Below are 72,089 nucleotides of genomic sequence, written 5' to 3'. Positions count from 1 at the left end.
ACCTAGGGGTGCAGTGGATAGAGCAATGGGCTTGCAATCAGGAAGACTAATCTTCATCAGTTCAAATCTGGCCTTAGACACTTATTAACTGTGTGACCCTGGACAAGTCATTTAATCCTAATTGCCTCAGTTCCCTCATCTGTAAAATGAATTGGAGAAGGAGCTGGCATACCACTCTAGTATCTCTGCCAAGAAAATTCCAAATGGGTCATGAAGAGTCAGACATGACTGAACAACAACAAAAGTCTAATTGGCATGAGGGAGAGAGGTTAGGTCATTATTTCTACTATAGCCACATGGGGTTTATGCCTTGCAATGGAATCTCTGGTTAAAAGGATATTGACATTTTAGTCACTGGCATAATTCCAAGTTGCTTTCCAGAATGGTTATACCAGTTTGCCAATAATCCATTAGTTTGCTCTATAGTTCTTTTCAGTTTTTTCACTGGTTTACCCCCGAATGTAAACATCCCTTAAATGTCAGCCCTACTTTCCTTTCTGTTTTTTTGAATAAAGAAGAGAGGTTGATGAGAAAGGGAGAGATTCTCCTTTGGTAATCACAATAACACACTCTGGTGTTCAATAATCAGTTTTGTGCAGATAACTCCCAAATCAATATCTCTAGACTTAATCTCTCCCCTGAACCTCAGTCTCATGTCTGAAACTTTCTTCTGAATATCTCTACTAGCATCTTAAAGTTAGCCAACCCCAAACTGATCTTCTTTTTCCTTCAAAGTATTCTTATCCCCAATTCTGTAGCTGTCCCTTTTCAGAGAGGATCAAAATCCTAAAATTATCTATCCAAAGAAGTGAAGGATTAGGAATGATCTACCTATGTGGCCCATGTGGTTTCCGCACCACTTGAGGTTTCCCAGCAAAGGCTGATCAGTGATTTGCAGATGCTGTCATTTTTATGATTTTATGTTTTTTTATTTTATATTTTATGATTTTATGATTCCTGAGGTTTCTTTCAACTTTGAGATGCTTTGGTTTTACAATTCCCTAGAGACCAGAATCAATAGGAATGCTACTATCTCAAAAGTTTACGGTTTAAAGGTCATAGATATTGAGTAAAAAATAGAAGAAGATACAAAGTGGGCTGGGGCTAGGGCTTAGATTGAAGTTGGGGTTTGACTCAAAGAACCATTCCTACTTCCAGCCTATGGTTCAATCATTACCTAGATCGGAAAGGGAAGGAAGCCAGCCAGAGGAACTTGTTCAATGGCTGTCCTGGAAGTACTGGTTTGGTCACAATCTCCATATGATGACAGCAGTGACAAATGGAAGGGGATAAGTTTTAGCCATGACCCATGTGCCATTTTGTTTTTACAGCACTAGAAGATCAGCTTGTACATTATTCAAGACTTTCCTCATGGAACTGGTCACAGTGGTTGGATCCACATCCTGGCTCAGGGATGTTAAGTTTCTCTCCCACTCTGCCAAACTGTTACTTGGGCATTTCACAAGTCATAGATTTTATAGAACTAGAAAAATCCTAAGGGATTATTTTATCCCTACATGTATTACAAATGAGGAAACTCAGGCACTAAAGGTGAAATGATTCACTCTTAGCTAATTAGCAAGAACACTGGAATTTGAATTCAGGTCTTTTAAGTCTAGTTTAACAAAAACATCCTGTGTTTTTCCCAGTACATAGTAAGAAATTGCCCCTCTGTTGCAATGAGAATTCCGTGTGTGGGTGGGTGGGTGTACCTGTGTTTTGGGGGAGGTTTGTAATCTCTTAATAATCTAATTTCCTGTTTCCTTCTTGTTTCCTCAGAATTTGGGCCATTTTACTGAAAATTACTATTTCCACTGATGGTCCAATTCAATTATTTGTTTTCTGGTCCTTCCATTAATTAGTTTAGTCACTTCCATTAGGTATTTTTCTCAATAATTTAGAGTTCCTTTCTTCCTCTTCTCAGTCATGTTTGTAGTGACCATGGGCTTTCTTTTGTGATGCTTTTCAAATTTTAGTTTCTTTTTCATGGTTTTTCCCCTAATTTTAAAAATTATTTTTTTACCAACTCATTCCTTTTGTTTTTTTAATTACACGTAGAAACAATTTTATAACAATTACTTTCTGACTTTTTGCAATCCAAATTCTCTCTTTCCTCCCTCTCTAAGTAACAAACAATCTGACATAGGTTATTCTGTGATGCCTTTTTTAAATTTGGATTTCAAAAAGGAGGGAGAAATTAATTAAAAATTAAAATGGAATTTTTAATTGTTGTTTAAATTTCCCCCTGCTACTTTCTACCTATTTTGGTTCTGTTTTCTGGGAATTAAGCCTTGAAGAAAGTCAGCGGATTCTAAGAGACAGATGGTGGCGAGAGAACATCCTGAGCATGGCAGATAGCTAGTGAAAACATGCAGAAAAAGAGTAGAAGGTGCCATATATGAGGAACAGCAAGTAGATCCAATATAGGTATATTTTAGGAATAAAGAGAAAGACTAGAAAGATCAGAAGGGAAAAACTGTGAAGAGAGAGTCTAAATAGTCCTTGAGATGAGAGAGAGTGTATTAGAGAATCAAGAGGAACCAAAGTTTTGACAGGTACTTGAGAGAGGGGAACAGATAAAGAGTAACACCAATTCTCCCTCCCCAGGCAAAGCTGTTTGAACAATGGAGTCAGATCTGACTAGAGCTGAAGGGTAAGAGAAAATCCCCTTCAGTCTCATTCTTCTTTAGTTTATGGTATTTGTAATCCCCTTTTGGTACATTTAAGAGTCTAAATGGAAAGAAGTCTGGGTGTCTGTTTTCTGGTCACTCCTCAAGTGTCTGTCTTCCATTCTCTCATCCAACTCAGAGAGCTCTTCCTTCTCCTCGAATCAAATTGAATTGAATATCTTCTTCTGGCCTCTGATCCTCTTTTTAAAGTTTAAAGATCTTTTTCTCTTGTGTTACCTCCCCTAAATTTCACGTTTACCAATCACAACAGACACTTTTCTCCAGGACTGCCCACTCTTTAGTTCACACCTTCTTTGGTTAGATTATATCTTTTGGGTTATTTAACACCTTTTTTGGTTAGTTCACCTTTTGTAGTTAACACCTTGTAGTTAAAATGGGTAGATCTACTTTTGGAGATTAAAATCTAAAAATAAATTGTGGATTACAATTCAATCTTCCCAATAAAGGAAGAGCTTAAATACCTTCATTGTTATAATCAGGGGATTACAATTTAATCTTCACAATCAAGGCAGAATTAAGTACATTCATTGTTACAATCAAGAGATAGCTAAATTGTCAATGTTGCTCATCTTCAAAGGTGGTGGCGGCATGGTGAATGTGGGTTCGCCAGCTGCTTCTGTCAGAGGCAGTGAGTTCTAGTTGCTTTGGTGTAATGCCAGCCCACTTCAAGTTGGACTTTAGCTGATCCTTGTATCTTTTCTTTGGTTGACCTAGCTTCCTGAGTCCAGCCGACAGTTCACCATAGAATACCTGTCTTGGTATTCACTGTGAGTCCATGCGGATGACGTGTCCAGACCACTGTAGCTGGGTTTTGAGGACCAGGACTTCGATGCTGGTGGAGTTGCCTCTGTCAAGGACTTCCTGGTTGGTGATTCAGTCCTGCCATTGGATCCTCATGATTGACAGGAGAGAGTGTTGGTGGAATTGCTCCAGCTGTTTCATGTGCTTCCGGTACAGTGTCCATGTCTCACAACCGTACAGGAGTGAGCTGAGCACCACTGCGTTATACACTTTGAGCTTCATTGCAGTGCTTACACCTCTGTGTTGGAGGACTTTGGAGCACAGCCGCCTGAGTGCCTGGCTAGCTTTTTGGATCCTGGCATTAATCTCGTGGTCTAGGGACCCGTTGTTGGCGATGGTGCTGCCCAGGTACTTGAAAGTGTTGACGTTAGAAAGCTGTGCCCCGTCAATTGTGATGCACGGCTGGTTAGTTGGCCTCCCTGGTGCAGGTTGGAACAGCACCTCTGTTTTGCTGAGGCTGATAGTCAGGCCAAACAGTTTTGTTGCGGGTAGAGAACCTGTCCACAATGGTTTGAAGATGATTTTCTTGGTGGGCCATGAGAGCACAGTCATCTGCAAAGAGAGCTTCCAGGATGAGTCACTCTGTTGTCTTTGTTTTTGCAGTCAGGCAGCGAAGGTTGAATAGTGAGCCATCCAGTGGGTATTTGATGTAGATGCCCAGATTTAGATCCATCATAGTATGTCGTAATACCTGGGTGAAGGATAGGTTGAATAGTACCGGAGGGAGGACACAGCCTTATTTCATGCCATTGGAGATGTTGAAGTGATCGGAAGTCTCTCCACCAGATAGGACTTCCCCATGTCATGAAAGAGCTGGATCAGTTTGGATCTGTATCATAATACAGTGAATTCATCTAAAAGTGTATGTAACATTCAGATCTATTAAATTCCCCCTCCTCCATTTTTTTAAATGAAGAAAAATGTTTTCTCTCCCTCCCATCCTGTCTGTTGGTAAAAACAAAGAAACTAAAATAATTTTTTCTTATAATAAATATACTCAAGTAAAACAAATTCCTTCAATGACTACAAACAAAAATACAGAATGATACCTCATTCCACACCTTAAACTGAATGCCTTACAACAAACTAAGAATTTTAAAGCTGGAAAAAACCTCACAAGTATTTTGATCCAGAAACTTGAGATCATATTAATGCCACAACAAAGACAGAATGATTTACAGATTGAATAAAAGAGTACCTATTAGTATTTTAGTTTGTGGAAAATTAATACTGAATTGTGAAATGCTTTCTCCTTTTGGCTTCCAAGAATAGTTTTATTTTAAAGCTACAAAACAGTTATTCTCCCAGGCTATAAAACTGGGTTGACTCCTCCTTTCTTTTGTCTAGATCTTTTTTGTTGTTGTTGTTGTTAATGAAAACAGGGTTAAGATATCTCACTAGGTTGACTTTTCTTATAGACAGGGTGGAAACCTGCTCTTTATTTATTAATGAACAAGAACTATCTTAGGTAATGAAACCAGTCAGCTCTAACTACCATGTTGGAAAGTATGGTGGTCCAGCCAAGTGGCAAGGAGGAGAAATGGTATGTTATTAAATTTAAAATATTCAGCCTCCAGAGAATTTTATTCATTGCAAATTCTATTTCTGGCTTTAAGAAACTATGGGTCAGAATCCTTACCTCTCCAAAACTTGTTTTTTCCAATCTGGAAAGCAATTATAAAGGAAGTAGGGAGGATTGACAAGAAGACAGAATTTAGAATTCGTGTATCTGGGTTGGAACTCCGGTTTTGCTCTTAATACCTGTGTGATTTGATCATACCTTAGACCTTTTTTGTCCTTATTTTCCTTTTTTAGTAAAATGAAGAGATGAATGATTTGAACATTCATTAAGCACCTATTATGTGCTAAGTGCTGGAGATACAAAGAGAAGAGTAAGCAGAACAGCCCTGGTCTCAAGGAGTTGTCTCTCTAATGGGGGAAGACAATTCATGTGGAAGGTTTCAGCTGTAGGACCTATGGTTTTTAGGAATCAATGGAAAAGTTGTTGATGATGATGTCTCTTCTTTCATGTCATTTCTACAAAGAAATCACATCTATTTCTAATGGTGAACTATTTGATGATGCCGAGGACTTTGGTAAAAAAAAAAAACAAAAACAACTTTCTTTTATTTTTTTGAGGCAGCTAGATGGCAAAGTGTTGGGCTGGAGGTCAGGAAGACATGAATTCCATTCCAGCCTGGGACACCAGCTGTGTGATCCTTAATCTCTGTTTGCCTCAATTTCCTCTACTTCCTCTACTTCCTTCCTTCCATCCATCAATGAGGAAGAAAACAGCACCTATCCCTCCCCCTCCTCTCCCCAGGGTTGTTGTGAGGATCACATGAAATAGTATTTGTAAAGTACTTAGGACAGTATCTGGCACAGAATAAGCACTATCTCTATAAAACTTTTCCCATTCTCCTTTCTTCTGGATCTTCAGTATTTGTGGTTATATCACTCATAAGTGCCATGGTCTCCATAGAGACTGCTTCCTAGAATGATGACTGAAAGCACCAAGTTGAAAGAATTGCTATTCTAAAGGCTTTTGGTTCAAAGTCTTGGGTTGTCTCCATCAAGGTCTGAGGAAAGATGGTGGTCATAGTGGTGGTAGTATTTTGACTTGTCTGATACATGATACTTCTTGTTTTTCCTTCAGGGAAATAGATAAATTCCATGAAAATTCTGAATTTATGAGAAAGCTGTTGTGGAGTTTAACTCCTTTTTGATGCTTTAAGATCTGGGGAATGACTTAGTAAATATCAAATGTTAAATAGTATTTGTAGGATTCCCAATTTAGTATTTAATTGTAGGCTTTTAATGTGTTATTTTTCTATTTTTTAAACTATATATCCAATTCATTGATCTGTTCTTTCTTTATTTTATTGATATAAGCATTTGGAGATATAAATTTTTCTCTACTGCTTTTCCTGTATCCCATAGGTTTTGGAACATTTTTATAATTTTCTTTAATAAAATTATTTATTGTTCCTGTGACTTGTTCTTTAATCCACTTATTCTTTAATATTAAGTTATTTAGTATCCAATTAATTTTTAAAAACCCTTACTTTCTGTCTTAAAATAAATACTTAGTATCAGTTCTTAGGCAGAAGAATGGTAAAACTAGGTAATGGGGAACTTGCCTAGGGTCACATAGATAGAAAGTGTTTGAGGTTGTATTTGAACCTAGGACCTCATTGAGTAACCTAGCTACCCCATTCTTCAATTAATTAAAAAAAACATGGAAAGACCTACATGAAATTATGAAAGTGAAATGAGTAGAACTAAGAGAACACTACATAAAGTAACAGAAATATAGTTTGAAGAGTAGCATGCATAGGGATAAATAAGACATAAATTTATATATACATTATTTTATTGTCAAATGATGCCTACTCTAGTGTAGGGAGATGAGAAAGGAGATACCTGGGAACTTTAACAAACAAACAAATTAATTAATAAATTAAAAGGTAAAAGAAATTGTATTCCTGTGCTCTCTCTCCTCACCATACTGTCTATGCTTTACTTTTCGCAAATCATTTGAAGCTGTAACTTTGAAGAATCTCTTCTTTTCTTCCTCATGATATTTATGGAAAAGATTCTGAGGCAAAAACAGAAAGAGGATACCCAATATAATGAATAAGATACACTTCCCAAGGATCTCTGCCTCTTCTGAATTAGTCATTTATTAGACCTCTCATGTGGGAAACACTATACTAAATATTGGGGCTACCAAAGAGAAAAAAGGGAAAAAGCCAGTCTCTGCTCTCAAGGAGCAAACAGTCTAATGGGAAAAGATAAAATGAAAACAAGTGGATACAATCAATCTATATACAGGACAAACTAAAAATAATCAACAGAATGAAGTCATTAGTATTAAGAGAGAGTGGGAGAGTCTCATAGAAGTTGGAATTTTATCTGGGACTTGATAGAATGGGGGTGTGTGTGGTCAGGAGGCAGGGATGAGGAGGGAGATTATTCTGGTCATGGATAATGGCCATTGAAAACATCTATCTATATCCCAAAAAGGGACTTAGTCCAAATGATATCTTTTTTATTGCAGACCATTTCTTCCTCCATAGTCCATGAAGAAGGCTACTCATTACCATGTAATTAAATAGTCTAGAACAAATTACAGACCGTCTGTGTAAGTTCCAAAATCCATCTGGGGATTGCACCAGTTGAGCACTAAACACATGCTCATAAGGGTAGAGAGCATTAGCTAGTTCTCCATTTCAATAACATTCTAGACTTTTCTAAAGAATTGAAGTCAAGTTTCCTGGTTTCTCCTTTGAAAATGCCATTCTTGTCTCCTTTCCCTCTTTTTGTTTTAATTGGGACAACATGTGTTCCTCTTCTAGTCTTTCAAATGTCAATGAGTTAGTAATTCTATGAATCAGTTCTTTGAGTGCCTGGTGATGCAGTTATTTGGACCAGGAACTGGTGAATTCTATTGATACACACACCTCATTTTTTATGTCTTTTATTCTGGTTGCATCTGATCCTTATGGGCTTCATTAAACAGCTGATGTCCAAATAGGTTTCATTCATTGTAAAGATGCTACTCTAAATGCATGAGGAGACAAGCTTCACACAATGTACTCTCTACATATTTTTAAAAATGCTGGTTAATAAGAGAAAAAAAAGAAAATGCCTAGAGTTGGGAAATGGAATTTCTAGTTCATAGAACAGTTCATAGAATACCAGGAAGGTAAGTGTTATTGAATTGCAGAGTATAGGGGTGGGTAAGGTGTAAGAAGACTGGAAAATCAGGCAGAAGTCAGGTCATGAAGAACTTTGAGTGTCAGAATATTTTATCCTGAATCCTGAAGGTGATAGGGAGCCCCTGGGGTTTACTGAATAGAGAGGAGAGACAAGGTTGGACACAGATTGTAGGAATATCACCAGTTTAGCAGTTGAAGGGAAGATGGACTGGAGTGGGGAGAGAAACCAGACAGAGAGACCAATCAGAAAGCTACGGCAATAGTTCAAGTATGAGGGGGCAGCTAGGTGGATAGAGAGTCAGGTCTAAAGACAGAAGGTCCTGGGTTCAAATTCAAACTGAGTGGCCTCACCAAGTCATTTAACCCCCATTGCCTAACCTTTACCTTGGAACCTATATGCAGTACTGATTCAAAGATGGAAGGGAAGGTGTTTTTTAAAAAAATAGTCCAAGTATGAGGTGATAAGAACTTGTATCAGGCTGATGGCAGTACCAAAGATAAAGAAGTATATATGAGAGATGTCCAAAGGTAAAACTGAAAGGTCTTGCCAACAGATTGGATATGAGGGGTGAGAGAGAGTGAGGAGTCTAGGATGACACCTAGTTGTCAGCCTGGGTGGCTTGAAGGATAATGGTGTCCTTAAGTATATAATAAGGGGAGGTAGGTGGTTCAGTGGATAGAGAGCCAAGTTGGGAGTTGGGAGGACCTGTGTTCAAATCTGGTCTCAGACACTTTCTAGTTGGGTGACTAAGTCCCTTAAACCTATTTGTTTAACTCTTGCCCTTTTGTCTTAGAGTTGTTACTCAGACAGAAAGTAAGGATTAAAAAAAAAAGGATACCTTCCTGATGTGGGCTGACAGTGGGCAGTAAAGGGGTAGTAATAGGAACAGGACTCTGATACTCTGAAATCTTGCATTTCCCACTAGTTAGCACTGCTTAAACAAACTGTAGTTTCAGCATTAGTCAAGAACTGCAGATTGATCAAGTATCCATTCTGTATACTGCATCTGTAATATTCTATGCTGAGGACCAGCTTTGTGCCCAATCTGTTTTATTAATTATTCACATTGTTCTTAGAACTGTAAGACATAATTAATTACCTCTTGTGGTCCTTCAATGTACTGTTTCTCCCCCCCCCAAATTCTTATTCTAGAAGGGTAGAGAGACCTCTCATATGTTAACAAATGATGACAAGGTGGACAACAGGAGAACATGGAACATGGACATTGGAGTCTCTGGCAGTCTAGAAGAATCTCCGAAACTTGCACATGTTCCTTATTCCCTATGGCAACAAGCCCCAAAACATACCTCCACCTGAATTTGGAATGGGAGATGACAAGCTCCCAGACCCCAATAAATATGCCAACCCTAGAAGCTCCCACTCTACATTGCAATTGCTACTCCATAGTATTAGCTTCAAAGAAGCTGCTCTACTAGCCCCTAGGCTTGTCCATCAGTCCAAGGCTACCTGATTAGCCCCCTGAGTATTACACTAGCTATTAGGGAATTATACCACTAAAAACCACTTCTTCATTAAAAAAAATTATTTTCTTACTTATGGAGCAAACCTTCTTAGTCTCCCATTCTTGGGGCCAGACCCTGCTACAAACTTGGGTGTGTTTCTCCCACAACATTCCAGGAAGTTGGAGATTTGAGATTAGCAGAAGTTAGGGCTAGATAAGGAGAATTGAGGATCATCAGCATAGATATGATAATGACTTGCTTTAATCCACTGGAGAAGAAAATGGCAAACCATTCCAGTATCTTTGCCAAGAAAAACCCATGGACTGTATGGTCTCCAGGGTCACAAAGAGCTGGACATAACTAAACATTTGGATAATAACAACAACCAGCTCACTCTCTCTGAAATATCTATCTTCTCTCCATCTATCTACCCATCTCTCTCTCTCTCCATCCATCTATCTAAAACCCTTATCTACAATACTGTGTATTCATTCTAAGATAGAAGAGTGGTAAGGAGGCAATGGGGGTTAAATAATTTACTCAGGATCTTACACAGCTGGGAAGTACCTGAGGCCAGATTTGAACCCAGGACCTCCTGTCTCCAGGCATGGCTCTTTAGCCACTGAACCATCTAGCTGCCCCCTGTGTGTATATATATATATATATACATATATATATATATTTTTTTTAATGAGTTTGTTGTCATTCCCCCATGCCCCCCTTCCCCAAATGAAAACTCCTTTTAAGCAGGAATTGTTTGAATCTTTGGTTTTGCACCTTTCAGTATACTGTGCCTGGCACATCTTGGGAGCTGAATACATACTGGATTGATTAATAATTGTCCCTATCAGTCTTTTGACATTTAATACTGAAATGTCCTGTGCTACTTTATGTATGCCTCTTATTTGGCAGAAATGTTCTCACCTTTATGACTTTAAGAGTTTCTCCCTTTAGAGCAGAACCAGGAAAATGTACACAGAGACTGAAAATAGCAACAATGCAATGATCCAGGACAATTCTGGGGGACTTATGAGAAGGAACAATATCCACATTCAGAGGAAGAACTCTGGGAGCAGAAACACAGAAGAAAAACAACTGCTTAATCACAGGGTTTGATGAGTATATGATTGGGGATGTGGACTTTGAATGATCACTCTATAGCAAATATTAAGGATAGGGAAATAGGTTTTGAACAATGATACATGTAAAACCCAGTGGGATTTCTCATCTGCTCCAGGAGTGGGGAGGGAAAGAATATGAATCATGGAACCATGGAAACATTCTAAATTAATGAATCAATAATAAATTTAAAATTAAATAATAAAATAAAAAATAAAAAGACATAAATTAAAAAAAAAAAGACTTAAAAAAGGTTTCTTTAGATCCTGTGCTCCTTCTGGACAGAGCTTAGCCCTGCCCTTGCCTTCCTCCCCCTTTCCCCACACTGCTGTCCATACTTTGGGAGCCGAGCAAATAATTAGTTGAATGAATGAATGAATAAATGAGTAAGTCAACTTTTGGGGAGCAAAGAAATGGAAATGAGATTTATTTCCCTTAGCTAAAGAATCATCTGAGGTCAGCCTCTTCTTATTTCAGCAATTGAATCAGAATACATTCGGTAATTGTGGACCAGTGGCAGGAAAGAACTGAAATGGAAATTTAGAGTTTACAAGAGTAGTAGAGTGGTGGTGGCGGTGGTGGTGGGGAATGGAGTGCCTTGACTGGAGGGGTGTGGGGTGGAGGGGGGGAAGAGGAGGTTTTAAGAGCTTCTGTCGAATCAAATGGAGAAAGTAAGGAGGAAAAACAAACCCGAGAGACTCCCCCCCCCCCCCTCCCCAGTTACAGTAGCCTGTCCTGCCCGAGCAGTCCTCCTTAAGCGATTTCTGCAGGGCACCAGCGCTGGTCTGAGACGGGATTTTGACCATGGCCTTTGCGAATCTCCGGAAGGTCTTAATCAGTGACAGCCTGGATCCCTGCTGCCGGAAGATCCTGGAAGACGGAGGGCTGCAGGTGGTGGAGAAGCAGAACCTGAGCAAAGAGGCTCTCCTAGCCGAGCTGCAGGTAACGTGGCAGCGCAGGAGGAGGGCCGGCTCGCGTCCTCGCACCTGGGCAAGCCAGCGCTCCTGGGCTCCGGGACTAGGGGCTGCGCCCCAGTCTGTCTCGTGAGCCTCGGGGGCTTCGGATCTGCGGAGAGCAGAAAGTGCAAACTTTCTGCCGCGCTCGTTTATAGCCCGTGGTGCTCCTGCTTGGGCGGGTTTTCAGCGGGCACAGGAAAGAGAGGCGTGTCATTCTTTAGCCCGGGTGCCAGCGCTCCCGGTACTTAAGCGGATCCCCAAAGAGCCGGGATGGAGGGTGAGAGGTGGAGGGAGCTTTGCTCGGAACAGGTCCGGTGAGTGCATAGTATGGGATTGAGGAATGCATCACCTGGCTCGGCGGGGTGCTTCGTTTGGGACTGGGGAGGTGAATTTCGTTGGCCTGGGACACGTTGCCCCAGGGAATTAATCTCTTGGGACTGGGATGCAACGCGTAGGACTGGAGTGCATCCTATGGAGCGAGAAAGGTGCATCGCATGGGACAGGGGGTGCGATAGTGGGACTAGAGTGCATTTCGTGGGGCTAGACAGGCAGTCACGGTGTATGGGACTGCGGATACAAGGAATGAAACTTGGGTGCCTTGCATAGGACTAAGAAGAGGTGCATTGTATGGAACTGGGGTGCACGACTGCATAGTTGAGTGCATTTCATTTCATTAGCTTGGGGGGGGTGCGTTGCGTGGTACTGGGGTATGAATTGCATAGTACTGGAAGGTGAATAGTTGGGCTGGCAGTTGCATTAAGAGGATCAGAGAATGCACTGCACTGAACTGATGGAGGGGACCCAGAGTACATTTCATCAGCCTGGAGTGGGGGATGCATTGCCTAAGGTGAGGAGGGAAAAACACTGGCCTGGGGCGGGAGAGTCCTAGCTTTTTAGGCCAGGTCATCTGAGACTTCGGTCTCCTCAAACCTTCTTTGGGTTCTTGCACTCAATTTTCTCGGGGTGTTGGGTGAGCCATCCATGGGATGCAAGAAAGGAGTGTGGAAGGTGGAAGCCATTCGATGGACTCATTGGGTTCCCCTGTGTGATTACAGATCCCTTTTGCTCCTCAACTCCCTCTTAAAAGTTGACTAAAATTCAACTAAGTAGTTAAGGGCCTTCTATATAGAAGTCATGTTCCAGGATTCAGTCACTGTCCTAAATGGCTTACATGGGGGGGTGGAAAGTGCTTGCCTGGGAACAACTTACACCCTTATAAGCAGTTAGAAAATATATATCTCAAGTTAAATAATTTGCCCAGGGTGACAGTCATTTAAGTACCTTGAGACAATAGTTCAGATCTTTTGGATTCACTGTATCAAGATAACTCTCTAACCATATAAAGTGGTCCAGATCACAAGAAACGTGGAGAGGTAACTGACTAAATGAATTACATCTCCATTGTGGCTTCTTATACTGACCAAAAGTGTGAGAGTCTGTGTAAGGAAGAAATGACTTGCCCTCGGAAATAGGGTTGTAATTGCTTTTGTCCTCACAAAGAAACAGTTTAATTTTTTTTAACTTTTTAGTCTTTGAAGTCTTAATTAAAATCCCATATTTTACTGGAAGCTTTTATTGACCCTTCTTAATTCTTGTGCATTCTCTGTGTTAATTATCTCCTATTTATCTTATATATAAAGCCTTTTCCTCTCCCTTGGACTCCAACCCATCAAAACAAAACAAAACAAAACAAAACAAAACAAAACCTGGCCTGATTGGCCCAAAATATTTCTTTTTTAAAAAATTAAAAACAATATTTTATTTGGTCATTTCAAAACATTATTCATTGGAGACAAAGATCAGTTTCTTTTCCACCCCTCCCCCCACCTCTCCCATAGCCAACAGGCGATTCCATTGGGTATCACATGTATTCTTGATTTGAACCCATTTCCATGTTGTTGGTATTTGTATTAGAGTGTCCATTTAGAGTCTCTCCTCAGACATGTCCCCTTAACCCCTGTATTCAAGCAGTTGCTTTTCCTTGGTGTTTTTACTCCCATGGTTTGTCCTCTGCTTGTGGATAGTGTTTTTTTCTCCTAGATCCCTGCAGATTGTTCAGGGACATTGCATTGACACTAATGGAGAAGTCCATTACATTCAATTGTACCACAGTGTATCAGTCTCTGTGTACAAAGTTTTCCTGGTTTTGCTTCTTTCACTCTGCATCACTTCCTGGAGGTTGTCCCAGTCTCCATGGAATTCCTCCACTTTATTATTCCTTTTAGCACAATAGTATTCCATCACCAACATATACCACAATTTGTTCAGCCATTCCCCAATTGATGGGCATCCCCTCGTTTTCCAATTTTGGCCACCACAAAGAGTGCAGCTATGAATATTCGTGTACAAGTCTTTTTCCTTATTATCTCTTTGGGGTACAAACCCAGCAGTGCTATGGCTGGATCAAAGGGCAGACAGTCTTTTATCACCCTTTGGGCATAGTTCCAAATTGCCCTCCAGAATGGCTGGATCAATTCACAACCTCACCAACAGTGGATTAGTGTCCCTACTTTGCCACATTCCCTCCAGCATTCATTACTTTCCTTTGCTGTCACGTTGGCCAATCTGCTAGGTGTGAGGTGATACCTCAGAGTTGTTTTGATTTGCATCTCTCTGATTATAAGAGATTTAGAACACTTTTTCATGTGCTTATTAATATTTTTGATTTCTTTATCTGAAAACTGCGTGTTCATGTCCCTTGCCCATTTATCAATTGGAGAATGGCTTGATTTTTTGTATAATTGATTTAGCTCTTTGTAAATTTGAGTAATTAAACCTTTGTCAGTGGTTTTTATGAAGATTGTTTCCCAATTTGTTGCTTCCCTTCTGATTTTAGTTACATTGGTTTTGTTTGTACAAAAGCTTTTTAATTTGATGTAGTCAAAATTATTTATTTTACATTTTGTGACTCTTTCTAAGTCTTGCTTGGTTTTAAAGTCTTTCCCTTCCCAAAGGTCTGACATGTATACTATTCTGTGTTTGCCTAATTTACTTATAGTTTCCTTCTTTATGTTCAAGTCATTCACCCATTTTGAATTTATCTTGGTGTAGGATGTGAGGTGTTGAACCAAACCTAATCTCTCCCACACTGCCTTCCAATTTTCCCAGCAGTTTTTATCAAATAGTGGATTTTTGTCCCAAAAGCTGGGATCTTTGGGTTTATCATATACTGTCTTGCTGAGGTCACTGAGGTCACTGATCCCCCTTTCTGTCTCTTAGCCAGTACCAAATTGTTTTGATGACTGCTGCTTTGTAATATAGTTTGAGATCTGGGATTGCAAGGCCCCCTTCCTTTGTATTTTTTTTCCATTATTTCCCTGGATATCCTTGATCCTTTGTTCTTCCAAATGAAGAACTTTGTTATGTTTTTTTCTAAATCAGTAAAGAAATTTTTTGGCAGTTCAATGGGTATGGCACTAAATAGATAAATAAATTTGGGTAGGTTGTTCATTTTTATTATATTGGCTTGTCCTACCCATGAGCAGTTAATGTTTTTCCAATTGCTCAAGTCTAGTTTTAGTTGTGTGGAGAGTGTTTTGTAATTGTGTTCATATAGTTCCTGTATTTGTCTCGGGAGATAGATTCCTAAGTATTTTATTTTGTCTAAGGTGATTTTGAATGGGGTTTCTCTTTCTAGTTCTTGCTGCTGAGCTGTGTTGGAAATATATAGAAATGCTGATGACATATGCAGGTTTATTTTGTATCCTGCAACTTTGCTAAAGTTGTTGATTATTTCTATTAGCTTTTTGGTTGAATCTCTAGGATTCTTTAAGTAGACCGTCATGTCATCTGCAAAGAGTGATAACTTGGTCTCCTCCTTGCCTATTTTAATGCCTTCAATTTCTTTTTCTTCTCTAATTGCTACTGCTAGTGTTTCTAGTACAATGTCAAATAATAGAGGTGAAAATGGGCATCCTTGTTTCACTCATGATCTTATTGGGAATGCATCTAGTTTATCCCCATTGCAGATGATATTAGCTGATGATTTTAGATATATACTGTTTATTATTTTTAGGAATGACCCTTCTATTTCTATGCTTTCTAGTGTTTTTAATAGGAATGGGTGTTGTATTTTATCAAATGCTTTTTATGCGTGTATTGAAATAATCATGTGATTTTTGTTGGTTTGCTTGTTGATATGGTCAATTATGTGGATGGTTTTCCTAATATTGAACCAGCCCTGCATCCCTGGTATAAATCCTACTTGATCATGGTCAATGACCCTTCTGATCACTTGCTGGAGTCTTTTTGCTAGTATCCTATTTAAGATTTTTGCATCTATATTCATTAGGGAGATTGGTCTATAATTTTCTTTCTCTGTTTTTGGCCTGCCTGGCTTTGGAATTAGTACCATGTTTGTGTCATAAAAGGAGTTTGGTAGAACTCCCTCTTTGCTTATTATGTCAAATAGTTTGTATAGTATTGGAGTTAGCTGTTCTTTGAATGTTTGATAGAATTCACTTGTGAATCCATCAGGCTCTGGGGATTTTTTCTTAGGGAGTTCTTTGATGGCCTGTTGGATTTCATTTTCTGATATGGGATTATTTGAGAATTCTATTTCTTCTTCTGTTAGTCTAGGCAGTTTATATTTTTCGTTCATATCGCCTTGATTGGTCTATTTATTGTCATATAATTGGGCATAGTAATTTTTAATGATTGCCTTAATTTCCTCTTCATTGGAGGTGATGTCCCCCTTTTTGTCTTTGATGCTGTTAATTTGCTTTTCTTCTTTCCTTTTTTTTAATTAGATTGACCAGTACTTTGTCTACTTTGTTTGTTTTTTCAAAGTACCAGGTTCTAGTCTTATTTATTAGTTCAATAGTTCTATCACTTTCAATTTTATTAATTTCTCCCTTAATTTTTAGGATCTCTAATTTGATTTTCTTCTGGGAGGTTTTAATTTGTTCGCTTTCAAGTTTTTTTATTTGCATTTCCAATTCATTGATCTCTGCCCTCCCTAGTTTGTTAATATATGCACTCAGGGATATGAATTTTCCTCTGATTACTGCTTTGGCTGCATCCCATAAGGTTTGAAAGGATGTCTAACCATTGTCATTTTCCTCGATGAAATTATTAATTGTTTCTATGATTTGTTCTCAAAGTAACCGATTTTGGAGTATCATATTATTTAATTTCCAATTAATTTTTTATTTGGTTCTCCATGTACCCTTACTGATCAATATTTTTATTGCCTTATGATCTGAAGAGGCTGCATTTATTATTTCTGCTTTACTGCATTTGTATTCCATGTTTCTGTGACTTAGTGTATGGTCAATCTTTGTGAATGTGCCATGTGGTGCTGAGAAGAAGGTATATTCCTTTTTGTCCCTATTTATTTTTCTCCATATATCTATTAACTCTATTTTTTCTAAGATTTCATTCACTTCTTTTACCTCTTTCTCATTTATTTTTTTATTTGATTTGTCTAAATTTGATAGTGTTTGGTTCAAATTTCCCACTAATATGGTTTTGCTGTCTATTTCCTCCTTCAATTCTCCTAGTTTCTCCATTAGAAATTTGGGTGCTATACTATTTGGTGCATACATGTTGATTAGTGATATTTCCTCATTATCTAAAGTCCCTTTTAACAAAATATAGTTACCTTCCCTATCGCTTTTAATCAGGTCTATTTTTGCTTTGGCTTTGTCAGATATCATGATTGCAACTCCTGCCTTTTTTCTATCAGTTGAGGCCCAGAAGGTCTTACTCCATCCTTTAATTCTGACCTTGTGGGTGTCAACCCACCTCATGTGTGTTTCTTGAAGACAACATATGGTAGGGTTTTGGATTCTAATCCATTCTGCTATTTGTCTACGTTTTATGGGTGAGTTCATCCCATTCTCATTCAAAGTTATGATTGTCACTTGTGGACTCCCTGGCATTTTGATATCCTCCCCTAAATCTGACCTTTTTTCTTAAGCTATAACCTTTTAAGCCAGTGATTTGCTTTAACTCAGTCCCCCTAGTCCCCTCCCTTGGTATGTTTCCCTTTCTAGTCCCTCCCTTTTTGTTCTCTCCTTCCCACCTCCTTCCCTCCCTTTTTGTGTTCCCTCCCCCCCCCAACCCTCCTTGATTTTCCCTTCTCCCTTACCCTGTTGGGTAAGATAAAATTCAAGATCCCAATGGATCTGGATGCTCTTCCCTCTCAGAGTTGATTTCAATGAGAGTAAGGTTTAAGTAAAACTCTCTTCCTCTCCTTCTTATAGGAGAATTCTTCCCCTCCCCTTCCCATGTGTATTTTTGTGTGAGAAAGATTATTATATTTAGTTTTTTCCCTATTTCTTGGAGTATATGTTAGTACTATCAATGATTCCCCCCTCCCTTTTTCTTTTCTATCCCCTCCTTTCTCCATATCATCTTGATGCCCCCAACATTCCCTATGCATGATTCTTCTTACTACTCTAATGATGCACACAATTTTTGAGAGTTACACATTACATTTCCCCACATATTAATATATATATATATATATATATATATATATAAATTGATATAATTGTAGTCCTTATAGAAGAGAGTTTGAATAAAAGAAAAAGATAACATTTTTCTCTTTTTCCCTTTCCTTCATATTTACCTTTTTAGGTATTCCTTGCTCTTTGTGTTTGGATGTCGAATTTTCCACAGAGCTCTGGTCTTTTCTTTGCAAAAACTTGGAAATCTTCTATTTTGTTGAATGCCTATACTTTGCCCTGGAAGTATATAGTCAGTTTTGATGGATAGCTGATTGTTGGTTGAAGACCCAGCTCTCTTGCCTTTCTGAAAATCATGTTCCATGCCTTATGGTCATTCAGAGTGGACATTTCAAGGATTTGTGTGACCCTGATTTGCATTTCTTTATATCTAAATTGTCTTTTTCTGGCTTCTTGTAAGATTTTTTCTTTTGCTTGAAAGCTTTGGAATTTGGCAATTTCATTCCTGGGAGTTGTCTTTTGGGGGTTTAGTGTAGAGGGTGTTCTGTGAACTCTTTCAATGCCTGTATTGCCCCCTTGTTCTAGAATCTCTGGGCAGTTTTCTTTGATGATATCTTGTAGTATGAGGTCGAGATTACTATTTATTTCTGGCTTTTCTGGTAGGCCAATTATTCTCAAATTGTCTCTCCTTCCTCTATTTTCCAGGTCTATCACCTTGTCAGTGAGATATTTTATGTTCTCTTCTAATTTCTTAGTCTTTTGGCTTTGCTTTATTAATTCTTGCTCTTTTGCAAGATGATTGTCTTCCAGTTGCCTGATTCTGACTTTTAAAAGCCTGGTTTTCCTTTTCAGTTTGGTCAATCTGTTTCTGTAGTTTCATTTTTTTGCAGATTGCTGAGTTCCTTTGGGATTGTTTCCCATTTTTCCTCCCAGAAGGCTTCCATCTTTTTGATAATTTCCAATTTAAATTCTTCAAGAGTTTGTGGAGAATTTCCATTTCCTTTGGAAGGTTTCAGAGCATTTGCTTGTGTTTCTTCTTCTATCTCCTCTGTATTTTGTATTTTTGCTCCATAAAATGTGTCCAAAGTCACCCCCTTCTTCTTGCTTTTCTTGGTGTTTGGAGGCTTTTGCACTTCTGTACTGTTTGCCATCTCTATCTGAGTGAGGAGGACTGGCTCTTAGTGTATCTGTCTGATGGTCCGAGGATTTAGCCCCAGGCAAATTGTCCTTTCTCTGCAGCTACTCTGCCTTCCCAGGGAAGCCCAGGGACTGCCCTCCCCTGCCTGCTGGTGTTTTGGGTGTTACTGCTCTCAGTTCCCTCCTTGCTTCTCTGCTGCCTTACTTCCATACTCTGATCCTGGCACAGCACTGTCTGCAAGTTACCTCAGTAACTTTGCCGACCCTGAGGTTTCTGTTCTTTCAGAAGACCCTGCACTCTAAGGGTCCTGGCCTCCCTGTGCTCTGAGGGCTCCTGATGGGAATAGGTTCAGCTGGTTTGGACTGGATTTGCCCTGAAGCAAGAACCTTCAGTGAGACTCAGATGAAAGGACCCAGTCAGGGGGCTACAGGCTCCCCCCATCTCTCCCTGTTTCCCTGCTGTCTGTGTTGGGCGCTCCCAAGACTGGCTCAGGTTGCTTTCAAGGTGCATCCTTCAGAATAGCTGTCCCTGAGGCCCTTTTGCCTGCCCTGAGGTTCCTGCTGCTGTCACGGGCTCAGAGCTCTGGGTTGGGGGGGGGGAATGGATCCTGGGACCTTCCTTTTGCCTTCCCCTCAGATCCGTGTGATCTAGGATTCTGGCTTTTGGGGGGGGTACCTTTTGATCTGAGTCCAGGAGGAGGGTTCCCCGGCTCTGTCTTGTTGTTCATTTTGAGTTTTGATGCCCTAGGAGCATTCAGTTTGTGATCTGTAAGAAAGGGTTTTCAGTGGTCTGAACTTTTGCTGTCTCTAAGCTGCCATCTTGACAGGAAGTCTTATTAATTTCTTTAAACCCTTATCCTGTCCTAATAACAACTCTAAGACTGAAGGACCTTCCTAATTGTGTGATCCCAGGCAAGTCACTTAACCCCCTTTGCCTAGCCCTTACCACTCTTCTGCTTTGGAACCAATATACAATATTGATTCTAAGACAGAAAGTAAGGATTTAAAAGAAAAGCTTGAAGGACAAAGGTTAAGTGATTTACCAGGGTCACACAGCTAGGAAGTATCTGAGGCCATATTTGAACCCATGCCTTCCTGATTCCAGATCTGGTGTTCTATCCACTGTGCCCCATAGCTCCATTTAAGTTATTAATTGTATAAATTGTTCTCCTGGTTCTGCTCACTTCACTCTGTATCAGTTCATACAAATCTTCCTGAATTTCTCTGAAATTATCCCCTTCATTTTTAAAGCATAATAGTATTCCATCACATTCATACACTATAACTTGTTCAGACATTCCTCAATTAATTGGAATCCACTCAATTTCCACTTCTTTCCCATCATGAAAAGAGATGCTATAAATATTTTTGTAAATATGGGTCTCTTTTCTTTGAGTTTCTTTGTACATTTTTGTATCTACTTAGAGAGTATAAACCACATGAGAGCACCTACTCCTTATTTTTTTCTTTTTTTCTTTAACTGTGTTTCATGCATCAAACAAGCTTCAAAAAGCTTGTTTATTAGATGATGAATTGATTAGGGTCCAGTTTTGTCTGTGGATGCTCACATGCTCTTTCTCACTGCTTCTCCTTACCCCGACCTTCCACAGATGAAATGATACTGGAAGTCCTCATCAGCTTTATTTTTATTTGGTCCTTGAATCACTTGGTCTCTCTCCATTTTCAGACTGTAGGATATGACTCTATCATCTATCTCCAGAGGTCTCAGCATCCTTTGGTGTTCAGCAGCTGTCCCTGGAGCAGATATGGCCCATAGAAGGAGTTCAAAAGGAAATTTGATTTAGGGGTTCACTGAAAAAGAGATATATCCAGGCTGCGGAGAAAGATCTAGTTTACTGGAAGAAGGAAGCATCCTTGGTGTCCAGGTTGTTCTCTGCATCTCTTCACTCACTCTGGATGTAATGCAGACTGTCTATAGTCTTTTACTCAAAATATGAGTAAAGACGATAGAGCTGTTCTCTAGCAGGAGAAACCTGAGTATCTGGGGAATGGAACTCAAATATCATGGGAAAGAAATACGTCTTCCTGGTGAAGGAATCTGGGGAACTTGGGTTGCACACTGGAGGATGGAGAAGGCAGCCTGCATCATGGGAAACTCCTTGTTCTCCTTTCTCAGGTTTGCTGAACGGCAACACCTTTGCCCAGTGCAAGAAGGGATTCTGGGTGGTGAACTGCACTCCGAGAGGGATCATGGATGAGGGAGCCCTGTAGTCAGGCCAGTATGGTGGGGCCGCCCTGGATGTATTCACAGAAGTGAGTCCTGGGCTGGGTATTGCTTGGGGAGGAGGATGTCCAGTTAAAAAATTTTAGGAGAAGTCGGATTTTTTACGCTATAGCAGTCCTCCATGTGATTCTATTCTACCAGGAACAAAGTGGACAGATCATCTATTGGAAGAGAAATTGTGCTACTTTACAGCAAGATCTCGGAAAGAATGGGGACCCTGCTGCCCACACATTGTAAAAATATTAGTTACCTATCAGCAGCCCTCCCCCAATGATGGGCGATGGATTTACCCTGTTGCCTGGAGACTGGACTCAAACAGAGACCCAGAGAGAGCACCCGGGCGGTGGTTAAGAACCACCAGAGGGGTTAAGAACCAGAGTTAACCACCAGAGGTGGTTAAGAACCACCAGAGGGGTTAAGAGTCCTGGAGCGGATAACGGAGCTGAGTAAGCCCAGCAAAGTGAAGCCTTAGCTCAAGCTGGAGGGAGACGACAGGAAGAAGAAGGCAGTGTCTGCGGACCCCTTCCCCAGGCAGGACTTACCTCCTGCCCCAGGGCTCAGGCTGCCTCCTGCTGGATTAACATTTCTCAACATATAATTAAATATTATTTTTGTGATTAATCACTATGTTTAAATTATGTTTGATTTGTAGCAATGAGAATACATAATGCATATCAGGCATTTACATCCCGAATCATAACTGTAGCAAAATTACAGTTTTGAAGTAGCCACCAAAATAATGTTTTGGTTTGGGGTCACTGCAACATGAGGAACTGTATTGCAGGGTCACTGCATTAGAAAGGTTGAGAACCACTGCTCTAGCATTGTTCAGTGCCAACAGAGGGCAGCAGCCATCTACCTGGCTTCTGCAAGTGCTGCTTATAAAGGAAGACTGATTCTGGTGGGGAAAAGCACAGTCTCTGAACTTTCTTTCTCCCTCAGCAAATACCTGGGAAGCCACCTAAGGTAGGAATGACTAGACCAATACAACTGGTATGTTGGGAAAAAACATAATTCTACAGAGATCACAGGGCTAATGGGTTCCAAAGGTTTTTTTTTTTTTCATGATGCATCTCTGTCACGAAAATATATTTGATTTGTTATTACATGTAATTGGTTAAAAAATTAAAAATTAAATATATTTGAGCATCACCCTTACATATATGTAAATGTAGATATGTGCACATGTATATATAAGGAAGGGAGCCTTGAAACTAGTGCTCAGTATTAATTCTAAGACAGATTCAATGAATTCCTTTATTTTATTACACTACAAGAATCAGATATCTAATCCCCACTGATGAGTTAGAAAGTTCTACTGAGCAAATATCAATAATATGGAAATAGGTCTTGATCAATGACACATGTAAAACCCAGTGGAACTGAGCAATGGCCATGGAATGGGGGGGGGAGGGAAAGAACATGAATCATGTAACTATAGAAAAAATTTTCTTAATTAATCAATTAAATAAAATGAAGAAAAGAAAAGAAAAGAAAAGAAAAAAAGAAAAGAAAGTTCTACTGAGCTAAAATTTACCCCCTGGTCACTTCAGCCCAAAGGTCCTATTTATACTTTGGAATCTACTTAGAGAAAATTCTAACTTAATTCCTTTTCCATATAGCAATACTTAAATATTTGAAGGCAGCTATGATGTGGCTCCTGAGTCTTCTCTTACCTAGACTAACAGCCTGATCTCTGTCTTTGTATCCTGATGGTCCCCTGGAGGAAAACCAAGACCATGGTCACTGGGGCTCATCCAATGACCATTCTTCTCCCAGGCTTTTAAAAAGCCAGTGGCATGCTGGGTCCTGGGCCTGACCAACTGGCCAGCGTGGCAGAGCCAAAGCCAGTGGTAGCAACTTTACTGTCCTCATGATTCTTAGATTACTTTTTAGAGAATGGGATTGGGAGACCAGGAACTTTGTGGCTTAGTTCAGAATTCATGCTTTTCTCCAGGGCTGGTCCTGAGCCTTTAGGGGGAAGGGGAAGAAAACATGTCTTGAAAGAGATGATGTTATAAAACATAGGTAAGAGGGCATCTGGGTGGCTCAGAGGATTGAGAGCTAGGTCCAGAGATGGGAAGTCCTGGGTTCAAATTTGACCTGAGACACTTCTTTGCTGGGTGATATATTGATTTCAAACTCATCCTTTGCCTAGGAGATTTCTAGAAACTGGCGTGGCCAGAGATATCTGAGGTCTGCCCCAATCCTGATCTTTTAAACCCTTTGGGGAAAAAAGAGTATAGATTATAGTAACAGTTCAGGGTCTGGACCACAGTACTGGAATGTCTTAGTCATATTGGATATCCTGCACTAATCGCTTAGATTTTCTTTCTATGTCATGTGTGTGTGTGTGTGTGTGTGTGTGTGTGTGTGTGTGAAAGAGAGAAACAGACAGACAGACAGAGAGAGACAGAGAGAGAGACACACACAGAGAGAGAGAGAGAGAGAGAGAGAGAGAGAGAGAGAGAGAGAGAGAGAGAGACAGAGACAGAGACAGAGACAGAGACAGAGACAGAGACAGAGACAGAGACAGAGAGAGAGGGGAAGATAAAGGGACATCATCTTTCTTTTTGTAACTCTGCCTGGTTGGGTATTGAAATTGCCGCTGTCATTGTTGTTGATGACCTCCATCTGCCCAATCTGCTCCCCTTCTTTACTCATGGAGTTGCATTCTCAGCTTCTCTTGCCACCCTTCTAGATTCATCTTTTCAGCATTGACCTCTTTGCTTTCTATGAAAAGATGGAAACCTTTTGCCTTTACCTCTTCTGAGGAGCTGCTTCTGCCAGATACCAAATAGGAAATAGGGCTGGATCTCCAGATTAGGGATCTCCCACTACCAGTTGTTTTAGTTCAATGACTTGTTCAGGATCATAGAGCTAATGTGTATCAAGCAAGATATGAACCCAGGTCTTCCTGGCTCTGAGAGTAGCAATCGATTCATTGTGCTGCACTACCTTTCCCTAGATATACTGAGTTGATTTTTTTAAAGGGAGAATTTTTACTTTTTATTGATTTTTCCAATTGTATTTATTTTTTTAAATTTTTTTCTATGACACAAATATTGTGTTTTTTTAAAAATATATTTTATTTGATCATTTCCAAGCATTATTCATTAAAGACAAAGATCATTTTCTTTTCCTCCCCCCCACCCCCCCATAGCCGATGCGTAAATCCACTGGGCATTACATGTTTTCTTGATTTGAACCCATTGCTATGTTGATAATATTTGCATTAGAGTCTCTCCTCTGTCATGTCCCCTCAACCGCTGTAGTCAGGCAGTTGCTTTTCCTCAGTGTTTCCACTCCCATAGTTTATCCTTTGCTTATGAATAGTGTTTTTTTCTCCTAGATCTCTGCAAATTGTTCAGGGACATTACACCGCCACTAATGGAGAAGCCCATTATGTCCAATTGTACTTAAAAACAATTTTAACATTCCTCATCTGTAAAATGAACTAGAGAAGGACATGGCAAATCACTTCAATATCTGTCAAGAAAACACCAAATAGGGGGCAGCTAGTCAGCTCTATGGATTGCAAATCCAGGCCTAGAGATGTGAAGTCCTAGGTTCAAATCTGGATTTAGACACTTTCTAGCTGTGTGACCCTGGGCAAGTCACTTAACCCCATTACCTAGCCCTTGTCCCTCTTCTATCTTGAAATCAATGATCAATATTGATTCTAAGACAGAAAGTAAGGGTTTAAAATTTTTCAAAAAAATTAAAAATGTAATAAAAATTTTAAAATTCTCTCCCCTTTTTGAGGAAGCAAGCAATTGATAATAGATTATACATGCAGAGTCATGCAAAACATATTTCTATATTAGCTATGTTGTAGAATAAAGCAAACAAACCAAAAAACAGAGACCCTAACCCCCACCCCTGATGAAAAGCCACAATAAGAAAAATAAAGTTTAAAAAGTCTTCTTCAATCTGCATTCAGACTCCATCAGTTTTTTTCTCTGGAAATGGATAGCGTTTTCCATAACAGGTCCTTTGAAATTGTCTTGAATCATTGTCAGATATACTATTTTAGATATATTATATGTAGTAGTAGTTGTAGTAGTATTAGTCTCTTGGTAACCGAGGATGATGATTGTCTTTGTGCGTTTTCATCTATGGTGTATAGATGAGTGTGCACAAAGACACTTGTGCGTGAAGGAGATTTAAGTGGAAAAGTCGATGCACAGAGACAGTCCCACTCTCTTGGCGTTGGAAGCCTGGGTCCAGTGGCACGAAAAATTGTTACACCTGGAGACTTCCTCAGCTGCATTGGATGGCCGTGTTGTCCTTTGTGCTCCAACATGCCCTAAGCACTCCACAGTGCTTTGCTGCGTCGCCCTCTCAGCCGTTGAACCTTCTTATTGGTTTCTTCCATCTGTTCAGCCGAAGCAGTCTTCACATGCTGGGTGAGCAAAGCCCTGGTTCACCAGGGGTCGGCGACCCGCTGGCTACCCTCGCAAGGTTTAGCCGGCCCGTCAAAGCCCTTTTCCGGGGTGTGGCCGCTGCCACATGCTAGCAGCTACTGGGAGCCACAAGTGAGAGTTGGGTATCAGGTGGGGGTCAGAGCCTGGAGAGTTGCCCTAAGAGGGCACAACAAGCCCTCCATACCAGAGATACTACCCCTCCCTGAGCGCCCCATACTATATGTAGTATTGTGGTATATTACATATAGCATATGTGATATATACACTATACATTTAGTATTATAGTATAGCATATATACTATATGCTATCATATATATGGTAACCAGAGTATATTATATAGTATATATTATGGTATATATAGCATATTATATAGACTATAGTTTATATAGTGTACATCATATGATAATATATTATGTAGTATAGATACCATAGTATATATAGTATTATGGTATATTGTATAGTATAATATATACTATAATTTATATAATATATATCTTATATCATATTATATATACTATTATGGTATATTATATATACTAAAGTATATTTAGTCTTATATGTAGTATTAATATACTATAGCATATATAGTATTATGGAATATTATATATTATACAAATATACTATAGTGTATATATAACATAAATATTATATACACTATATATAATATATATAATATAAATATATATACACTATATATATACATATGTATTATATATAATATAAATATTATATATACACTATAGTATATATCTAGTATATATAGTATTATAGCATATTATTTGCATATTATATGTACATATATACTATACACAGTATTACTATACTATAGTATATATAGTGTTATGGTATATTATATAGTATATATACACTATATACTATTTAAAAGTGAGAGAGTGGGAATAAAGTAGCTTGGAGTCTTCTTCTCACCTTATCAATGTCCCTCCTTTTTTTCTCTTCTTCTTTCCTTTTGTCCTACAGAGTAAGGGTGGACATCCTCTTAGGCTGATAGGTTTGGATAAATGAAGGGAATTGTCTGATTTCCGTTGTCCTCGTTTCACATCAGCCTCTTGGGGGACTCTTTCCATACCAAGTACCGCCCCTTCCCAGGACAATGAAATTTCTGTCTTGCTTCCCCAGGGCTCTTGGCAGAGGCAGGGACACAGCTGCTGTCCTACCAGACCTCCAGCTTGGTGGATGGGGAAACCTGGCATGTGATGGGCATCTCTTCTTCACCCCCCAACTTTGATGGGGGAAGCAGCACATGACAGAAGCCATCCAGTTCATCTTTTAACCTGCTCGCCTCTGCCGTTGGGTTTGGGCTCAGTAGACTTGGGAGGAGTTTGCCCTGGGTCTCAACAGTGGTTTCCATCATGGCTTACTCTCCTTCATTGCAGTTTGGAAATACCCATCAAATAAATGGACTGTTTGAAATCTGCCCAGAGTTCTTGTGCTTCTATAACCTTGAAAAGGGTCTTAGGGTCTGAGTTAGAGCCAGGAGGGATGGCCATGTGATTCTGTGTCCTTCCATACACATAAATAAGCAGGCTAAGAGAAATTAAGTGGTTTGTAAAAGGGTCTATAAATAACAATCGGCAGAACCTGGATTTGAAATTGGGACTTCTGATTCCAGATCCTGTGTACCAGCAGTGAGGGAACAGCCTTGGTTTGGTAAGAGGATGGAGGTGGGTAACTGGAGATTTCGATATGATCGGTCTTCAAAATTTGCTGTTGTTCTTCATTCTAGAGCAGGTAATGATAACCTTTTTTTCCTAATCATGAACTCATTTCACAGTCCTGTATTAGAGACTGACAAAACCTTTCTGAATATTGTGTTTTGCTTCTCCTAATTTCTCCTTCCACCCTTGCTCCTTCTCCCATTAGTGAATTTCTCCCTGAACCTCTAGTTTTGAAGGAAGCCCCAGCTAGACAGCCGTCATATTTTGGACTCTGATGCAGTGCCCTGATGGATGAAGGGCCCTTCTGCCCTAATTTATTCTCAGCTCCCTTTTATTTATTGTCTTCTTCCATTAGAATGTGAAGTCATTAAAGGCAGGGATTATCTTTTCTTGTATTTATATCCTGAGTGCTTAGTACTTTTTTTTTTTTGCTGCTGTTCAGTAATTTCAGTTGTGTTGGACTCTTCATAACCCAAATTTGGGTTTTCTTGGCAAGGGTATTGGAATGATTTATCATTTCCTTCTCCAGCTCATTTTACAGTTGAGAAACTGAGGCAAACATAATTCAAGCGACTTACCCAGGGTCACACAATTGGTGAGTGTCTGGGGTCATATTTGAACTCAGGTCTTCCTGACTCCAAATCAATGTCATGTAGCTGCCCCAGTTCTGAGAAAACCCACTTACTATATTTTGGACATTGTTGTTTATTCTCCCAAACCAGAGATTTATGGCAGGTCATGAGATCTCAAATTACTTGAATACCTTAAAATATTTTCCCAGATAACTGTCCCAATCAGAAGATATGTAGAAGAAGGTACCTGTGACTGTCTCCTAAAGTTGTTCACAAGTCCTCTCCCACATGAATTTAGGAATAATAATCCCAAAGGGCAGTGAGGTGGCTCAATGGATAAAGAGCCAGGCAAAGAGACAGGAAGTCTTGGGTTCAAATCTAGTCTTAGACACTTGCCAAGTGACCCTTAGCAAGTCACTTACCTCCAACTGTCTAGCTCTTACCCCTCTTCTACCTTGGAGCTCATGTTCAGTATCAATTCTTACACAGAAGATAATGATTAAAAAAAGGATGATGATGATAACAACAACAACAACAATAATGAACATTTGCACAAAGCTGGCCTTTTCAGGCTTGCAAAGTGTCTTGTGTATGTTATATAATGTAATCTTAATCACTCTATGAGGAATCTGGTGCTACTGTTATTTTCATTTTACAGATGAGGAAACTGAGGCACCTTAAATTTAAGTGACTCAGCCTGGGTCATACAGCTAGTAAATGGGAAACTGAATTCCAAGCCAGGATTTCCTAGTTTTAAGTCTAGCACTATTCCAGTGAGACAAAAATCTGACTTAGGATGTTTTACAAAGTCAAGTGAGGGGTCCTGTTGCAGAAAGGATTGAAGGGTAGCCATGTTCTTTTTTTTTTTTGAGAGAATCATGAGAGAATTCCCTCCTAATCATTCCCAACAAATGGTCATATATTATCTGCTTGGATATCTCCAGTGACAGGGAACTCACCATCTTACATCTTACTGCTTTTAGACTGATTTTGGTGATAGGAATTTTTTCTTTTCACTAACCTAAATCTTTGGTTCAACTTCACCCATTCTGACATGACAGTCCTTTGAATGTTGTAGGACCAGGTTCCTTCCTGCTCCAAATCCACATCTCTCTTGGGGGGTGGGGTAGGGTTGCCAAGGGTGCCATCATAAGAAGTCCCCTTGTTTGGTATATGGGTCTGGTTAATGTGCTTTGTGTATTCATGATGAGGATGGGAGAATGGAAATGTTAAGAATAATTAAAGAAGTGACAAAAGATTGATTCCCACCAGTGAGAGATTTGAGAATGATTTTTTTTGTTCTCTTGATATATGAAATCATGCTATTGTTCACTGTATTCACATTGGGTATATTCATAGAGACCATGGTAGAATGGAAATAGTAAAAATAACTTAGGAAGTGACAAAGGATTAATTCCAGCCAATGGGAGATCTGAGAAGGGTTTTTTTGATTACCTTAATTTATGAAATCATACTATTTATTTGAGCCATGCATGGCTACATCATGAGCCCATCTCAGAAAATATTTGAACTCAATTGAACTAATCTATGAATCATTCAGGACCACTGTCTTACTTTTTTTTTTAATCCTTCCCTTCCCTCTTAGAATCAATATTACGTATTGGTTCTAAGGTAGAAGAACAGTAAGGGTTAGGCAATTGGGGTTAAGTGACTTGCTCTGGGTCACAAGCTAGGAAGTGTCTGAGGCCACATTTGAACCCAGGACTTCAGAGTTCCAGGCCTGACTCTCAATTCACTGAGTGACCTACTTGCCCCTCTCAGCTTGACTTCTTTATCCCTTGTTGCAGTCAGTGGGACAAAGCAATGCCCCATAGTGCCAAAGACAGATCTAAAGCATAGATAAGAAAGAACAAAGGAAAAACAAAAGAAAAGAAATAAGAAAAGGGAGGTAAAGAGAAAAGACCAGTATTATCAAGTATGGCCCCAAGACCCTGAGACACAGGTTGAGATTCAGCATGGGATAGATCTTCCTGAATATCTTTTTTTCAGGGGTCACATGAAACTATTGGCCCAGTATGATACTTGGATTCTTCAAAGTCTTTCTTCTTTCAGGGAAAAGGAAAAACTATGGAAACTGTTGTACCATCTCCTGCATGCACCAGCAAATGACAAAAGATGTCTGAGCTTGGAATCAGAATACTTGCATGCATTTGCCTGTGACTTATTATATGACCTTTGGCAAGCCCTTTCTTCTCTCAAAACTATAGTTTTCTCATGAATAAAAGTGGAAATAATCCCAGCATGGTCTCTAGACAAAGTTGTTCTAAGAACCAAATGAGTTCATGGATGGGAGAGTGCTTTGTAATCTATAAGCACTCTAAACATGGGAAAAAAAGAAGCCATAAGGGTTGTCCTGGTGGTGATGGGTGGACTGGTCCTAAAGTACCCAGATCCACTGCTCACCTGCACAAGGTAGGGAGCAGTGAAGGAAGGAGCCAACAGTGTGTGAGAAATTGGATAGTTGATTTTTGTAAAGATCCGTGCTATCTTGTTCTTAGAAATTCTGTTGTCAAAATACCCTTCTCAATCTGGCCATCCCAGCCCAAAGACTTTTCATCTGGAGGTCTTCAGGAATTTTAGAAGGAAAGGATTGAACTCAGATAATTTCCAAATCTGAATTCTTTGAATTTATGCAAATCTTTTATCTTCTAATCAATAGTTTTCATATGATAAAGAGGAAGGAAACAATGGGATTGAAGTAGGGGAGAAAAAGAGGAACAGATGAAGGTGAAAAGGGAAGGAAAGAGGAAGAGATGGATGAATGGCATGAAGCACAGAGGGGAGAACTGAGTGAAGGGTAGAAAAAAGGATGGAAGGCAGAGAAGGAAAAATGGACAGAGCTACTGGAGTAGATGTGATTCCTCACTTGTTTAGTTGTTTTCAGTCATATCTGACTCTTTGTGGCCCCATTTGGGGTGTGTGTGTGTGTGTGTGTGTGTGTGTGTGTGTGTGTGTGTTAAAAAAAATCAAAACCCTTACCTTTTGTCTTAGAACTGATATTGGGTATTGGTTCCAAGGCAGAAGAGCAGTAAGGGCTATGCAATGGGGGTTTTTTCCCCAGGGTCACACAGCTAGGAAGTGTCTGAGGCCACTTTTGAAGCTAGGACCTTCCATATCTCTAGACCTGGCTCTCAATCCACTGAGCTATCTAACTGCCCCATTTGGTGTTTTCTTGGCAAAGAATTGGAATAGTTTGCCATTTCCTTCTTCAGTTCATTTTATAAATGAGGAAACTGAGGTAAACAGGGTTATGTGACTTGCCCAGTGTCACACAGCTAGTAAATGTTTGAGGCTGGATTTGAACTCAGGTCTTCTTGGTGCTCTTCCCTCTGTGCTACCTAGGTGCCCATCCTGCCTCTCTAGGGCAAACCTGAGGGACCTGGAAGAGTCTGCTCAGAGAAGGATGGGCAGGAAGGGGTTGACATTGAGGCACCACTGAAAGGAAGCTGATAGGTAGCTGAGTAATAAAGTTATGCAAGCAAAATAAGGATAGCTTCCTTAGAAATAAGAACCTTCCTTGCACATCCCTACTAGAATAAAGGTCAATTGACCTCAGGTTAGAGACAATAGTAACGTTTGCATTTACCTTGTTGGTTCTATGACACATAACTTGCTAGTGTTTGTTGAACCTTAAGAATAGGGTCAGTTCTAGTAAAACTGTGAAATAGGCAATATCTCTCTTCTTTCTGCTGGCATAGATCTCATTATGATGATTGGCTATATCTCCTCCTTTTCATCTGAATGCCTTATATCTGGAAACCATCTTTTTCTTCAATAAAACTCCAATCTCTTTATGGCCCTGCATCCTAGTACCTTTCCTCCAATAAATGGATCTGCTAAACTAATTATGGCCATAGTGAATGACTGACATCAGCAGAATGATCCTACTTCAATAACTTAGGGATGTTGGTATTTCAAGAAGACACTTGGAAAAGTAACCATTTTACCTAAAAAAAATTCTAATGGTGGAATTTCAGGCATGTGAGACATTTGTATCATAAGTCCCTGGATCTATTAGTTAGTCCTCGATCTTGCTCTGGATCCTCCGGGGTCTCTGTCTTCAAACATATGATCTTCTATGCCTGGAATTCCCTGACTCCACATTTTCACTTGTTAAAATTATTTTCTCAGTGTCTCTCCTCCATATAATAGATGCCTTCAAGGATTTTAAGGAATGACAAATGGAGGAAGGATTAATTTCTTTTGGTTTGGACCCTGCGTAAAGAACCAAGAGCGATGGTGGAAATTACAAAGAAGCATATTGAAGCATGATATCAGTCAGTACCTCCTACCAATTAGAAGTAACTCAAAATGGAGTGGGCTTGTTGGGGAGGTGGTAGAGTCTCTCTATGGAAGTCTTCATGTAGATTAGGGATTCCCAAACTTTCTTTGCTTAAGGTACCCTTAATGTCTCAGTAATTGTTTTCATGGTACCCCTAGGTAAAAAAAAATACTTAACACTTTCACATAATAAGTAGTTATGTCAAAAAATATAACAAAAATGTAACTATCCCCCAGTGCTCCTCTGAGTTCACTTTGGTATTCTGGGATGCCATGGTACATAATTTGGGAGCCTCGGATGTAGATGACCGTTTGTCAGCTGTGATGTAGTGGGGATTCTTTTGTGTACTAGGGTTTGACAAGATGCCAGCTGAGGTTCCTTTTGATTCTGAGATTCTCTGATTCTTTGAATCATTCCTTGGTCCTGTTCCCTATTCTCTACCATTATATTCCTCCCCATTTTTTTTCTATTGGTTACTACTTTACATAATTATCATTAGGAAGGTATTCTGTGAATCTTAAAGTACTATATAAATGAGTTATTATTTTTGCTTAGACTCCTACTTTGCCTTATTCTACCTGGTAGTCTATTTATTTGTACATATCTCCCTTCTCTCTCTCTCTCTCTCTCTCTCTCTCTCTCTCTCTCTCTCTCTCTCTCTCTCTCTCTCTCAGACAGTTAGGAATATTTTAATTTTAAAGTCTTTCTATTCCTAGCCTGATACTTGGCACATAGTAGGTAGGCATTTAATAATGCTTGTTGTATCAAACTGAATACAGCACAAATTCACCCATGTTATTCTCCTAGGGGTAAATGGTAGATTTCACTTTGAGTCTTCTATCTTCTTCTCCAATGGGGTCTTTTGTACTTGACTCCATAAATGTGGTTTTGTATACCAAGAGGTATTGGGAGGGGTGCTGGTGATCTTCAAAGAGAAAGGACTAAGGAAAAGCTCTTCAAGCAGTTCATTGCTGGGCTGCATTGCTAGGAAAGCCTCTATGCCATGTGCTCATGTTGGCCATTTGGCACTTTGACAGTTGAGGGCAGGTATTTGATTTGCTGCTGGGAGCTGAAATATGGACTTTCTGCATTGCTCATGGCCAGTGTTTCCTGGAGCCCACTTTATCCAATGCCTGGATGGGCCTGGGAGAAACAGAGAGAAGAGAATTTCACCATGTGGTCTCCACCAGTCATCACTCATGAAGCCTCTGCCTTCTTAGAAGACAGGATGACAAAGCTCTGGGACTGATTTTCAATTGTGCCTTGTCCAGTGAACTTTGTCTATAGATTTCCATCTTCCTGCCCTTATGTCGTATGGGAATACAAGATTGGTTACACATTTGATTCAAAGCAGGTCAAGGACTAGTTGTCCAAATAATCTTTTCTTTCTCCATCAATACCATCCAAGCAACCCTTGTTAGCATTGGATCAAGGAAGTTGATCTATCTTGCAATTTAGAAAAGTTAAAGTAGGTCTAAAAATGTCTTAGCGTAGGAATAGTTTTAGGTGAGGTTAGGGTTATTTTTATTAGAAGCTCTTATGTTCTGTTTGGCATTCTTGATGGAAAATAAGTTGATAAAATGGATTATGGATTAATGGCTCCCTTCAGTCAGTTTCCAGCAACTTTTTCTCCAAGGTGAATGCAGGCCAAGTTATGCTTGTCCTAATCCTAAGATTTTCCCCAAATTTTCCCTTAAAAGAAGCTTTCATTTTCCTTTTAGATGACATAGGGCATTGTTGTCATTGTTGAATTTTCAATAATGCCCAACTCTTCATGATCCTACTTGGTGGGTTTTCTTGGTAGACATACTAGAATGGACCTGCCATTTTTTTCTCCAGCTCATTTGACAGATGCAGAAACTGAGGCCAACAGGGTTAAGTGACACAACTATTCAGTATCTAAGGCCAGATTAGAACTCAGGGAGATGAGTCTTCTGACTCTAGGCCCAGTGCTCTATCCACTGCACCAACATAACTGCCCTTAGCCTTGACATATTAACAGAGCTATCACTAGGAATTTATATGCTTGGAGAGTTCTTCACAAGCCACATCTAGAACAAACAACAGAAAACACTTTCTACTTGTGAGTGGGTGGGTGGATGGGTGACACATTGAGACACTATAGAGTGGTAGGGAAACAGGGCTCCTGGGGACACCAGAGCAGAAGAAGGGGGCAAGACAGTACACGGTCATGTGGTTATATCTTATTTTTACCAGTTTTGGCTAAGTACTAAACTTCTTTCCACATTGATGAACAGAAAAACACTGTTATTGCCCTCTAAGTTCAATACACTGGTATAATCCTAGTAACCCAAACCTTATTATGACACTCTATACCAGATTTAGTCAGTCTCATGTTTCCTCAACTCAAGTTTCTGCCTTTGACAGTGACATCAAAGGATGTGTTATGGGAAAGCATGGTTATTTTTCATAAAGTCAATGTCAAAGGATTTGTATAGGAAGTAGGATTGGGTCTATGATTTCATTGGTTCAGGGAACTCTTAGATGAAGAATTCTATTCACCTCTAAGGTGGGCACCATTTCTACAGCTTAGTCTTTTTTTTCTAAACTCTTTCCTTCTGTCTTAGAATCAATACTATGTATTAGTTCCAAGGCAGAAGAGTGGTAAGGGCTAGGCAATGGAGGTTAATTGACTTTCCCAGGAAGTTTCTGAGGTCAGATTTGAACTTGGGACTTCCCCATTTCTAGACCTGGCTTCCAATCCCCTGAGCCACCTAGTTGCCCACACAACTTACAGTCTTAGAGATATGCTTAGAGCACCAAGTCTGTGACTTGACCAAGCTCAGACAGCTAGTATGTGGCAAACTCAGGCTATATCTCAAATAGCCTTATTTCACTGATGAATCTGCCACATGTGAAGGCATCCAATCCCCTTTTGAGAAGCTGTTTAACTCCTCTTACAGTTAGACATTTCCTGAACTGGTTGGTATTCATGGAAAGCAGCCCTTGCTTTGAAGCAGATGCCAAATAACTTGTCCATTCCCTATCAACTTATAGACTTTGATCAGACCCCTTCAAAGATTTCTTTCCAAGATGAAGAGTACCAGATTTTATTCTACACTCCCATACATTGCCCATTGCTTTTTCCAGCTTTATCATGCCTTCCTGTGGGGGAGTGACCAGAATAGGTCACAGACACACAGGTGGTGGTAGACTTTGGTTTTGTCCAACAAACCTGATGACTCACCACAGGCAGCCTGGATCATCTGTTCCTTCTTAGAGTGGCCGCCGTGCATACTTTCGGCGGTACAATTCATCTACTCGCTCCAGGTACCATGTGCCTGGGAAGAGGCTGTTTGTGTCACCAGGAGGAGAGAAATTCACTGGGAAAAGAAAGAAAGAAGAAACACAAACACAAAACACTTTGGGCTGGGGGAGATTGTGGAAACAGAAAGGACTAAGAATTTGTTATAGATCCAAAGTGGCAGCAAAAGTTTACCTGTTTTCTCCTTCATTAGAATGTGGACTCTTTCAGATGAGAAATGGTTTTTTATTTTCTTTTTATTTCTAGAACTAGGTATAGGAAATGCCTAATAAATTCTCTGTTGACTGAATGAATAAATGACCATTTGGTGATGGAACAAAAGCATTGGCTGTACGATTGTGTGGTGTGGTACAAATAGCAGGGTATTTGCAGACAGTAGACATTTGTTAAGCATCTACTAGGTGAAAGGCCCTTGAGAAAGGACTTGGGCAATTCAATTCAACTCAAACACCATTTATTAAGTAATACTACATGGTAGGTAGCATCATAGTGCATAGAATGTTGGGTCTGAAATTAGGAAGATGAGTCATGAAATCAGGGGAGAGCCAAATCCAATCTTCACAGTAGAGAGCATTTGTATGGCTTCAACTTCACATAGTGATGAAAACATTTTAGAACACATTGGAAAAATAAGAGAACCTTCAAAATGAAGGGGGGAATCATTCCATGGGACAAGTCTCTCAAGGGCTACATGAAATCACTGCTAAATGTAGAAAGCAAGGAAGTAAAAGAAGTATATAAAGAAAAGAATAAAATGAGAAGGAACCTCAACCTAGAAACATTAACAAAGAGTATGAAAACTTAGTGGAAGAAAAATATGTTTAACAAGAGAAAAAGGCCAGATTCTAGGAATTTTTTTAAAGTAACTATACCACACAGTGAAGCCCTGTGGTACACTGGAAGGAGAACTGGCTCTGGAGTCAGAAGACCTAGGTTTAAATTCTGGTTCTTTTATTTACACCTTATGTATGGCTTTGGGGAAGTTTTAACTTCTCAGGATCTTAGTTTGTCTTCTGTGATACTAGGGAACTAGATTATATCAGGCAAGTTTCCTCATCTGTAAAATGATAATAATAATAGGACTTGCTCCACAGGACTGTTGTTAGGATAATTTAGTCTGTAGACTTTTATAAATGTTAACTATCAATTATTAAAATGGCTTCATTTGACAGAAAATTAAAGCCCTAAGAGATTAAGTGACTTAGCCCCAAAACTATGCCTCACATGTTTTTGTTGTTCAGTTATTTCAGTTATGTCCAATTCTTCAAAACCCCATTTGGGGTTTTCTTGGCAAAGATATTGGAGTGGTTTGCCATCTTCTGCTCATTTTACAAATGAGGAAAATGAGGCAAGTACAGTTAAGTGACTTGCCCAGGGTCACACAGCTAAGAAATATCTGGGATCAGGTTTGAACTCATTTAATTTGAAGATTCATCTTCAAGATTTGATGAAGGTACTTAGCTCTTCCTTGATTGTGAAGATTAAATTATAATCCCCTGTCTATTTTTAGATTTTAATCCCCCAAAATGTAAGCACAAAACTTAAAGTTGAGTGGGAAAATATGCCCAGGTTAGATCTAATCACCAAAGGTGTAAATATCCCACTTAATCATGAAGTGGGAAGTCTATGACCCATGTGTGTGATAGTGGGTAATGAATTAGAATCAACTAACTATATTCTGGGTAGTCCTAGAGCAGAGTGTCAGCTGTGATTGGTAGACGTGGAATTAGGGGAAGTGCCTCAAGAAAAAAGGTCTTTAAAAGAAAGAGACAAGGGCCTGAATGAGGTTGGTTGGTTCTTCTGGGAGTTTGAAAGAGACACACTTGGAGTGGAGCCTCTTGTAAGAAGTAGTTCTACTAGAGTTGAGGCTGATAAAGGATCTGCTGTTTGAATTGACAAATGGTGAGTGTAAGGCTGACTTCCTTTCCTTGGCCTTTAACCTCCAGAAAAGGCCCATTGTCTTGAGACTCCTTTCCCCTGTCTGGGGCCTTAGAATTGCTACCTGGTTCAGAGGAAGTTGGAGCTCTCTCTCTCTCTCTCTCTCTCTCTCTCTCTCTCTCTCTCTCTCTCTCTCTCTCTCTCTCTCTCTCCTTTTCTTCTCTTTCTCTCTTCCTTAATATCTTCCCTCTATTGTAAAAATAAACTACCATAAATACCAAAATTGACTTTAGTAATTCATTTTTGGGATTTAGAAACTAAATCCCTGGCAACCAATTAAATATATTCAGTCCAACCATAAAATTAACACTGCTAAGCAACTTCCTACCCTTGGTTTTCAGCTCCTGTTTATGGCCTTGTCCTGTTTAATCCTCCTTGGGATCAAGCCTATTAAAACAATCTCCCAGAAGCAGAAACACATAAGAAAAGCAACTGCTTGATCACATGGGTCAATGGGGATATGATTGGGGATGTAGACTAACGATCATCCTAGTGTAATTATCAATAATGTGTCTTGATTTTGATTGATATTGATATTGATTTTGATATTGAATTATCAATAATAGGTCTTGATCAATGACACATGTAAAACCCAGTGGAATTGCATGTTGACTATGGGAGGGGGTGGGAGGAGGGGAGGGAAAGAACATAAATCATGTAACCATGGGAAAATGTTCTTAATCAATAAAAAAATACTAAAAAAGAAAAAAAGGAAAAAAATACCAATCTCCCAGAACCTTAATGCTGACTTTTTTGGATAGTTCTGTTGCCCCTTCTCTGGATCACATTTGTTCTCACTTCCTGCATGCTTTCTTCTCTGTGTCCTGCCTCCCTTCAACTCTCTTCAACTCCACCCCGACATAGTTCTAGCAGCATATGATACATATCCCCTTCATACATTGTGGACTTCCTTCTTCTCTCCTTCTGCCTCTGTCCACTTACCTTCATGGGAATATTTCTCTCTCTGGGACATAACTTCAGAGAATTCCTCAGGGGACATGCGCTTACGGGAGGCTAGGCGTTTTGGCAAGTCTGATACACTAGACACTAATTTATCCAGGGGGGAACCTGGGAGAAAAAAATGTGAAAAGAAAATTTATGATGGAGAAGATGAAATATCCCTCATTTTCCTAATCAAATGCTACTAGTTGTTACATAGAAAGTACAGCATTCACAAGGGGACTTCCATATGAGCATAATCACAGGTTATATTTTTTTAATTTAGCCTTGTGATAAAAAATTAATCAATTTATGTACATACATAAATTTTCTCATTTGAAAGAACACTCCACATTCAGAGGAAGAACTATGGGAGTAGAAATACAGAAGAAAAACAACTGCTTGATCACATGGGTCAATGGAGATATGATTGAGGATGTAGACTCTAAATGATCAACCTGGTGCAATTATCAATAATAAAGAAGTAGGTCTTGATCAATGATACATGTAAAACCCAGTGGAATTGCACATCAGCTACTGGGGAGTGGGGAGGAGAGGGAAAGAACATGAATCATGTAACCATGGAAAAATATTCTAAATTAATTAAATAAAAATTTCAATTAAAAATAAATAAAATTAAAAATAAATGAATAAATAAATAAATTTTCTCATTTGAACATCACAACAAGTGTAAGGCAGACCAAACAGGTATTATCTCCATCTTATAGATAAATAAATTGAGTTTCAGAAAAGTTAAGTGATCAAGTGGAAGAGCTTTAAACCCAAGTTATAACATCATTGTCAAGTCGAGTCAACAAGTAAGATTAAGTTTACTGCATCCTTAGCACTGAACTGGGACTGGGAATATAAGTATAAGCAAAAGGAAAGTCCTTGCCCTCAAAAGCTTACATTCTAATCATAGGATCATAGAATTTAGAGCTATAAGGGACCCTAGAGTTCCCATATTTTAGAGATAAGAACATGAAGGCTCAAGGAGTAAAGTGATCTGCTCCAAGGTCACATAGGGAAAAGTGGCAAAGCTGACGTTTATTCCCAGGGCCTCTGACTCCAAAATTCAATGCCCCCTTCTGATACCATGCTCAACTTTGGATAAAACTCATTTCTTTCTTGGTTTGACAGCTGGCTAGCATTTGCTTGATTTGGCTGGTCTTTTAATCACAAGAGCTTGCTCCTTACTGATGTATTTTGGTATTCACAGGAAGGTAAGACAGAATCCTCTATCAGGTTATAACATTCCTGAGACTGGGGACTGGGATGTTTTTCATCTTTGTATTTCTGTCACCTAGCACGATCCCTTGCACCAAGTAGTCATTAGTTACATATTTATTGAGTAGAAATCCATTGAAGACAAGCAAGCACATATAAAGTTAACAATATAAATAGTTAACTGTCAGGTTGACTACCATGTCAGAAAAGAAGAATAGCAGGAGATGTGGGAAAATAGGTACATAAGGCAAGATATGGTGGAGTTGTGAACTGATCCAACCATTCTGGAGAACAATTTGAAATTCTCACCAAAGGGCTATAAAACTGGGCATACTCTATGATCCAGAAATACTACTACTAGATTCTGTCTGGTCTTAAAGAAACCTTACCCTCTATTCTTTACCCTATCCTTAGTTGCTAATTAATTCTAATAGTCTGTATCCCAAAGAGATCAAAGAAAAACCTATTTATATATGTCAGAAATAAGTAGGTTGAGATCAAAGGAAAAAGAATCTCTACTCATAGGAAATGAATGGTTAAGGCAGTTGAAAGAATCAACATTTATATCAAAATCCCCAGGTTTAAAGGCAGGCGTTATAGAGGAGAAAAAATATAAGTTAGATATTGAATTAATTGAGAAAGGAAAACAAATGACTTGATGGATTTTAATTGGGTGGTAGATATATGTATAGCATGAACCTTAAAAGAGAAGAGATAACTGAGTGATGGAGGTAGGGGGAGAACCTGGAGTGGCAATGGGGAGCAAGCATCTCCCCTGCCTTGACTAGTGATCTAAGTGGGATGAGCGAAGGTGCAGCTAGTACTAGAAAGGGCAACGAGGGAAGCTGTATCATCAGTGATGGTGATGGTGGTGGGTGGAAGCCAGGTTTCAGGAAAAGCTAAAAAATAGTAGTAGGACAGGAAGAATTTTAGGGTGAAGAGTAGTTTATTGCCTCTGGAACAGGCATTCTAGAGGGAGGAATGGATGACATTTGGTTAGAACTTTTGGGTGGAAGGGTCAATATGAATAAGGAATGAAGTGGTGGAGGGGATAAGGAATGAGGTTTGGATGGTGGCCTACAGGGATTCCGAGCAAGACCACATGTGAGAATGTTTATCATTGAGTAGAAGGCACCAGTCCTCAGAGGATGGAAATTGGACTGGAGACAAGTACAGCATAAGACAGAAGAGAGATGTTTAGAGGGTCAGATACAAGGCTCCCCTTCCTCTTTCCTCTGAAAGCTAGAGATTAGGCAGAAAACAACGCAGCAGGAGATTGAAGTCCTGCTCCCTTACAACTTCCCCCCCATCAACTAGAAATCTCTATGTTCAAGGGGAAGTTTCTTTGGGGCTTCTCTTAAGGGACAGGAATAACAGGAGATGGAAGGGTAGTAGTGGTTGGAAAAAGGTCTGTCTATCTATCTATCTATCTATCTATCTATCTATCTATCTATCTATCTATCTATCTACCTATCTCTAATATATATATATATATATATATATATATGCACAAATATACATATGACTTTTCCCTTGGTGTCACTCCTTAAGGGCAGGAATTTCTTCAGTATCTGGCTTAATAAATACTTGTTTTTAAAAAAATTCTTACCCTTTCTCTCAAAATCAATACTAAGTATTGGTTCCAAGGCATAAGAATGGTAGAAGCTAGGCAACTGGGATTAAGTGACTTGCCCAGGGTCACACAGCTAGGATGTATCTGAGCTCAGATTTGAACCTAGGACCTCTCATTTCAGGGCTTACCTCTCTTTCCATTGAGCCACCTAGCTGCCTCAATAAATATTTGTTGAATGACATATGGAAATATGTTTTACATGATAGCATGTATATAACTTTTATTAAATTTCTTAACTTCTTAATATGAGGGGGGAGGGAGGGAAAGTAGGAGAAAATTTTGGAACTCAGTACTGTAAAAAATCAAGGTTAAAATTGTAATTGGAAAAAATAACATGAAAATTTAAAACAACAATACAAAAAGGCACTTTACTTGTCATTGTAAAAATACTTATTATTGTAAAAATAAAATGAGATAATTAGTATATGTAAAAATGTTTTGTAAACTTGAAAAGCAAATCTGTAATCGTAAAATACTTTTTATTTTTTTTTTTTTGGACCTGTGATTTCATCTTGGAGAAAACTCCTCCACCTAATCAGATTGGCAACTCTTTTCTTTTTCTTTCTTTTTTTAACATTATTTTATTTGGTCATTTCCGAGCATTATTCATTGGAGACAAAGGTCATTTTCTCTCCCCCCCCCCCATCCCATAGCAGATGCATGATTCGACTGGGTATCACAAGTGTTCTTGATTCGAACCCATTTCCATGTTGTTGGTATTTGCACCAGAGTGTTCATTTAGAGTCTCTCCTCAGTCATATCCTTTCAACCCCTGTAGTCTAGCAGTTGCTTTTCCTCGGTGTTTTTACTTCCATAGTTTGTCCTCTGCTTGTGTATAGTGTTTTTTCTCCTAGATCCCTGCAGATTGTTCAGGGACATTGCATTGACACTAATGGAGAAGTCCGTTACATTTGATTGTACCACAGTGTATCAGTCTCTGTGTACAATGTTTTCCTGGTTCTGCTCCTCTCACTCTGCATCAATTACTGGAGGTCGTTCCAGTCTCCATGGAATTCCTCCACTTTATTATTCCTTTTAGCACAATAGTATTCCATCACCAACATATACCACAATTTGTTCAGCCATTCCCCAATTGATGGGCATCCCCTCGTTTTCCAGTTTTTTGCCACCACAAAGAGTGCAGCTATGAATATTCTTGTACAAGTCTTTTTCCTTATTATCTCTTTGGGGTATAAACCCAGCAGTGCTATGGCTGAATCAAAGGATGGACATTCTTTTGTCGCCCTTTGGGCATAGTTCCAAATTGCCCTCCAGAATGGTTGGATCAGTTCACAACCCCACCAGCAGTGGATTAGTGTCCCTACTTTGCCACATTGGCAACTCTTTTCTAATTTATAGTTTAAGAGTGTCCTAGGGCACCAAAAGGCTTAGAGTGATTTGTTCATGGTCATGTAAGCAGTATGTATCAAAGGCAGAAGTTGTGTCCAAATCTTCATGATTCCTGGCTGGACCTCTCTCCATGCTACTTTGGAAACCTCATAGCATCGAGCACAGTGCTCTGCCCATAGTAGCTGGTCAATAGTAAATTGGGTTGATGATAAGTAGGATGTAAGGACCAGTACATGATAAAACCTCCCATTTCTCTGACATTCAGCTTCTTCATCTATCCTTTTACCCCATTTTGTGATAATAATACTTCTTGTGAGGAAAGTATTTTGTAAACCTTAAAAAGCTAAAAACACAGGAGCCATTTAAAATGAACTATTTATTAATAATTTAATATTAATATTTAATGTAACTGTTAAATATTAACTATTTAATTTATTTATCAGTCCTGGCAGAGTATGATTTGATGGAAAAGTGAGACTTACCTGGAGAAGCATCCTGGGAAACTCGAATTGAAAATAAGCTTGCAGCCAAGCCAGAGCCATAAGAAAAGGCACCAATCCTAGCTCCAGCCAACTGCTGGGGAGTATGTCTGCCATAAGACAAAAAATCATGTTCAGGGAAAGAAGGAACATTTAATCCCATGGTCCCATGCCCAACCGACCACTTCTCTGCTCCAACCCACCCTTGTCCTTCCTAATTAACTGGATAGGACTTCAGGAGGCTTTGCAGCCATTGGGGTTGTTTGAGAAATCCTGGAGACAAACCTAGGGACAAGACACTGATGAGGAGAGCAGCAAAGGTATTATGTTTCTGGGAAATAGAGAAACTGAGATAACATTAGAATTAGAGGCACAAAGAAAAAGTAAGTCCTCTTCCAAGACCACAATAGTTCTTTTTTTTTTTTTGGCATAACCTTCTATCACAGTCTGGTGAAGCCTATGGACACTTTCTTAGAATAATATTTTTAAATGCACAAAATAAAACACCCAGAACTATAAAGGAACTGAATTATGTTGAAATCATCTTTTTTTTTAATAGTTCATAGACCTCAGATTAAGAACTCATAATGAAGCAGGATCTGAGAGAGGTAAGGAGATGGTGAATGACCTGAACTCCAAGGGCACCTGTAGTAATTAAGGGTGCTTTCCAGCCTCTTCAGCTATTTCATCTGGGGGAGTGATTGCCCAGCATTCCTTTCAAAATCACAGGCTCAGACTTCTATTGAGTTCAACTGATCCTGGCAGCTCTCCTTTGTATGTCAACTAAGGTACATTAACAAAAATAGAGAAATCTCTTCTTTATCTCTATCTCTCCTTCTAAAATCCATCCTATCAGATCATTGCTATCATATCAATTCTCCCAATACATAGCTCTAAACCATTCAAAAATCTTTAATGATTTTCCCATCACTTCCCAAATAAAATCCAAATTTCTTATCCTAATGTTCAAAGGCACTTGATGAAGTGGCTCCAACCTACCATTCTAGTCTTATCTCTCAGATAATTCTTGACTTTTCAGTAGCTTTTAACTATTTGCCACCTTCCTTCAATTGGATATGTTTTCCTTCCTTGGCTTTTGTGACTGTTTTCTCTAGTTCTCCTTAAGCCAATTTGATGGTAGCTTTGTGGGATCATCATTCACTTCCCACTCATTGAATGTGTTGTGTTCTGGCATTCAGTCCACGTCCTTGCTCTTTTCTCTCTCTATGCCTTTTCTTTGTGATTCCTTTATCTTCCATGGAGCAAATATCATCTCTATATAGATGGCTTCCAAATCTATATATCCAACTCTCATCATTCTGATTCCCAATTTAATATCACTAATCTCTTGGTGGCCATCTCTACCTGGATGCCCCCCAAATGTTTCAAGTCCAACAGGTACAAAGTAAAAGGAAATCTTTCCTCCTAAATGTTCCACTCTAAAATTTTCCCTTCCCTGTTGAGGGCACTGCCATCCTATTAGCCATCTAAGTTTGTAACATGAGAATAGTCTTCAATTCCTCAGTTGGTCTCATTACCATATCCAATCAATTGTTGAATGTTATCAATTCTATTCCCACTGTTTTTCTCTCACCTATTCCCCTTCTCTCTACTCCTGGAACCAGCCTATTTCCAGACCATTATCACCATTTTCACTGACTATTTCAAGGACCTCTTCCTGCTTCTACTTTTTTCCCTCTCTAACTCATCCTTAGGAAGACTTAAGAATAAGTCTTCCTAAAGAGCAGATCTGACCATGTCAGTCTCCTATTCAAGAATGGACTCCTTCAACCTGGAACTTCACACCATTCACAATCTGTCTTCAGTTTACCTTTTGAAGGAATTTCATATCATTCTCCCCTGCTCCCCCACACTTTTAATCTTTTTTTTTTACATTTTAACTTATTTATTTTTAGTGTTTTTTTTTACTTTTTGATTTCCAAACTCTTTCTCTTCTTCCCACTTCCTCCTACACTCACTGAGAAGACAAGCTATGTGATATCATATATACATATTTCACATTACTCTTCATTGATATATTCTGTGTTTAAACCAAACATGTTTACTTGCTAATCCCTGGATTTAGTAGACTTCTACTACTCTGCCTTCGCCCTTTGCATGGGCTATATCACTCCTGCCTGGAGTATGACTGTATTCCCTCCTCATTGCCCCTGGGGCCTCTTAGAATCCCTAGCTTTCTTCAAGGTTGATCTCATATATACCACCTCCAATGGGAAGCATCTTCTGATCACTCTGAAGTGACTGTCTTTCCTCAACAGTATCCTATATTTACTTATCTGTTTCCATGTTATGTCTATAAGCTCCTTGATGGTAAATATTGTTCTTTGTTTTGTCTTTGTACCCATGCAACCTACTTGCATGGCTTTGCACATAGAAATTTAATAAATGCTTTGTGGAATTGAACTGAATTGAATCCTATATTCCTTCAATCGAACCGAACATGCTTTATTGCTAAGTGTTATTCTGCTGGCTTGGAATGCGCTTCTCTATCTGTCCAAAATCCTAAATATTCCACAAGGTCTAGTTCAAATGACATCTCTTCCCTAAAGATGTCCACCACCAGGCAGAAGTGATCTCCCTCTCCTCTGGACTATGACAATATTTGGTTTGTACCTTTGTACTAGAATTGATCACACTCTTATTTGTATTACAGTTCTCTTTTCCCTCTTCAAGATAGAAAACTGAAGAGGGAAGATTAAGTATTATTCATCTTTGCATTCTCTGGATATATACAAGTTTTGTTCACATAGTAGAGACTCAATAAATATTAATGAGCAGAAGGAAAGAGGGAAAGAAGAAAGGAAAGACAAGTATGAAAACTAAACAATATATTTTTATATCAAATGTTGCCTTCTCTAGTGTGGGAAGGGGATGGAGGGAGGGAGATATAGGAAAAATTTAATGTAATAAACAAATAAATAAATTTAAGCTGGAAAAAAGAAAGCCACAGTTAAACTGTAATAGTTAAGGAATATTTTATTGAGAAAGGTAGATAATGAGAGATATTCCTGACTCATTGTCTTTGCTGACATTTCAGACTTGGAATGCATGCCTTCATCCTTGCTGTCTCTTAAAATTCCCAGGATCCTTTAAAATTCAGCCCACCTGCTACCTTCTACATTAAGCCTTTCCTGATTTTTTCAGCAACTAATGCCTTCCTTTCCCAAATTACTTTTTAGCCATTTTGTGTATGTACACAAAAGCATGCATATACATGTGTTTTGTGCATACATACACATATGCATCTACAATATGGATTTGTGCACATGTATGTACATATACATACATTGTCTCCTGTTATAGAGTGAGTACAAGGTCCTTGAGGACAGGGTCTGCTTCACTTTGATCTTTGTATGACAAGTGCCTAGTACATTGTGTGGTGCATTGTAGGTGCTTGATAAATGTTTGTTTATTTAATAAATGCTATAATTATGTTAATATTTTATTAATAATGTCTATATTATTTTCTGAGTATTTTTCATACACGAATGTTAAATCCAGCAATTCCTTCTTCCATTTCCCAGTTAAAAACCAACAAATATTTATCAAATGTATATTATGTACCAGGCACTGTGCTAGGCAACAAAGTTGATAAAGATAAATGATATGATTCCTACCCTCAAAGAGCTAACAGTCTACTCAGATATATACACAAAAGTCATATTCTTTTTTTTAAAAACCCTTACTTTCTGTCTTAGAATTGATACTAAATAGAAGAGCAGTAAGGACTAGGAAAAATTGGGGTTAAGTGACTCGTCCAGGGCCACACAGCTAGGAAGTGTTTGAGGTCAGATTTGAACTGTGGGCTTTCCATCTCTAGTCCTGACTCCTCATCCTTTGAGATTTCTAGATGCTCCAATAATACTCTTTTAAAACAATAGTCTTGAAGGAAAATGCAGGATATAAATAGTCTTTGTATCCTTTCAAAGACTAGAGAAAGAATTTGACCACTAGGACAACAGAATTGTGGGAGGAACTTATTTTCTTAGGAAAAAAATACTTACTGGGAGAGGAGGGAGGCCAGGCACCCATAGAGGGAAGAGGTATACATGTTCCCATTTAGGGTGGAGAGGTTGAGTGAGGATTTGGTTTTCTGGTTGAATACATCTAAAGAGGCTTTTTGAAAAGCTTTCTCTACCTCCTTGTTGAAGTAGGTGTCTTCCAGCTTCAAATCTCTGCAAGATGAGTGAGAAACCAAAGTGAGAGGGACACTCTGCAGGGAGGCAGAGAACAAAGTGAAGATGTTTCACCTTCAGAGGTGAAGCTTTGCAATAGTTACTGATGACAGTTGGTAGGGTCTGGGCAAGAGGAGATAATGATGAAGATGATATTAATAATAATAATAATAATAGCTCAAACTTAAAGAAAATAAAAGTGAACATTGTTTTTCATGTAATTAAGTTAAAAAACAAAATATTAGTAAATAAGAAAACTTTAAAAATAATAGCCAGCATTGGCCTAGTGTTTTAAGCCTTGCAAAGAACTTTATATATATCTTGTTTTATTCTTTCAAGATCCCTGGGAGGTAGGTGCACTGATTATTTCCATTTTACAGATAAAAAAACTGAGTCAAAAGTTAGTTAAATGACTTGCTCAGTGGCTCACAACTAGTAAGTGACAGTGGCCAGATTTGAACTGGGGTCTTCCTCATAAGAGGCCAGCTATACTGTATTTGGAATCAGAGGTCCTGAGTTCAACTTATATTCTTTGTGTGACTTTGGTCAAATTTGTTAACCTCTTAATTTCCTCAATTGTAAAATGATTTCAAGGTTCTTTCTACCCCTAAGTCTATATGATTCTATACTTCAATTGGGACCATAAGAAGGGTTAAGGTATGAAAAGAAAATTGTTTTATTGCCTTATGTTATTGATCATGAACCAAGTGATCCATATAATCCTGTAGATAAAAAAAACTATAATTATATTTTTAGAAAGAGACCCAGTTATTGCCATATGTAAAAGGTATCAATTATAATAATAGAATATTAACCATAGTATTGGAAAGGATATAGTTTGGTATATTAGAGTATTATAACAACTAAATATATTAGAGTTTCTGTTGGAGGAATAGAAACTTTCAGTCTGTGTAGTTACCTAGTCAAGAGTCTACAGCTGGCCTGATGAGCTCATATAAAAACAACCTTGGCTTGTCCAGGTGTTTTTGGATCCCTTGCAGACTTACGCCAACTACAGGATCCCCTAAGTATTATGGCCAAGAAAGGTTACTTTGACCTAATTATATGATAGTTATTTTTTTTTGAATTTTATTTTATTTTGAATTTTATTGAATTTAGGACTTTATATCAAATGTTCCAAACCCTTGTTTCCCAAACCCATTGCATTTTTCTTAACATCTTCTCTATCTTCTGCTGTGTTAAAGGTTTATGCTACCGAGCTCTCAAAAACCAACATCCATATGGGATTGTATCACAAACTGGGTGCAGATTAAATCTCCAGATTTAATTTACTACAATTAAAATTTGGATCATCAACTCAGAATTATAGTCCAGTGATCTCTTTATTTCTTAAAAAAAACTCTTATCTTCCATCTTGGACTGAATACTGTTTTTTAGTTCCAAGGCAGAAGAACAGTAAGGGCTAGGCAATGGGGGTGACGTGACTTGCCCAGGGTCACATAGCTGGTCAGATTTGAACCCAAGACTCCCCATCTCTGGGCTTGACTCTTAATCTACTGAGCCACCCAGTTACCCTCAGATTTCTTTATTTCTAACAGGTATACCATCGCTGGAGAGTGGAAATTTCATGCTTTTACCAGAGTGACTTTACTCAGCAATTTTTATGTTGGGGAGATGAACATCTTAATGTGATGGGGATTGAGTTAGTATGAGAAAGTTATAAAACACACTATTCCAATATTCACATTTCTAGCCCTTAATTAAATGAAACCAGATTGCTACTGGATTCATTTTTATTTCATAGCAACATGGGAGCCAAGACCACTCTGAAACCACAGTGAAGGAGAGGTCTGTATGGATACTAAATGAGACCATCTGAGTAGTTATTGGTCACTTTTCTGCCTTACCATCTTTGGTTCTCATGTGAAATAGGTGTTCCTGTAAGAGATGATTGCTATACCTTATCCATGCCTTCTCTAAGGTCAATAGGTTTCCTGTTGATTAAAGCTTACCTGAAAGCCTCTAGACCCTTGTAGCGGTTATTCTGTTCATCAGTCTTGGCTGAAAGGAAGTCATTGAAAACCAGACGTGCCACTGATTTCTGAACTAACTTGCAGAAGGGTGTGTGGAAAATCATGAATTGGAAATCATCCAGAGTGAATTGTCTCTCAATGCCAGCTGTGAGACAGGAAAATATAAGAAGGATTAGTTATATGAGTTTATTGATCATTTACTATGGGCAAGCCACTGTGCTAAGAGTTATGAGAGAGGCAAAGATGAATAACTCATGGTTCTTGGCTTCTAGGAATTTATAGCTTTGTAAATGGGAAAGAAGAGTGTACATATTACTATAATTCAAGATAGATTATGTTCAGAAGTACAAACAAAGCACTATTGGATGTCAGAGGAATATAGCTAATAAATGCTAATTAGTAATGCTAATTGTTAATGATGATAATTAACAAAAGTTAAATATAGATTGAGTTAATAAATATTAATTGCACATTGTCACTGAATGAATGTTGAGGCAGAAGAAAATAACATTCAATTCAATGAAAGTTTACTAGTACCTTCTCTCTATGAGGCACTAGGGATACAAAGATAAAAATGAAGTAACTCTTGCCCTCAAAAAGCTTATCATTTACCTGAGTATTGGGGTTATGACAGGATACAATGTGTAAAGACTTTGTATTTATTTCTCATATATTTTTATTTACTTATTTGTTCATTTTTTTACTCTCAATAGAATGCCAACTCTCTGAGGGCAAGTAACATTTTATTTTTGTCTTTGTAAGTCTAGCATAGTGCTGGATATATAATAGGTGCTTAATAAATGATTATTGATTGGATAAATAGATAGATGAAGCATATATTAATGTTTACTGTGCCTAGGTTTACTCTAAGTGCTGGAAATATAAACAAAGATAGTTGTTTCATCCTTGAAAGAGTTTTTATTTGAATAGAAGACAATGCATATAAGAAAACTAGAAAATGGTGGTGATGGAGACAATACCCATGGAGGGGCAAGGTCTAGAAATCTTGGGGGGGTTATGGCTGGAGCCAGGAGAAAAATAAACATGGGTGGCTTGGGCATTTCCTAAAATGGTGGCTCCAAGGAGGAAATCACTAATCTGAGGAAGAGGCTGCAGGGGCAGAGGCATCTCCAGGGTGAGAAAGCTGGTAACAAGGAGGTGGAGGAGTCTAGAGATTCAAAGGTAGAGCTGGGAGAGAAAATTATTTTAGGAGAGAGAGGGAATCAACAACTGGGGCACAGCTCAGAAGAGGCTTCTTGTAGGAGGTGGCAATAAACTGAACTTTGAAGGGAACTAAGAATTCTAAGAGGAAGAGATAAGGAGGGAGTGAATTCCAATTATGGGTGATAGCTTGTCAAAAATCTCAGAGGTAGGAGGTGGTATGTTTAGTTCAGGGAACAGGGATTAGGTCATTTTGACTGGATGTTGTCCTGGCTGGATTTAAAAAAATCAGCTGATGCCTTATTTTGACTTTCACAATTCACTTCATGGTTTGAGGTGCTACTGATACATGTATTTCTTCTTCTAGAAAGGAAACTAATTGATTAAACCAGTATTATTAACTGTTATCATATTGTTGTTATTAAGTCATTTTCAGTCATGTACAATTTTCTGTGACCCTGTTTGGGGTTTTCTTGGCAAAGACACTAGAGTGTCTTGCCATTTCCATTCCAGTTCAATTGACAGCTGAGAAAACTGAGGCAAATAGGGTTAAATGCTTTGCCCAGGGTCATAGAGCAAGTAAGAGTCTGAGGATGGATTTGAACTCTGTCAGAGGTTGATAACTTGGAACCCATCTAATATAAAGATCTGAGTGCCCTCATTAAGAGGTTGATAACTCAGAGTCTTCCCCCTGGGGGGCATCTATAGAACTCAGGAAGATTACCCATTGCTATTATTACTTTTACTGTAATAGGTAAATTCATCATTTGGGGACACTCTAGAATGAAAAAGAATTTTGTATTAAGTAAGTCTATTTTAATCCTTTTTGCTTAAATATTGAGTTAATAGCTTTTTAGAAGCATTGTAATATATAGCCTCATAAATTTGTTTATTAAAAATATAACAGAGTGGGCAGTTAGGTGACTCAGTGGATTGAGATTCAAGTCTGACCTCAGACACTTCCTAGCTCTGTGACCCTGGACAAGTTACCTAACCCCCATTGCCTACATATGATATTGATTCTAAGACAGAAGGTAAGAGTTTTTTTAAAAAAGTACAAAAAGCTTAAACTTTTTTCTCTTAACTTCTTAACTACTACAAAACGTTTTGCTATTTCATCCCAATCCTTAGTACTCTAAGACAATAATAGCTTCCATGAAAGGGGTTTTGGGGATATTTATCAGTATCCAATTGACAAAATGTCCATTCAGAGATAATTGCTGCCTTCTAATGTCATTGATTATTCTGAAATGAAGTACAGGAACTAGCCTATCATAGATTTGCCTCTGGATCTGGCCTATGCTTCTGGATCTGAAGCCACTGAGGGTTAAAAAAGAATTATTACATATTACAAAAGAATTGTCCACAATTTAGGATTATTTACTCTAATCCATTAGCACTCAGGAGAGATTATCTGCACTTTTAGGCATGCATCATCCAGCTAATTCGCACTTGTCTAAATTCAAGAATACATGAAGAACAAGGGACTTCACTTGATAGAGATTGAAGTTAGAAATAGGACCTTTTCATGATGTAACTCAGGAGTAATCTAGCATCCAATAAATGGAACAATCTAGACTCCACTTACAAGGAGTAATCTAGCCTCTTATTACATAGAATAATCTTGCCTCCAATTATATGGAGTAATCTAGCCTCAAATTACACGTCTGCCAAAGACATTTTGTGATACTCACATAGATATGGGAACTTGCATTCTGTTCATGGTACCTTTGGGTACTTCCAATGCTGAGCATAGTCCTCAGGACCAGAAGAAACCTTGGAGGTACAAAGGACTATGTCCTTTCCTGGGGATCATGGACAGAATTCTCACTCTAAGACTTTGCTATCCATCTGAGATCTTGCAAGGTATAATTCATCTCCGAAATAACTCATATAGTTCAATAAATCTCACAATGATATTGTAGATTAGGTTTTGCTTTCACTTATTGAGAGTTCAGAAGTAATGACTGCCTATTCATTTAGAGAGTATTAGCTTCTAAATCCTGGAGAATTGGTGGCAGAGCTGGATCATCTCTTCAATTCTAGAACTAGCTTCATGAATATAAAAGTGTAAAGTCCATGCATTGGAATGACACAAAATGAATCTCAACAGGTAGTGATACAGATCTGGAGCCACACGTTATTAAAGGGACTAGGAGGTATAAAGGATGGCTGTCATAGATTGGGCCTGACTCAGGCTGGTCCTCCAGTAATTTAAGTAATTCAACAGTTATCAAAAGATATACATAGCCACAGCACAGAAATGACACTCAAGAAAGATATAGCATCTAGACTGAGTAGACTTTTCTCCTCTTTCCTCTATATAGAAAGTCATTTGGTCAGCAAAGTAGGATGTGATGACTTGGACAGCTTTGGGACATCTGCTAAATCTGAAGGCTTCTACTCCACCCGAGTGAGACTTTTTTGCCTTTAAATGATCTGGAAGTTGAATCAACATGGTTTGAGGTCACCAAGAAACTAAATCAAGATCCTTAGTTCCCCACACCAATTAAGTCTTGAGAACAGTTTCCTTATTTCTTAGGGAAAGGAACAGCCTAGGCTACATGTCAGTGTTAAAGAGTCTGGTATTATTATTATAATATTGGTGGAGATTCACAAAAACTTCTTTGGTCTCCTCTATGGAGGTATAGCTCCCCACACTGTATAATGGAAAAGAGCAAGAAGTTGTTATCATATGGAATCATAAAATCTTAAAGCTAGAAATGCCCCTATAAATCTTCAACCCAACCCCTATCCAAAGTGTGATCTTTTCTTCAATGCCTCTGATAAATGATCATTCAGTCTCTACTTAAAGACTTTCAGCATCAGGGAACTCATTATTTTTTAGATGCATCTTTTATGCCATTCCACAAGGGGAGAGAAGGAACAAGATTCCTTCATCCTATCACCTAACATGATCTGGCTCATTGTGCAGAATCCTTTGTGTTTTCAGATGCTATGAATTCTTTGATGGCAAACAAAATAAATACACAGGATTTTGTAATGCTATTCAAACTGACTAAACACTAGAATAAAGTCAAGTATAATGCGAATTCTGTTACTTTTAAGTGGAGATAAGCAGAAATAAAGCAAGAAGGAGGAATAGGAGGAGGAGGAGAGGAGAAGAAGAGGAAGAGGAGGGCAAAGAGGAGGAGGAAGAGGATAAGGGGAAGAGAAGAGGAGGAGAAAGAGGAAAAGGATAAGAGAAAGAGGAGGAGGAGAGGAAAAAGAGGAGGAGGAGAAGGAGAATGAGGAATAATAGGAGGAGGAAAGAGGAGTGGAGGAGAAGGAAGAGATTATGATGCTGATGATGTCAGGATGGTTGGAGGAAAGAAAAGAGGGTTAAGGGAAAGGAAGAAAAGTATCCCCTATGGGACAATAGATGCCATCCCATTATACCTCAGCAATGACCTCCCAGTACCCAATTTGCCACCCACACAAAACAAATGCAACTCCTACCATAGATTTTTTTCAGTTTTAATAGTCTGTCCTTTACACAGAATTCAGTGAGAAATAGGATGCCATAAATCTGTTATCACATTCATGTTAGCATTAAGAACTGGATGGTTTAGTGAAATACAAGTTTGTTATCTCCACACTAGGACATGGCAGCTGTAAAAGTTTGTGCAATTCCAGATTGCATTGAAAGGTATTCATTGTAACTAGAATCAAGGAGTGGATAGTCCTGCTCTATGCTGTTCTGGTTAAACCACATGATCAGTTCCGGATGTCAAACTTGAAGAAGAACATTGGCAAGTTAGAGAATGATGGGGAATCTTAAGATGTGCATTATTAGGATTGGTGGAAGAATTAGGAATGTCTATCCTGGAGAAGAAAAGATTTGGGGACATGGTATTATAAACTGGATTCTTATAGATGGTTGAGGTCTCTCCCAACACTGAAATATTGTGACTCTATGAAAGAGAATGCCTATCATTTAAAGAAAAACTTTTCATATCTTTATAGATGTATTCTCTCCAGACCCCATACCTTGCTTCCATTGATTCTGGATTTTCTTTCGATAAAATGCATAGCAACGATCTAAGGCTCGAAGGTAGCACTGAATTGAGAGCTTCCCATCCACCACGGGGTATTCTGAGGCCAGATCAGGTTTGTAGAAGTCATACACATTCTCCATATGGGTTCCTCTAAGTCCTAGAAAAGTTCACCAAAAGCAAGTTAGACAGAGGGCAGAGATGGAGAGTACAACTATTAATCTAACCCTAAACCCAAGCTCTCAGTCATCCATCATATTCCAAGGGGATTGGATAAATGTTGTCATTACATCAATTCTATTCTTGTCCCTCAGAAAAGTCTCAAATAATAAGTGTAAATCTTCAAAGTGTTTGGACAATTATTTCCTTCTGATTTGATCACTCATGCCATTCCCCAGCCATCCCCCAAAGCACGTATCTACTCAATTCCAATTTCATTTTCCATCATCACAATAATGGATTTGGAGTCAGAAAACCAGGGTACAAAATACAAGTCACTGAGCCTCTCTCAGCTTCCATTTCCTCACACATAAAATGAAGGATTGGGGCTTAAGGTCCCTTTTCCTCTTCTAAATCTCTGATACTGTGAGCCAGGATCAAGCTCCATCAGCCCTTGCCTCCCTTGTTCTCTGCTTGCCCTAGTGATGGGCTCTCTTCTAAGTCAGAGAAGAGCTCTTTAATATGCCGCCCCCTCCACTCTTGCTCCCATAGTGTGTTTATTTACTAACCTCGTTCTAGTACCAGGGGGGAATTGGGTCCAACCAGCATGGCCACAGCCCCTGCCCCACCAGTAGATCGAGCATTTCCAGTGGCATAGACGGCAATGTCACCACATACCACCATAGCATAACGGCCTGTAAGAGGAGATAGAGAAAAGAGAAGGAAGGAAGTAAGAAAGGACTTTGTTGCCATCTAGATCCCTCTGAGTCAGAGCATCTGGCTTACTATCTGGGAACAGTTTGGTGGCACCCTAGATAGAACTCTGAACTGGGAGTCAAGAAGACCTGAGTTCAAATCTGGTCTCAGACGCTTATTAGCTGTGTGACCCTGGGCAAATCCCTTAACCTCTGTCTGCCATAGTTTCTTCAACTGAAAATAGGGATAATAAGAGCATGTACCTCATAGGGCTGTTATGAGAATAAAATGAGATCACACAAGTAAATTGCATGAATACTAGCTATATTAGTACAGTTCCTCATCTACAAGATTTTTAAAGAGCAGCCAAATATCATTATTTGTGATTGAAACGTGTCTATCCTGACATCCTCTTCTGATTCGTCATGACATGAAGGTGACTCTGGGTTGAAGGAATAATTATAACAGAAAGAAGAATTTCTTATCTTTCCTGCCCTCCTCACCCAGGTTTGAAATTTTAGCTGAAATCCTTTTAATTCCTTTTGGATAGCATCAAATTCTTTGAACAACCTGATTTTTTTAGACTGGCCCTAACTGGCTCATAATATTGATTACATTTTACAATATTACTAAATAAGCATGTCATAGACAAAACATAGACCGGCTTATCTTTTACTTTGATTTTCTCTGATGGGGAAAATCATCTTCTGGTTGGGAGGTACAGAGCCAAAATAAGCCCCAAATGGCTAAAAGTCAATCACAGGCACACCTCATTTAAAAAAAATGAAACCCTACCCTCTGTCTTGAAATCAATACTGTGTATTGGTTCCAAGGCATAAGAGTGGCAATGGGGGTTAAGTGACTTCCCCAGGGTCACACAGCTAGGAAGTATCTGAGGTCAGATTTGAACCCAGGACCTCCCATATCTGGACCTGGCTCTCAATCCACTGATCCACCTGGCTGCCCCCAAACATAACTAATATATGTACTGAGAAACCCAAAAATTCATGTGGCTTACTTTATTGCAGCAATATTCATTTTATTACCAGTTCTAGATCCAAATCTGCAAAATCTCTGAGTTATGCCTGTAAATTATGAGGAATCAGCAAGAAAACCCCCTTCACTGATTCAGACTGGCAGTTATCCTATAACTTGGTCTTTGAACCTGCAACTATGAGTTTAAGTAACTTGCCCTGGGTCACACTGCCCATTTGTGATAATGTTTAGGTCTTTCTTGCTCCAAAGTAGCCCAGAATGCCATTAGGTTTAGAACATTAGAAACTAGAAAGATCTAGTTTCTGCTGGGCCACCTGGACTCTCAATATGTGTAAAATGAGGCGTTATTTGAATCAGTATTTGTAAAGCACTTAGTATGGTTCCTGGCACACAGTAGATGCTTAATAAATGCTTGTTCCTGTCCCTTAACTTATTGAAAGATGCTTCAGTGGCTGAGTGTAGAGTGGGTGTGTGACTGAGAACAGAGGGGACTTCTGAAGGTTCCTGGCCATCCTCCCCTCTTCTCCCCAGCTCCCCCTTTCCCTTTGATCCATGTTCCTCTTAAATCATTATCAACTATCCTTTGCATAGACTGACAGTGCTTGTTAATACATTGGAAGAGAGTTGCTCTGGTGTAGACAAACCTTTGGGCAAGTTAACTTGAGAACCAATGTGACTTTGATGAGATTTTTTTGACATCAGAGATCCTGGGTTCACATCCTACCACACTATCTATGAGATGTGGGCCAAGTCACTTGACTTGACCTTCCTGGTCCTCGGCTCCTTCATCTATAAGATAAGGGGTGTAGGTTAGGTTCCTTCCAATATTCAGTCTAGGATCCTATAAACTTCTCTGGGCTTCTGTTTCCTCACCTCTTGTGCTGAGACTACTTATGTCACAAGAGCGTTGTGAAGCTCCATGGAGATAATGTGTGTTAAGAGAATGTATGCTACGATTATACATGTAAAATCTATTTTGGATTGCTTGTCATCTTGGGGAGGGAAGGGGGAAGGGCAGTAGGGAAGAGGGGTTAGAAGAAAGAAGAAACTTTGGAAGTAAAAACTTAAAAGAAAAAGAATATTTAAAATTTTGTAATAGAATAGTAATAATATGGAAATAGATCTTGACCAATGATACATGTAAAACCCAGTTGAATTGCTTGTTGGTTACAGGAGGGGGGGAGGAGAGGAGGGAAAGAATGTGAATCATGTAACCATGGAAAATATTCTAAATTAATTAATTAGTGAAATTAATTTATAAAATTAATGTAAATATTAAAATTGCATTTTAATAGCTTATTATCAATATTTTATCATTCATTATTTTTATTATTTATATTTTATTAGTTTTTATTTGTATTTTTTATTATTAATAATGTTATTTATTATTATTGTAATGGGGAAAATAAAACATTATTAGAAAAAAGAAAATGTATGTTATTTGTAAGCATTAAGCTATTAACATGATAAAAACTGCTAACATAGTACATATAAATGTGAGTTAGTATTAGAAAGTAATAATAATAATAATGAAGCATCTTGGCACCATAGAGAGGTAGAAGATCTGCCTCAGTGAACTCAATTCAGATCCCAACTTTGATGCATATTGGCTAGATGATCTTGGGCAAGTTATCTAACTTCTCATTGCCCCAGGAAACTCTCTAAGATCATAAATGGCAGAATTGTTACTATTTCAGTAGAATGTAGGCTCACTGAGGGTTTTTCATTTTTGTCTTTGTATCCCTAGAGCCATACCTGGCATACATTTATGGAATTGTATTGATCTTATCACCATGAAAACCCTATGCTGTCATATTAAATGTTGATTAGAATGAGGAATTCTTTTTTCCCTTCTTCTTTCCCTTCCTCCCTCCCTTCCTTCCTCCCTCCTTTCCTTCCTCCCTCCTTTCCTTCCTCCCTCCCTTCCTTCCTCCCTTCCTCCCTTCCTCCCTCCCTCCCTCCTCCCTTCCTTCCTCCCTCCCTCCTCCCTTCCTTCCTTCCTTCCTTCCTTCCTTCCTTCCTTCCTTCCTTCCTTCCTTCCTTCCTTCCTTCCTTCCTTCCTTCCTTCCTTCCTTCCTTCCTTCCTTCCTTCCTTCCTTCCTTCCTTCCTTCCTTCTTCCTTCCTTTTTTCTACTTGTTCTTGTTGTTGTTGTTCTTCTTCCCTGTCTGTCTCTTTCTCTCTCTGTGTGTCTCTCTCTGTCTCTCATTTCCTTTTTATTTGTAGCCATTGAAAAGGGAGGACCCTACTGGATAATATCACAGCTTATTTAGTTCAACCTCCTTATTTTATAGATGAGAAAACTGAGACTAAAACAGGAGGAAAGACTCTCTCAAGGACACATAGACACTAATGAAGAAATCTAGGACAGTCATCAGTACATACCGTCCCAGGAGCTAGACTCCACCCAGTTGGCAGCATTGAAGAGGGATGCTGTGCCTCCATAGCAGGCATTTGTGGTATCAATGCCCTCTATGTCTGTGTTTCCCGATTCTTGGAAGAGTTCCATCAGCACTGTCTTGACGGCCTTGGACTTATCAATGATTGTTTCTGTGCCCACCTCCAGCCGCCCCACGTTGTCCCAAGGGAGTTTGGTACGTTCCATCAGTCGTTGCACCACTGTCAAACACAGGGAGTTAATGTCCTCTTGAGCAGAGCAGAAACCCATTTGGGTCTGGCCTAAGCCCACTGTATATTTGCCAGCTTCCACACTGTCATACTTCTCCAGTTCAGTTTGATCCACGTACTGGGCAGGGAAATAGACCTCCAGGGCAAGGATACCCACATCTTTTGGCCAAGTGTCTGTTTTTGCCAGGGGAACGGCAGAGGCTGTAGAAAATCTGTAGTAGAGATGAAAATTATTTTTCAAGCTTATTTATCCAATAAAATATAGCATTGTAGTCATTATGTTAAATTTCACAATGTGCCTCCTTGGGAGAGAGGTAAGAGTGTGGTAAGAGGGAAGAAGGGGAGGAAATAAGCCTTTATATAGCTTCTATTATGTACCAGGCACTGTGGTAAATGCTTTACACATGTTATTTCATGTAATCCTCACCACCAACTTGGGAGTTGTTTTTTTTTTACAATTGAGGAAATTAAGGCAAATAGTGGTTAAGTGACTTGCCAAGGGTCACACAGCTAGTCTGAAGATAGATTTGAATTCCAATCTTCCTGACTCCAGGTCCAGCACTCTATCCAATGTGCTACCCAGCTGTCCCATAGAGAGGTAGAATTATAAGGATATTTGGTTTTGGTCTATCTTGGTTTATTTCTCAAATCCAATGGGAAGAAGGAATATATCCAAATAAATCTGTTACCAGTGTAAGATTTAAAATTAATATCCAATAACTCAAATTACTATATTGATAAAGTTTATTAATAATAACTTGAAGTAGAAAGAAAAGAAACTAAAGAAATAGAAGTTAAAACCTAATTATCTAACAAAAAGTAAACCCATGTGAGTAAGCTCTCCTGCCTCTCCAAAAAGCCTGCTTCAGCAGCTGTGATCGGGGGAAAGAGAGAGGGGCACGGCTATATAAAACTTATATCCTCCCTACCTTAGAATGTCATGTGAGAAGGAAAGTGAGATGCTGGGAATTGGAGTCCTGGGGAGCAGATTCTAATTACACATCCCCCTGGGATTCCAATGGAGAACAAGCATGTAGAAATCTCCCAGATTTACATGCCTAGTTTCCTCATGGAATCAGTACACTTAACCAACTTATATCTTTTTTTTTTTGAAAAATTTTATTTAATTAATTTAAAATATTTTTCTATGTTTACAAGATTCATGTTCTTTCCTTCTCCTCCCCCACCTCCTTCCCATAGCCAATATGCAATTCCACTGGGTTTTACATGTGTCATTGATCAAGACCCATTTCCATATTATTGATATTTACACTAGGGTGATTGGTTAGAGTCTACATTTCCAATCATATCCTCCTTAAACCATGTGATCAAGCAGTTGTTTTTCTTCTGTGTTTCTGCTCCCACAGTTCTTCCTCTGAATGTGGATAGACCAACTTTTATCCTTAAAGATCTTCAACTAGAGGTACAAACAATATTGTACTTTCCAAGGGGAAATTACAATAATTTGGGATAAGAGGGAAATAAAAGAGAAAGAACAAAACTAATGATTGCTACATTGACAAAGAGCCAATTAGGGGACAGTCCCCTTTGACATAAGAGTGTACATTAAAAATAAATGCGTTCAACCCCCCACAATTCAATTTCACTACATCACAAAGGTCATTCTGGATCTTTTGGTGCAGTGTGTGGTTTCTGCAGACATCTCCATGGCACCTTCTCCAAAGAGTTAACTTTCTTGATTTGGGGAAGTAGCAAGTTTCTTATCTTAAAATTTCTCGTTAACAAGAAAAGTTTTTATAAATCTAGAATTTTATGTCAATTATACACCAGGTAGACTGATATGTAAAAATGAGATAATTGGAGTAGATAGTCTAAAAGAGATGTAACTAGGGCAGGATGACTGGGACTATACTTCAGGGCACTAACATTTAGATGGTTGTTGGCAGAAGTTCAGAAACAGCTAAATTTAATCTTTAGAGATCTAGAATAAGCTTAAATAACAAGTATCTGACTAATTACAGCCTCAACTTCTAAAATCCAATGATATTTATAAGGTACAAAAGAGACGTCCAGGCAAAGAGATGTGAGTAGGGTATATCTTTCAACCATTGTGGGACACATGGTAATAAGGGAAAAGGAAGGCTTCATGGAGGAGATGGCACCTGAACTGGATCTCGTAAAAGGAAAGGATTTTAATAGTTGACAATTGGGATGGGAAGTCCATTCCAAGCAAGAAGAATGAATAGGTGTTAACAATTGTGTACAATGCAGAATAAGAAAGATGAATGGATAGTGGTCTGAACTGGCTGGAAGATAGACTGTAAAACAGAGTAGGAAGGAAGGAATCATGCCTTTATTAAGGACCTTCTGTGTTCCAGGTACTGTGATGAGCAAATATTTACAAATATTAGTTCATTTGAACCTCACAACAAACCTGGGAGTTAGATGCTTTTATTATCCCCATTTTACAGATGAGGAAACTGAGGCAAACAGGTTGAGTAACTTTCCCAGGGTCATATAGTTAGAAAGTTTCTGGGATCAAATTCCTGACTCCAGTTCTGGCTATGCCATTTTATTTCCTAGAGAAGATCAGGCTATATAAAAGGTAAATTCAAGTCAGATTACGGAAATCTTCAAATTCTAAGTTAAGGACCTTAAATGTTATCTAATGTGGAATATAGAGCCACTGGAGATTTTGGAGTGGAGAGATGATGTGCTCAAAGCAGCACGGTCATCACTGGCTCTCTTTTGCCCTTCCTTTTCTCAACTGTTTTTCTTGCTTGTTGTTTAGTCATTTCAGTCACGTCTGACTTTTTGTGACCCTGTTTGGGGTTTTCTTGGCAAAGATGCTGGAGTGGTTTGCCATTTCCTTCTCCAGCTCATTTGACAGATGAGGAAACTGAGGCAAATAGGGTTAAGCAACTTGTAGAGTTAAATGTCTGAGCAAGTTGTCTGAGGCCAGACTTTAACTCGGGAAGATGTTTTTCTGGCTTTAAGACTGGCATTTTATCCCCTATGCCCAACTAGCTGCCTCTTTTCTTACTTATTGAAATTCATATTTATTAGGTGAATGCCAGCCATTATAATTCAGCTTTCTAGAAGAGTTTTATTTTTGCTCATTGCTCTCATTGATGTTTCCCTCTCTAGTCATCTAATTCCTCTTTGGCTCTATATATCGTTCTTAGGGGGCAAGTAGATGGCACAGGGAAGTGGCTGTCTCTGAGTCAGGAAGACTCATCTTCTTGAGTTCAAATCTGGCCTCAGACACTTAACAGTATGATCATTGGCAAGCCACTTAATCCTGTTTCCCTCAGTTTCCTCATCTGTCAAATGAGCTGTAGAAGGAAATGACAAACCATTCCAATATCTTTGCCAAGAAAACCCCAAATGGAGTCACAAAGAGTTAGGCACAATTGAAAAATGACTGAACAATAGCCTTTCTTTGACTGAATCCCACAGCTCAAATCTCCTAAAATATACATGAGTGAAAGCCTTGAGGACCTTCTCCCTCGTGCTCAAGTTTTAGAAAGATTTTCTCCCTTTATGATGGTTTATGAAATGTTGCCCATTTAATTATAGTACCTGTTTTATTTGGGAAAATAAAGACATCCATCAACAAATGGTGCTACACATTGATTGGGGGTGATGGTGGCATATCTGGTTGGGATTAAGCTAGGGGCAAAAAAAAAAACCACTTAAAAATTCTCCCTAGCTTTAATCCATTGGTGATGGGGGAGGCGGATGGGAGACAATTTGCGTAAAGGCTACAACTACATAAAGAAGAAACAAAAAGGTCACCCTGTAACTATGATGACAAAGTTTGTCTTAGGAAAACAGTTGAGAAATGTCTCAGTTACTGGGGCTGGAAACATGGTTGTGGAACATCCCCATGTCTGTCAGCTATGGTTAATATGTAACTGGCTTTCTTGCTGTTTCTTTTGCCTGTCACTCCATCCCCCACCTTTTGCATTGGCTGTGCCCCTCACCTGGCAGGTCTTTCCTCTGCCCCTTTGTCTCATAGAATAGCTCCTTTCCTTCAAGACTCCTGGGAGTCATCTTCTGCATAAGACCTTTCCTGGTCCCTCTAGGCTAGGAAGTAGCTATGATCAGATTTGAACCCATGACTCCTATCTCTAGATCTGACTCTCAAAAAGAAGTCAGAGAAGTCAGGAGGTGAACATTTCAGACACAGAGAACAGCCAGTTGTTTTATGGGTAAGGAAGGAAGGAAGGAAGGAGAGATAGTTTTAGAAATGAATGTAAGTGTATAACCCAGATCAAATTGGAAGGGGGAAGGGAAGCGAGAAAAGCAGGTAAGTTGGATCATAAAACTTGGGAAAACATGTGTGGAAAATTTTTTATTACATGTAATTGGTAAAAAAACAAAATATAATAAAAATAAGTTAACAGAAGGTAAAAACAAAAATAAGTTAAAAAATTCAACTGAGAATGAAAATGAATTCCTCTGATTCCCAACTTAGTACCTTTTCCATTGTTCTGAACTCCCTGATGTGATCCTTGTGCAAAGGGGAAAGAACCATAAAAATGCCTGGAAAATGTGGAGATTGTTTGTCTGATGTCCTTGGGGGGAAGTGGTGGGGAGGAAGATTTTGTTTAATTATATTACTTCTTGTTATCTATTTTTGGAGCAAGCTATTCTCTGGGGTTTTCGATCTCCGATGTCTAGAAAATTTATGTATATAACATATTTATATGTGACATGTACTTAAAATATACACACATGCATGTACATGTGTCTACCTACAAGTACATACACATTCATATATGTGTACCTACTTATATATGTATAAATACATATATGTTTATGCACACATACATCAATGAGCTAATGCTTAGCCAAAATATGATTACCTAGCTCAGCCCGTGTCTCCTGATAGCCCACTCCCCAAGACCCAGGATCCTCGGGGATTCTTTCTCATACACTCTCTTTTTTGAGTTCTGATGATAAATTCAAGGCTGTTCAAGGGAGTTCAAGGGAGAAACTCTAAGGGTTTAAGGTAGGGGAAAGGATCCAAATTTTCATATTCTGTAATTTTGAAGGAAATAGTTTTTAACTATCCTGGAAAGGGAGGTTGGGAGGAATGAGACTATAACTGGACACGCTGTATCTGCTGGACCACTAGACCAGTTTAAAAATCTCATTCTGTCAATTATTATTATTAATCTTTAATTAATTATTATTAATTATTAATTAATATTATTATTAATCTATTATTGGTAAATAATAACAACCCATCTTTACATAGAACTTTAAGGTGTGGGGAGTGCTTTCTAGGCATTATTTCGTGGCATGCTTATTACATATACCCTTACAAAGTAGGGCAATGGTGGCATAACATTATGGAAGTTAGAGAGCCAAAAAGTCCAACCTTTGACATTCATTAGCTGTGTGATGGTTGAGTGCAATCATATCATCTCTGAAATGGTCCCTAAAGGTCCCTTCCAGCTCTAAATCTAGGATCTTCTGATCCCATTTTTGGCATGAAGAAACCAAGGCTTAGTGATGTGCTGAGGGCCCACCTACGTCTTCTTGACTCCAAGGCAATGTCTGATCTACTATGTCATTTCACAAGACCTATGCTTTTTTCCCTTTAATAGTAGACATCAACCTCTTCTTTACCAGTCTCCACTGTAAGAATAATTATAATTTAAATTTCTATGGCTCTTAATAATTTACAAAATCACTCTCTTCACAATTCACTAAGGTAGTTAGTGCACAGGTCATTCTGTTCACCTCTTCAAATTTAACAGATGAGGAAACTGAGGCCCAAAGAGGTTTGGGTTTTTGTTTCCCCTGTGGTCACATAGCTAGTGAATGACAGAGCTGAGTCTGAAATTCAGTTCTCCTGACTTCTTTAAGTCCTGTGTTCTTTCTACTCCATTACTCTGCCTTTAATAGCCCATCTAGATTGCCTCCACAACTAACCTGCTTTTTAAAAAAAAACTGATAACATCAATTTTTAATAATAAAAATGTTTTTTTTTTGTTTCAAATTCCTTCCCTCCTTCCTGTCCTCCCCCCATTGAAAAGACAGGAGGTATGATATCAATTATACATGTGAAATCATGCAAAAGATTTCCATACAAGTCATGATGCAAAAAACCCCCATGAAATGTTTTTAAAAAGAAAGAAAATGAAAAAATTCTGCTATAATCCTCATTCAACAAAATTTTTTTTATCATAGGCTGACCTGATTGGTCGACACATATACAATACATTAGACAATATGATTTATTGTTGTTGTTCAGTCATTTCAGTCATGTCTGACTCTGTGACCTCATTTGGGGTTTTCTTAGCAAAGATATTGGAGTGGTTTGCCATTTCCTTTTCCGACTCACTTGACATATGAGGAAACTGAGGCAAACAGAATGAATAGACTTGCCTAGGGTCATATCACAAAAGTAAGTGTCTGAAGCTGGATTTTTTTAACCTTTACTTTCTGTCTTAATAACAAATCTAAGAGAGAAGAAGGGCAAGGGCTAGGCAAATGGGGTTAAGTGACTACCCCAGGGTCACACAGCTGGGAAATGTCTGAGATTAGATTTGAACTCAGGTCCTCCCTACTCAAAGTCTAGCTCTCTATCCCCTGTGCCACCTAACTGCCAATGTAATATAATATAATAACATAGTTTTATACATACAACTAAGACCCAACCTATGCCAAGGACTTACAGTCAATATAGAGCCATTTTTAGATGCCAGCCCATTGATATTCTCTCCTATTCTCCTTTCTTTTTGGTTTGTCAATCCCAATCACCTGGCCTCTTTTACTGCAACCCAACACAGGTTTCCCAAGTCCTAAACCACAGAGGATATCTTGGAGGAAACAGTGATAGAATGAGATTCTTAGCAATTTCCTAATTTGGAGAACTAAAGCTTAAGCATTAGAACTACAGAATCTTGGGATCTGAGTACAGAAAAGGGAATCTTAGAAGTCATATCACTGACTCGTCCTTCTCATTTGTGGCTAACTTCTGTGCCAAGCATAAAACTGAAAATTGATTTTCATTCTATCTAGATTTAATATTTCCTTTCAAGGTTCTTTCCCTTTGTAAACTGCCCACCATCCACATCCTGGAGCAACTTCTCTAAAGGTCAAGTTTTTGTCTTGTGATTACCCCTACCATCACCCACTTTCTGAAGAAACTTGATTAGTTTAAAAAGTTCAAATTTCAAATAATATGGAAATAGATCTTGATCAAGGACACATATAAAACCCAGTGGAATTGCTCGTTGGCTACAGGAGGGGGGATGGAAGGAAGGGAGAGAGAGAACATGAATCATGTTCCCATGGAAAAATATTCTAAATTAATTAAACTTTAAAAAACAAATAAAAGGTCAAATTTCGTCAATTTAAATATTGCAAATCGAGAACCTTTGATTTGTGACTTGAATCACGTCTTGGCTGTGATTGTTGTTTGTCCTTTAAAAGTTTTTTTAAACCCTTACCTTCTGTCTTAGAATCAATACTGATATTGGTTCTAAGGCAGAAGAGTAGGTAATGGCACTAGGGTCACACAGCCCGGAAGTGTCTGAACCCAGGACCTCCTGTCTCTAGGCCTGGCTCTCAATCCACTGAGCCACCCAGCTACCCTCTTGTCCTTTGTGTTTGAAGAGGACCAAAGACATCCCAGGGTAATGTCTTGATTTGTGCATGAATTGGAATTAAATGAAGCAGTTGCCCAAAGTCATCAGCTTCTCTCTCTCTTCCAGAGCCATCCAAGTCCAGTGGCAGGATAAAAATCAGGACGACCAATGATGGTCCAAGATGTAGTAGATGACCTTGGCATCTTTGAGGTCTGATCAAGCTCTAAGCCCTCCACAGCTCCTGCTTCAGTTGCCTTCATGGACATTGGAACAAATTGTTCTCTACCCATTCCACTGGGGAGTGTCTTCACATGCTTGTGGGTAAATCCTCCTAACTCACTGATGGGTTCATGGCCCATCAGTTACCCTTGAGCTTGTTTAGCCCATCTGCTCATATGGTTTACTAGATGGGAGGTGGATGGCCACTGTTCATGCTCCAACTTCTTGGAGCCACAGCTTGAGAGTTGAGGACCAAATGGACACCAAAGGCAGATGAGCAGCCCTGAAAAGGGTTCAGCCAACCCTTACACCAGAGGGACTAGTCCTTCTTGTATATCCATACACCCTTGGCTATGATTTAGGGGTTTTCAGAAGTGGAAGTCCAAATGATATAATTTTGATGTCATTGATAGCCAGTTGGAAGAAGACACATCAAAGTAGCTTGACATTTGTATTGTCATCTTGCTCTAAAATACCTTGCCATCCCTCACTTGGGATCTCTGAAATGACTGAAGTAGCCATAGACCCACTTTGTTAGTAGATTCACACTTTACTAATTAATTTATAAAGCTCAGAACAACCTTCCTCTGTTTTGGCAACCAGGTGGTTCAGGGGATCAAGTGCCAGGTCTAGAGATGAGAGATCTTGGGTTCAAAACTGGCTTCAGACACTCCCTAGTTACTTGACCTTGGGCACAGTCACTTATTCCCCAATTGCCTAGTCCTTGCTGCTCTTCTGTCTTAGAACCAATACTTAATATTGATTTCAAGATGGAAGATAAGGGTTTGAAAAAAAAAAGAATATTATTGATTCTTCTTAAAAAGTTTTTTCTAAAATGTTGAACCCAAAGAACACAATTGTCTTTCTAAAGTGAACAGGGTAAGACAGAGAAAAATACCCTGTACCCCAGGGGTTCATCACTTTCTCTGTAGCCTGGGTTTCTTTTCTTTGGCAGTGGACCACATCTGAAGCCAATGGACCCCTTTTCAGAATTATGTTTCTAAAGGCATAAAATAAAAATACATAGGATGACAAAGGAGACCTATTATAATCATATATATTTGTATATATCTATTTATACATCTCATATATATACATATATATACATATATATATATAACTCTTTCCTTCCATCTTTTCCATCTTAGAATCAATACTGTGTATTGGTTCTAAGGCAGAAGAGTGGTAAGGGCTAGGCAATGGGGATTGAGTGACTTTACCCAGGGTCACACAGCTAGGAAGTATCTGATGCCAGATTTGAACCCAACTTGGGACCCATCTCTAGGCTTGGCTTCAATCCTCTGTGCCACCTAACTACCCCATCAATATATTTTTTAAAGAATCAATTTCACCGACCTTAGGGCAAGAATTCCTTCTCCATGGAAAGTCAGCATAATCTTAGTGATTTAGAAATCACAGAATTTTTTATAAGCTGGAAGAGGCTGAAGGATTCCCTCATTTTGCAGATGGGGAAACAGAAGCCTAGTGACCTACTCAGAGTCTCATGCACAGAGTTAGCCAATACATAGCGGGTGATCATCCTGATGCCTCCTCAAGCAGAATGGCAGGGAGCCTGTATTTTAAACAGGAGGAGGGGGCCAGCCAGGAGATTCTTCAGGGGTCTGACTCACCTCTGGTGGGCTGTGGGAAGGAGAGATGATGGAATGAAGACCTTCGTGGGCTTCTGAAGCACTGATTTCATGTACAAAGTCTGCTTCACGGCACTGAATAGCCGAATCATTTTCCAGAGGAGAGAGGAAAGCTTCTAGATTACAGGATGGCTGGGAGATGCTTTTGTTCCTCTCAGATGGGACTTATATAGACTCCTGAGACTGTTGCCTAGGGAGGCTCCACCCAATGTTTATCAAGAGTTACAGCTCTTCCTTTCCTAAAACTGGATCAAAGGTCTCACGGTACAGTAGCCAACATGAGGAGTCAACAGAAAACGTTTTCTCTAACAGGTATCAAAGTGCCATGCTTTGGAATTGTTATTTGTCTGGTGGGGTGCGCACAGGGGACAGAGGGAAGAGCTAAAGAGCTGTCCCTGTCACACTCTATGGTTATCCTCTGAGTTTACCCACCTCAGAGGGCCTTGGGGAGCTCTTCCTGGCTTCCCTTCCCTTCTTTTAGAGATAGCCATAGGGGAAAGTGCTGAAATTGTGAGGGTAGGAGAGACCCTGAGCAAACAGCTGGGCAGGAGGGGAAATGACTGAAGTTGTGAGGGTAGGAGAGACCCTGAGCAAACAGCTGGGCAGGAGGGGAAAGTGCTGAAATTGTGAGGGTAGGAGAGACCCTGAGCAAACAGCTGGGCAGGAGGGGAAATGACTGAAGTTGTGAGGGTAGGAGAGACCCTGAGCAAACAGCTGGGCAGGAGGGAAAATGACTGAAGTTGTGAGGGTAGGAGAGACCCTGAGCAAACAGCTGGGCAGGAGGGGAAATGACTGAAGTTGTGAGGGTAGGAGAGACCCTGAGCAAACAGCTGGGCAGGAGGGGAAATGACTGAAGTTGTGAGGGTAGGAGAGACCCTGAGCAAACAGCTGGGCAGGAGGGGAAATGACTGAAGTTGTGAGGGTAGGAGAGACCCTGAGCAAACAGCTGGGCAGGAGGGAAAATGACTGAAGTTGTGAGGGTAGGAGAGACCCTGAGCAAACAGCTGGGCAGGAGGGGAAATGACTGAAGTTGTGAGGGTAGGAGAGACCCTGAGCAAACAGCTGGGCAGGAGAGAAAATCCTCCCACCTCATTTCCCAGACAATTCCTTTAAAAATCCAAATGAATAAATCTCTAATGGGGAATTTCAGTTAGAGTGGCAAATAGGAGGTAAGCAAGGTGTTTTGTGGGCCATAGGTCACATCATCCAGGCAGAGAGGTGTGGATGTCTGGAGTGGATTCTTTCTTTTTCTTTTCTACTGGATACAAAGGTCTAGGCAGAATAAAGTGGTGGTGAACACAAGTTGCTGCCTCTCTCCCATGCCTCTAAATGAGCTTCTAGTCTGGACTTGCCTTTCCTATTATATTTCATAAACAATTTTGTCTCATATGTAATCAGGTAGAAATTCATTCCAACTCACATATTGGTTTTGTACCTACTGTGTGGGTAGTGCTGGGGAGGAAGGATGAGAGAGACCAGAAAAATCTCCTGCAGGAGAAGATGGTGTTTGATCTGAGTCTTAAAGGAATCCATGAGCTCAAAAGAGGTGAAGAGGGAGAGCATTCCAGGCATGGGGAAAAACCATTGAAAAGGCACAGATGGGGGCAACTGGGTGGCTCAGTGGATCGAGAGCCAGGCCCAGAGATGGGATGTCCTGGATTCAAATTTGACCTCAGACACTTCCTAAGCTGTGGGACCTGAGTACCACTTAACTCACCCCCATTGCCTAGCCCTTACTACTCTTCTGCCTTGGAACCAATATGGAGTAGTGATTCTAAGATGGAAGGTAAGGAAAAAGAAAAGAAGAGAAGAGAAAATAAGGGAAAAGAAGAAAAAGAAAAGAGAAGAGAAGGAAAGAGAAAAGAAAAGAAGAAAGAAGAGAAGAGAAGAAAAGAAAAGACAAGACACAAAGAGGGGTCAGATAGGAGGCTCAATGGATTATGAGCCAGGCCCTGAGATGGGAGGTCCTAGGATAAAATATGGCCTCAGATACATCCTAGTTGTGTGACCTTGGGTAAGCCACTTAACCTACCCACACTGCCTAGTCTTCAAAGGCAGAAGGTAAGATTTTAGGTGGGAAAAAATATTCAGAGACTGAGGTATAGAGTTGCCTATGAGGAACAAAGAAAACAGGTCAATATGGTGCATTGAGGAGAATAAAGTCTAAGAAGACTGCTAAGATAGAAAGATGCCAGGCTTTAAATGTCACACAGAGATCATTTTTGATTCTAGAGGCAACACTTCAGATTTCATGTATTATATCAACAACACAAATTGAGTTTGTTTAAATAATTTGTTGCACATTTCCACCCCCAAATGCCAGGTTTCCATGTCCTTTCAAATAAATTAAGGGATACCTCCCTACTCAAGATGCCACCCTCCTTAAAACTAGCATGTAGAGTCTTTGGACACTTTCTTGTTTTCCAGGAAGCAAGATGGTGGCTTCCAATGGGACCTCCTGACTTCAATAAACATTCACCTCATATTTCATTGGTTCTTACCTCTGAAGCCAGGGAAAATCAAGAGCTAAATTCAGTGGACTGAAGACTCTATTCCATTCTTGTAGATCTCTCTAAGAAGAATTCGTCACACAGAAGCTATTGAATTCTTCACAGAGGTGTGAAACTGGTAGCTCTAGGAGGCAGAAACTTGGAATCTGCTCAGCATGTCCACATTATAGCAGTAGTCTGAGAATGATGTACTCTACTAGTTTGCCTCTTAGGAGGCTCTGGGGGATTTTCTGGTAAAGAAAATAGTTTTTGAACCACACAGTGGTCTCACTGTTACAAAAGTCCAACTTCTTATGGGTACTTGCAGGCACAGATAAGGAGTGATGGCAGACTTAAACAAATCCTGCCAATTCCATAAGATGAGTTTATTCACTCTAATCTATTTAGAAGAGTTCTTGCACCTGCTTGTTAGCTTAGAATTAACACTTGGCTTCTCCTTAAGGCTGGCTTTATTTCTGATATCTCACTGGATCATAAGTGGCACAGTGGATAGAGTACCAGACTTGGCCTCAGGAAGGCATCTGGCCTCAGACATGTAGTAGCTGTGTGACCCTGGGCAAGTCACTTAATCCTGTTTGCCTCAGTTTCCTCATCTGTATAATGAACTGCAGAAAGAAATTACAAATCACTCCAATATCCTCTGGCAAGAAAACCCCAAATGAGGTCCTTGAAGAGCTGGACATGGCTGAACAACAACATTTACATTTTAGCTCATCTCCCTGATATCTAAGAATGCTTTCTTTGGCTTATTAGAAGGCTCTGGTTTTGTTTTTGTGAACCTTTGATAGTTATAAGGAAAAGCTATGATTTCTGGCAAATATGACTTTCTCAATGAACTCATGCCAGCTCCAACTGATCACTACAGCCTGGGCATAACAGACCATTAAAGGCACCATCTGCCAGTAATCAAGTCTCTCATTTTGCCAAAGATCAACACAAAGATCAC

The 72,089-nt window shown here is 39.2% G+C and overlaps 1 protein-coding gene across 2 annotated transcripts; it reads right to left on the bottom strand.

The window, feature by feature from the left end:
• Window positions 1–29,491: 29,491 nt before the first annotated feature.
• Window positions 29,492–68,784, bottom strand: HMGCS2 (3-hydroxy-3-methylglutaryl-CoA synthase 2). Of its 2 annotated transcripts, none has more exons than XM_056819269.1 (10): window positions 68,616–68,784; window positions 58,955–59,409; window positions 55,449–55,574; window positions 54,716–54,880; window positions 49,544–49,709; window positions 47,400–47,570; window positions 43,378–43,484; window positions 38,689–38,814; window positions 35,719–35,866; window positions 29,492–33,665 (listed from the first exon to the last, which is right to left on the bottom strand). In XM_056819269.1, exons 1-9 carry the CDS (start codon window positions 68,723–68,725, stop codon window positions 35,760–35,762), a joined length of 1,533 nt encoding a protein of 510 aa, XP_056675247.1. In that variant the 5' UTR covers window positions 68,726–68,784; the 3' UTR covers window positions 29,492–33,665; window positions 35,719–35,759. The 2 variants fall into 2 exon arrangements, with proteins under 2 accessions (XP_056675247.1, XP_056675246.1); XM_056819268.1 differs by having other exon boundaries at window positions 35,731–35,866; window positions 68,616–68,783.
• Window positions 68,785–72,089: the final 3,305 nt, after the last annotated feature.

Source organism: Monodelphis domestica, chromosome 2 (genome assembly GCF_027887165.1).
Source record: "Monodelphis domestica isolate mMonDom1 chromosome 2, mMonDom1.pri, whole genome shotgun sequence".
Taxonomy (NCBI): Eukaryota; Metazoa; Chordata; class Mammalia; order Didelphimorphia; family Didelphidae; genus Monodelphis; species Monodelphis domestica.
Note: the sequence above shows the minus strand (reverse complement) of the source record. Positions and strands in the feature narration are given on the sequence as shown.

Coding starts and splice junctions, on each gene's coding strand:
- HMGCS2 (XM_056819269.1), bottom strand. CDS start 68,725: ATGATTCGGCTATTCAGTGCCGTGAAGCAGACTTTGTACATGAAATCA. Junction 54,881..55,448: donor CCCCCTGGTACTAGAACGAG/GTTAGTAAATAA, acceptor GAACTTTTCTAG/GACTTAGAGGAACCCATATG. Junction 43,485..47,399: donor CTGGCCTCCCTCCTCTCCCA/GTAAGTATTTTT, acceptor GTCTTATGGCAG/ACATACTCCCCAGCAGTTGG.